A 71749-nucleotide genomic window follows, 5' to 3' on the forward strand; every position below is an offset into this window, starting at 1 on the left:
ACCACGCGAAACGCTGTTTCGCGAGTGTTTCGTCAGAATCACAGATCACGCGGATTACCGTTGACCATCGGAAATTTGCATTGCTAAAACGAGATAGGAAGAAAGCGGCAGATAGGGAGGAGGCCGTAGCATAGGAGATTCCTGGCAGTCCTTCCGCCGTTTTTCGAGGTATATACTATCTGTTACACCCGGGGCACGAATACGAATTAGGACCAAGTCGCAACAGGATCGAGCCCAGCCGATTTCGAGCATGCTGCCGCCTTGGGCAACGATAAGTTGCTGTAGCGGGTCTAGCCACTGCTCTGCCCTCTGTAATTATACCGTATACAACCGAGCGCTGCCTTGCTCTTTCTTTCTGCGTTACTTTCTCCTTCGTTTACCACCGTTCTCTCTTCTTCAACGATGCTCCTTATTGTTCAACGTGCGTTTCGCCGACCGCGGTCCCGCCGGGGGCGAAGGTTGCACTCGGACAGCCGTCTTCGAGGCTCCCTCTTCATCCTCCTCGTCTCTTCGGTTTGCTTTGTTCGACTTGCCGTGTTCTCCTTTCGTTGGTTAATAATCCTTGCTTGGTTCACAATTTCAAGAATATGCGACGTAAAGGAAGAATCTCTTACACTTTTCAAGCTTGCAGTGGCTAGTGAAAGTATTCGGACGCTTATTATTGGAAATGGGGTTGTAATTAAATAGTAAAGTAGTAATTTTATTAAACAAAAGTTTTTATTTTATTTCTAGAAAGTCACGAATGAGCTGAGATCTTTTTTCTACGAGAAGCTGGTCAAAACTAACAGCCAAACGTTATGGGTAAAATGTAGAAAGAATTTCTGCCACATCTGTTTAAGCTCTAGGAAACTGTAGGAAAGGTCCTCAATGGCACTTGAGAGGACCTCTCTAGAAACCTATTTATGAACCAGTATTGCTACCAACAGTTCGAGATTCAACGAAATTTAACAATAAAATAAACAAAGACTGTCGCTTGTAAGTCGCATCTCGAGTGTAGAGAGTTAAATCTTGGCGCCCAAGGCAAAACGCTTTTCTGTCTGACAGCGAATGGGTCAATCCACTAATGTGCACAGCATTTGCACGATATTTATTAAAATGACGCATTAAGTTAGTATGCAATATGTGGTCGTTTATTTTGAAAGTGGCATACGTATCTTTTTCTAATAAAATCGAGACAATGGTAACATTAATTACAGTACAATGATAACGATTTAACCCTTGACATCACCACATTTATTGTGTTGAACGCTTGTCACGTCAGACGTGGTATAGTAAGTTTTCAGTAACAGTTAAGAAAGAAATAAACAATAAATACACCTCTATTTAAAATTTTATAATCTATATACTGCATCTCCCGATGGCCAAGAGCGCAGAACGCATCGTTGTGGATATTTCAAAGACGATAATTGGTTCAGGAGCGGCGTCCCGTTCGCGCAATCACTTCGAAGCATATCTCGATACACATCTCGAACACTGTTCCACGATGCAACCGTAATTTCATATTGTCATTTAATATTCGCAATAAAAAAAGAAGCGAGCTGTGAATAGTCGATTGCCGACGGACAATCCGCCGCGACACGTCCTCCTTTAACCCTTTACTTGCGATGTACGGGGACTCAAGAAATAGATGAAATGATTGCACGACGAACTTTGACAACAAGAAATAACAAGCGTTGACCATTCGTTAACAAAATTTTGTAAGAAATTGTTGAATAAATTAGTTGTTGCCTTCTTTTTGAACAATTGTGAGTTTAATATGACAACCGTCCTAATAATATAGTCAATTTCATCAGTGACTGTCATTATCCTTGCAAGTAACTCTTTTTTTATTATAATATTACTCCTAAAAATCTTGTTTACCTATCAATAGTGTAAAAAATCGCAAACACTTCCAGAAAGAAGACAGAATCCTAACGAAGTTATCCCAAGTTTCGCCAAATAAAGTTGTCTTTGATCGCAGGGCCTCGTAATGGTCCCGTACCTACTGCAGCCTTGATAAATTGTAGTAATCGCGGTTAAACGTCATGACTCATACGACGGAACATCATCGACGAACATTACGTCCGTACGCGAGACGTGGACGTACACCAAGTTGCGTTACGTACGATGTTTGCGTACATACGCGATACAGAAATGTATTTGTACGAATACACAATCGTAAACATACTCGCGTTCGCACGCGCACAGAGGCACAACCAATCGCAGACGGCTCGTGTAAGAACCGCGATTTTCCAGCTATGTACGCTCGCTGACTGCGAGATTTATGATTTGTTACGTAACGACGTCTCTGGTAAATTTAGTTTCGTACACACGCCGCGTATGTACGATCATTTCACAGACTAGTGAACGCGCATTATTCCAGGACATCCGATAGTAGATAATGCACGCCGTGTACAGAGGAGAGTGATGTACTGCTTGTTAACACGAAGGGTGCATTAAATAATTAAAGAAGTCGAAACATACGCGGTCTCTCTCAAAAGTTTTCGAACTTTCTTCGTTCTGGTTAGTTAATGCGTTTATTGGCCGACAAATGAAATGTGTACAGCCTTGTTTCGTTATTGCTCGTCTTACTTATCGTATATAGTGACTATAACTATAATTTACTTGTACAGTTACGAAGTTTCCTTATTTTAGATTTGACTCTTAAATCGGAAAATCGGGGTTTTACTGTATTTCTTCAGAATAAATGTACCTCGAATAATACAAATTTACATTTACAATTATCATCATATTAGAGTGAGTTGCAATAAAAGTTCAGAAGCTTTTATGATAAACCACGTATTAGTTTCGCGAATTCGAGATCCGTACGCAGCACGTTTCACGAGCAAAATGGATCCTTGTTATCCCCTGCATGAAATATTTCCATAAAACTCGTATCTAGTTTTAAGTAACGATTACACGCGAGTTGCGCATCATGATCGTTACGTAACGACGTGTTATATTACCGTGCAGTTACGTATTTAGATATTCCGTGTACGACGTTCGCCTGATTCGCCAAACAAACCGCGAGCAGATTGCATCGCTTGGTTCTGGAGAAATCGCGTCGTGGCTCGTACAATTCGAACCCTCGAAGTAGTAGCGGTGGCAAGCAAAGAGCAAGGGGTCCCTTTCACGCGAGAAAAGGAAGAGTTGTGACCACCGACTTCATATAATATGCAAACAGTACGTCCATCACGAGGAACAACGCACAAGAAGGTTTCGATCGCCAAAGGCTCGCGTGCCAGATACCTCGGCGATCAGACCAAGAGTGTTAGGAGCAGGCGTGATACCACTTTTTGCGGGTTAACCGACGACGATACCACGGCATGCTAACGGTCATGCGATACAATAGGTCACGCATGCGAAAAGAAAAACAATGTGCACAGTGGTGGCCAAAATAATAGATGTGACAACGATGTTACTGAATTCACTTCAAATATTAGCCGTGGAAATTAGTTCTCGGTCTTTGCCTTTGTAACTATAGTTTAAGGAAAAATATTTATTCCATGTTTTGTTAGGTTCAATTACCAATCTTCTGAGGTCTAAATCTGATTTCCATTATAATTAATCTATGTACATTCAGTCACATACGATCGTTTGTGACTACAGTTTAAGTAAGAATATTGATTTGACATTTTGTCAGGTTAAATTATGAATATTCTGAGATCTCAACCTGATGTCCACTATAATAAATTTGTATATGTATATGTATTCTGAGATTTCAACCTGGTGTCCATCATAATTAATCTATATACATATCTATACACATATTTTTATACACATTAATCTCTATACATTTAGAGTGGTTCTTATTTCAATAATTTTTGAAACCAAATGCTTGGGCCATATTAAACAGGAAGTTAGGAAGTACCACGAGTCAAACTCGTGCTTATTGTTTATGGGCCAAATTCCTTGCCACGAATCTCGCTCGTCGTTGTAGGCCAGAAGGGTTAACTGACGTTAGATTACTTACAGTAACTTATATGTATTATTTTAGCCACCATTGTATGTTGGCTACCGTACATGGAATATTTTCGCAGCCATACGCGTTAATAAGGAGCAAAACCACCAAAGTTCCAAAATATACCTCGCTATTTCGGTACCTCGAGTGTTGGCCCTATCTAAAGCAACTTTCAACGAAAACAAACGCGATTCCGTATAAACTTCTTTTTGATTGCGGTGAACCGTCGAGGTAGAGGGGTGCGAAGGTAATCCACTTTGGCCGTCACACCTCGTCCGCCATGCCAGGCATTGATTTTGCATTATCATTACCAGCAAACCGAACCGATTGGCTGTCCTTCTCGCTGTGTCCACGCGAGACGCTTTTCCGTAGATGTGCGCATGTGTTTCCCCAAGAGCTGCGTGTTGGTGTATGGGTTCGTACGAAGGGAGCCAAGGTATAATAGGGTTAGAGTGTAGCACGCAAAGTCGAGGGCGGCGGCAACCGCAATATTAGATTAATGGCGGATGTACTTCACTTTCGGGTGCCATACCATTTCTAGCCATGGATCTCGTCGGAAATTAAACTTCTCGAATGGGGTCGACTACGGACTTGGCCATGCCAACATCGCTCTAATCACTGGAAGGTTCGTATCGTAATCATTCGAACTCGTGTTACGCTGTGGATCGGGAGAGAAGGTCCTCGAATCAATTTTCCTCTGGATGAGGGTACAAACAGTTTATTTGGGAGTTCTAGGTGTGATTGTGAGGAATTTTTTCAATCTGTCTTTGAAGCTGTAATACAATGCAGCTTGAAAATTGATAGTTTCTTTATATAATTACGCTCTTATGTGGACCTAAATTTGTAGTAATATCGTTACTTAAAGTACTTTTTTATTGCAAAAATAGTTATGGAAAAATACGACAAAAATGATACTTTTTTGGATGATTGGAAATGGTGCATTGAATTCTTGCGCCTATTTATTTTGTTGAAGTAAACACGATAATAATTGTATCCATTTTCATATTCTCAATGCAAACCTGAATGCTCCAATTTTGATAGTTAAACAATTGTAGGATGCGAATAGTGTGTGTATATGTTTGTATGAGGGTGAGAGAGAGAGAATAAGTTGTACGATGTACCTGAACTCATCATCATTGACGTCATCTTCATATTTTCAACACGTGAATGCCTTCAGTTAAATTCATAAAACCTTTTCACTCATCATTTCGTCCAATTTTGATAATTTACAACTGTAAGATGCGAATTGTAAGGCGCATCTGAACTCGTCCGTAAAAAATACACCGACGTACGATATGCAAAAGCACAATGATCGTGCACCAATTAGCGAAAATCTATTGGGGGGTATAAAATTTCTTGTATCATAATTTATGGAAAAATTCAATTCAGGGAGGACGAAATTTCGAGGCCGCTCTCTTTTATCTCGGATCTGAGATCCGACAGATAGGCGATGCAGATGCTTGGCGAAATTTCAAGAGATCCCAGTGTACCACACGGCGACGTATCGTCGCTAAGCATAAAGAAGCATAAATCAGCGTGCAAAAAGTAGAAAGTTATAGCCACCGAGACGTCGAGGCAACGTCTTTGCTTGAACAAGCGGCAGCTCCGGGATGGCCCCGAGGGCTGAACGAGGTAGAGGAGCAGAATGGGAGATCCCGAGCCTTGATCGTGATAAGATGCAGCGGCGTCATCGGTTGACAAAGGGTCGCAGGAACGCCCCCTCAGATCCGACGTGCAACCGCTTGCGGGGGCGTACATATTAAAATTGGACCCCCACCTCTGACCCTCTGCCAACCATTCGCCGATCTTGTTTATTACCGCCACGTACAATCACGTTCCCAGAAAATACGATCCCTTTTACCCGAGACATTCCTCTGTTTACATTCCTGGCTTGTAGTTTCTTCTAACGACCCACCTCTTCACACTTCGCACGAGTATATTCGTGTTTTTATGGCCTGATGGTGTTCATTGATCGCGAGTTAACTCGTATTTCCACTTTCATTAGTTTATGCGCAGCTATCTTTTTTTGTGAAAGTCTGAATCTTCAATGTCGTTTTGCTATTCGATTCTTTGCTCTATCATAACAATAGTAATTTATGTTTTTAACACTTTATCGACGGGTAGCCTATTAACAGGCTTTTTTGCTAGTACTTTACATTTCTGTTTTGTGTGCTGCGCATACTTATGAAGAATTGTGTTTAAAGCACGACAAAAGCAATGCAGTTTATTTGAAAATAAAAACAAAATCAAATATATATTCTACTTTAAGAAAAATAATTATATAAAAATTGTTCTATTTAGAAAAATTATTGATAAGTAACTTTATTTAAATTATATGTATGCTATATTATAAATAACCGTACTTGATTGAAATTTGAAAGGGACTAAAAAAGTTCAAATAGGATTAGTAATCTTAAATATGTATCTCTTTTTAAAGTGACTCTTAACTACTACAACCTGTCTATATTATCTTAAATTTTGAATCTCATACAGTTAGTGCCAACATGCTTATCATGTACGGTTGTACATTAAAATATGTTACAAAATCGAGATTTCTACAAAACTGTATATTAATTCGTACCTAAATTGCCTTGAAAACAAGCAGACTAATAAATAAATAAAAATAAAATAAAGAAATAAAGAAATAAACACTTCTACTTGCTGCAGGAACAAAACTTTTCCTGCAACCCAACTGTTAACCCTTTCATTCTGCAGATCGCTACTATATCGACTTGAAATCTTAGTCGACTGAACCTAATGCTGCCCTCTACACCTTTCCAGCTCAAACTTGATATTTGTATACCGTCATGAATGAGCATCACCTGTTTTTACCGCATTGACTTGCGGTACGTTGTTTACGAATGTGATTGTGTTACGGATTTTTTAAACCACCGGTCAAGAAACGGAACGACGATGTTCCCGCAAAGTTCGCAGAAAAAATATTGGATATTTAGCGACGAGAATGATTTAACAGTGCTGCGAGAGAAAACAAATGCAGAGTTCATCGAGAGGCATGGAGCAAATATGACAGTAAGTCGTTTTATTTTAGATGTTAACTCGTTATTTTTGTTAATTGTATTAATTTTCGAACGAATCTCTCATTATGTATCGTGTAATTTAAGATAGAATTCGAATTTTCGATGAAACATGTTCGTAATCTTATTGCAGGTTATGTATGTTTTTACCTCCATCGATAAATTGAAATGTTTTTGATCGAACTTGTTGATACATGCGCATGCTGTTTTGTATTGTTATTTTTCTATGTCATTTTTCATTTTGTTTACTTTCATGTCTTTATTTTAATATAAACGTGCTCAATTTCACCAGCCTAATATTTACAATTTTGTATCGCTATATCATATAAATCTATCTGTAAATATAAACATTTTTTTCTCAAAAACCACCTTTACAAAATGTTGCTTGCTTACATGCTACAGAAACTTAATCCTACTGTTTAATCAACACTGATTGACTATTAACAAATTAGTTGTATTACTCTATGCAAAATATTCATTTTAAATATACTTTGCAAAGCCAGAAGAAAGGGAGGAGTATTTTCTATCTCACACAGAGGAACGTACGTTACTTCGATTTTATGAATCGCAATTGAGAGATTTCTGTCGTCGCTTCAGTCCTCCAATGCCCCGAGCTACTATAGCAACAGCATTACATTACTTTAAAAGGTTCTACCTCAGGAACAGTGTTATGGACTATCATCCAAAAGAGATTTTAGTCACGTGTGTTTACTTGGCCTGTAAAGTAATTATCCTTTTACTTTATAACTTGTTTGCAAATTTATTTCATAACAAGGTTTAATATTTTAGGTAGAGGAATTCAATGTATCTATATATCAGTTTGTTGCCAACATTAAAGGTGATAGAGAAAAGGCATCTGACATTATACTTAATAATGAATTACTTCTTATGCAACAGTTGAACTATAATTTAACAGTACATAATCCATTTAGACCCGTAGAGGGATTAATGATAGATATCAAGGTATATCGTCAAAGCCATTATACAAGAATGAATGTTATGCCTTGACAGATGTAGCTTGTATACTTTCAGACAAGGTATTCTTCTTTGGAAAATCCAGAAAGGTTGAGGCCATACATAGACGAATTTCTAGAAAGAGTCTTCTTGACGGACAGCGTTTTACTTTATGCTCCAAGTCAAGTTGCATTAGCTGCAACACTGCATGCTGCATCTAGAGCATCTGCTAATCTAGATAATTATGTGACCGATATATTGTTTTCAAAAGAACACTTAGGGTGTATAATTGAAGCAGTAAGAAGTAAATATATTGTTCTTTGAACTTATAGTACTTACAAATACTTTTACAATACAGCATAACTGTGATATTACATGAATATTACAGAGATAAGGTCTATGGCTAAATGTGTAGAATCTCCTTCGAGGGATGTGGTAAGAGTTTTAGAAAAGAAATTAGAAAAATGTAGAAATCAAGAAAATAATCCCGACAGTGAAATGTAAATATAACAATTTAAGATAACCTGTTAATTAATATCTCATCTTTATACGAATAAGATATTTTCCAATTTGACTAGATTTTAAACAGTACATAATTACAGATATAAACAAAGGATGCAGGAAATGCTGGATGAAGAAGATTTGCAAGACAATGAGAAATATGCCAAAATTATGCAGGACCAAGCAGCAAGCGATGATAAGATTCTAGGAGTCAGTAAAACCTTGTCTCCTTCTGCCCTTTAATAAATAAAACTATAAGAACTCTCGTTATCATTTTTATACCTCAATTTATTGTATAGGTATAATAAATAATTTATTACTTTACTTTTTATAATAGTATACATCAGAAAAATTACAATATTATTTATTAATACTATTTGTATATTACTTGGAAATAAAAATGTATTTCTTCACTTTGTCCATTCGAAACAGGAATATATACTGTCTCCTTATAATAAATGCAAATAGCGAAATTCATACGATTTTTACATCTTTCCTAAGTCCTTATTATTACTTAATCACAAATACTCGATTCCTCAGAGTTTGACCTACTAAACACATGTTCCCATGGTTTCAGTTCCATTATCCGCTCATGCGGTACAGACTTTGGTAATTAACTTCAATTTTTAATGCTTGAAAAGACTTAAATTTACAGTGCAAAACGCTAAAGCTAAAGTTTTTAAAGTTACTCATTGTGTGCATTCATCAGAGACAATTGTTGAGTGATTTTCTGCTTTGATTCGTCTAGTCACTTCGAATGGACGAATCAAAGCAAAGAATCTAAGAGTATTGCTCAACAGTTGCGCAACTGTTGTCTCTGATAAATGCACTGCAATAATGTGTATCATTTATGTATTCACGAGTCTTGATGCCTGAAGTCCAACCTTTGACTCAAATGATACGTCGGATTGTTGGTGGGTATATTTTGAAAAATCGACTGTTGTCCCATCGACAGGTTGCTTGGCAATGGTTGCACGATAGGCAAGGCAGGTGGTAGAGGGACTGTTGTTAAATGCTGAGGAAAAATCGGTGTCGTTGGTTGTGGTTGTCCTGGGTAGTTAAAGAACCTGTACAGTATTTTCGCAGTTTAAAATAAATGAAATATTCATAAATATAAAAAGAGAAAAGTATAATCACCATAAACGATCCCCGACAAAAATTGGTCGCGGTGTGGGAATCCCCAAACTCGAATAGTACTGTTGCGCCAGTAACTCCACATCATTTGTATACTTTCTTTTCCACTTGGTGCGCCTGTTTTGAAACCAAATTTTAATCTGTGGACAAAAAATACAGGAGATTCCTGAAAGGTGAATTCGATGATAGCGAGTAGTATTATACATATACTTCTTGCATTATGTACATAACTAGAAAACCTTAACTCTTTAGGTGTTAGGTAAGTTAAAAACTCTTTCGTCGTTTACTTAGCTTTTATGCATGGTAAAATATTTTTAAACCACCTCAAAAAGATGAAATTACTCATAGTCCGACAGTTTAATATTTTATTTAGTTTTTCATTAAGTTTTCCATTCAGTTGGCAATTGTTCCGAATGCAATTTAAGGATTTCGCGCTATACCCTTACTTGTTAAAAGATGCAAGACCTTAGACGTAAAACGTTACAGTGGTTATGGAAGATGTACTTAAATAAAAAGAAAATTTTACAAATAATCGTAAAGTGAGATAAAGTATGAGTTAGATATTTCTTTGTATTTCGGAATATCGAAACAAAAAAATTGCCCCGGGTGAGGATCGAACTCACGACCTTAAGATTATGAGACTTACGCGCTGCCTACTGCGCTACCGAGGCGGTTGTACAAAGCTATTCCTAGTATAATTAAATAGTTAACTTTGCAAATCAATACTTCTAAGGGTCGTATAAGCAACATTAAATTATTTTTAAAATTCTAACGACATATAATGCATAAAAAATGTTTGAAACACTTCGTGAACACAAGATTTCTCAAAAATCAAGAAATGGTTATTCACATCTTAAGAGGGCATTTTTCGAGAATTTTTTTCGAACAAACGATGCAAGTAAATCAATGTAATGCTTAATAGTAATAACAATCTGAAACTTCGAGATGCAATTAAAATGAATATCCTTGAATTGGTTAAGCCTTTATAATGTAAACAGTAAAATATACTATTCCCTCAAATATTAATAAGAATCACGATTTAAAATAAGTATTCATTGAAAACATGCATCGTGAGGAATTTTTTATATTTATATATCTATTGATTAAATAATTAAAAATTAATTTCCGACAGTAGCTAAATCCATTATTAACAATTGTTGATTGTTGATGCAATTGTGTGGAATTTTGCTGTAATATTAATGTTTCGCGAATAATTTTTTCAATGGATTCAAGTGCCCTCAAATCGACCATCACGCGGTTATCGTTCACCCTTCGCCCTTCTCTTTTTCGTGAGGCACAAACGAAGCGCGCGAGTCGTGGACCACGACCCTCGCATGTAAGGCTTAAAAATAAAGTTAAAAAACTTCAGTGAGTTAAATATCATCGGAATTAGTCAATAGAAGATTGGAAAAGGATATTGTGGACCGATTAGTCGAAGTTCAAAGTGTTTGATTGTAGGTGGTGAATGTTCGTAAGTGTCCAATGAGCGGAGATGTATGATATGACTACTCGAGTGTCAACTGTTCTAAGAAAGCCATACCCCAAGAAAAATTGACCCTACCATGCGATCAATTTTGTAAATAAAGAAACACGAGATCAAACTACAGTCAGGTTCAGGTAAATTAGTTCAATAAGAGATCTCGGGTGAATTTGATGTGCTCTCGACGCCACCTTGACTAATGTTGCTCGAGGAATCATTCAGCACAGTTTTCGCTGCGTATGGAAGTGGATCGAGCCCAACTGCCTGGTGAAAAGCGAAAACGAACGGACACGTGAGGCGACCACGAGGAAAAAATGATCTCGGAATTTTCTGAGAGCAAGCCGGATTCGGAGCATTCGAGCGGTAATATATCCTAATTAAAAAATCGACGCCTCTTCGGGCCGTCGCCTCGGAGCATCCGTCGTCCGGGACGTTTGGTTCTTGTGGCATGCTGGATCGGAGAAACACCAAGAGAAGAAGGGGACTCCCGGGAGCTGGCTCGTTAACTACGAGAAATATTGTGACAGTTATGTCTGCGGCACGACACGTCTCCTTCTTCCCTCTGATCCGTCGTCTGATCGTCCTCCCTTTTGCCATGATCGCGAAAGATAATTATCTGTCTCGTTCGCGGTGCCCATCGCGATATTTCCACCGTTCTGGCAATTACTACCGTTGGCTACGTTGCTTATCCCGTCGCTCGCGACCGAACGGACCAGAGAAATATCTGGGGCGTTATAATAAATTAATTAATTTAAAGCGCGGCCAACAGAACAGCCGCGACACTTGCTACAAAGTAAACGGTCGACTTATGCAACTGCTTTAATCTATTTTACAACTTTGTGCAGTTATCGCGGAGATTACTTAAATCTTTCCCGAAATTACGAGTACCGAGTGCCAGGGTAATATTAGAACCGCGACGAAATCGTTCGAATACATGAAAACATCAGTTAGACCGTGGCTAGAACTTATTGTTAGTGGCAGCTACTGACATTCTTGTTGGGAGCTTTGTGGCTTCGAGCATGGGTAGTATTTCGTGGTTCGCTCGGAAAGAGCTTGTTGGAAGGGAGGAAACAAGTCTGCTGCTGATTTTGACGAAATTCGGCACAAATATTTATTCATGTTTTATGTCTCAGTTCTATTATTTCTAAATACTTGTAAATTAGTAGGAAAGCAAATTTTACATGGCAAAGTTTTCTCTCCTGTTGTAACATTAACCCTTTAACGTCGAGCTCCTTTTTGTCAGGTAGAAACAAGAATTTTCTTCACAAAATTATTATAACATTTTTGACAAATGACACAGATAATTAATTTTGCCCATCTCCGAGCCGAGAGTTAATTAAAGATTTCTGTGAAAGAAAGAAGAAATCGTTTTGTTCTGTTATTCTTTCTCTGGCAGCGAGAAGAAAGGGCGTACAAGTGCTAATTGGTCCTAAAGGGCGACCTTCGCCTCATGGCGCCACGATGTGGCGCCTAGACATATGGTGGCCCCCAGAAATCATAATTCAGAAGGCAGTTGATTTTGAGGAACTCGGGGTACATGGAACTTAAACTATTTCAGGTGGCGAAGCCTGCGGAAGTCGCAGCGAACGTTATCAAAATTTATTGTGTCGAGTGCACCTTGGTCGAGACGACTTCCGCAGAATGTGTTTCCCTTCAATTTTCAACTTCCCCATCCTGAACATCTTTAACCATCTTTAACCATCGTATCACAGTGTCAGAGTATCACTTTCGCGTCGAGGATGAATAACGATGAGTACATAACATAATGTATACCTGAGTTTCAGTAAGTTTCAAATTCTTGCTGAGCTGCAACCTTTTCGCTACGCTCAGGTATTTGTTCCTCTCGAATTCCGCTTCCAACGACTTAATTTGTGCGGCGGTGAACGCCGTGCGGGGTCTCTTCTTCCTTTCGTCATCGCTAATCGCGCCGACGGTTTTTTCTTGAACGTCTCTGTCCGCACCTGTCATGGAGTTGGCACCGCTACTGCTGGTGCATGCTTCTGCAACATCGTTTGGAAAAGTGGTAACTAGAGTTTCGACGTAATACATTTATAATATACTAGCTGCACCACGCGGTTTCACCCGTGTGAAATACTATTTTGTAAGAGACACGTTGTAAGAGTTACGTATTTTGTAAGCTTTTAAAAATTAAAAGTGGCGAATTGAGTAACGGATTTTACAGTGTGGGCTTTTAGACGAAAAAGGTTGAGAAACATTGCTATTAATAAGGGGTCTCCAATCTACGAGCATATCAATTTAGCCCACTATAGTGTATTTTAATTAAAATTTGTAACATTTACAATGTAAAGTATATTATCTATCTATTTATTGATAATTATATATCTATATATAGATAATGTTGGATCAATATTCATGTTTTCTTTACATGTTCGTGTACACCATAAATGTATAAAATCCACAGTCTAGAGATAACTCTTGTTACGCGTCCACTGGGGACTGATGATTAAAAAACGTTTTCTTATCATGTAATTATCAAATAATTGCGGTCATGTTACTTTTCCGCGATTAAATGTAATGAAACCGCGTTGTAATTAAATGAGCAGTAATAACACGTGTGTCACAAGAGATTAACGTAATCGAGCCTTAAAATCTTTGTAAAACTGTTTTTATACAATTTTACTTTGTCCCAATAGTTTTAAATTGTAAATTCGTTAACAAATTTTGTTTTGGACTTATCAACTTAGCATAGAAAAAAAATTCTTCTAACCGTTTAAATCGAGGGATATCTAAAGGAAGGGGCAGTCATTAATCGCGAGCGTGTTTCGTACGTCCGTAGCGCGACTGTTTTTTTTTCGTTTTTAATTGCTTTTAAACGAGATCGATCCGAACAACGACTCGTTCAGACCCGACGAGGCCCAATTACCCCCGTGAAATTTTCCTCCTCATCAATCTCGGAACCTTTTTGCCCCGTCGAAGTTGTTTATATTTATATTTATCCCGAGTGTACAAGCGGAGCGTACAAGACATCGCGCCTCGCTGGTGAGGAATGTCTTCGGGGTCTCTTTTAGTCGACTGGTAACAGAACCGCGCTCTAAGCTCCGGGGATCATCTTCTAATTATCTGCCCATTACTCATCCGACGAAAAACCGTGGCACCGCGACGCCTCGACTACTGGATATATGTCTGCCACTTCGGGGAGAAAAAAAAAAGGACACAGCGAAGCTATATTATACCTTTCACGAAATCCGAATAGCCGTATGGTTGTATCACCTTCGTGAGAACAATTTCAATTGAAAACACTTCACCGACTGACAGCCTATTAATAGGCATTTTGCTAAGACAACTAATGCTTTGTTATCTGTTATTAAGATAATGTTTAATACTCTCATCATTATATGAGTACCATTCAGTGTTCGATTAAACATTAATAACAATCACGGTTCAGAATAAGTATCCATTCGAGACATTAATCGTGAGAAATTTGTCAATATTCTAATATCTATCGATTGCACCAACTAAATATTAATTTCTGTCAATAGTTACATTAATTGCTAACAATACTTATTATTTAAACAATGATGGGGAATACGATTTTGCTGTGACATAAATGTTTCACGAATTATTGTCTCTATGTTTTCAACGAGCCTTAGTTTGGTTTGGTTAGTTTTAAGACATGTTTCTAAGTTAGTTTTAAGGCATGCGTGTACGAGTCTCTGTCCTCTATCAAATAATTATTAATCATTTGTTCCATTCTTTTGTTTATTCGTAGGTCGTATAATTAACTCTTAATTAGTTAAGCATTCATAAATACAACCTATTCTTCTTTAGAAGGCGTAAGCTGGACACATTAATTTTGATTATTTTTACTTGCAAAAAAACTGTGCATGCTCTTAAAAACTAAATAAATCTGCGTACAAAAGACTTTATAAAACTTTCTTATAGATTAAGAAAAAATCCTCAAAAAGAACTCAAAATTGACGCCTATACTAAAATACTTTTGCATAGCACTGTACATATCTAAATAAAATAAAAAATGTTGAGTTTCGTCCCCAACTGTAGAACTATCCGTCAAACCTGAAGAAAGCATCGCTGATTTTAGCACCAATAAATCGATGGTTGAAGCTTCCTTGTTCAGAAGGAGAATAGATCGAATCGAGCGAACCTCGGGTTTGAGGGGGCAATAAATATCTCTAAAAAAGTATTTGCGTCGCGGTTACGGGGACCGCGTAGTGTCATTTACCGGCTACTAATTGTCAGATGGCGACGTAATTGTCGCGTTTCTCGCGCGTTTTTCTCTTCAGTCTTCTCTTCAGCCCGTACTACCGACGTCGTCGGCTAAAACCGTACCGCCTCTATTTCACTCGACGTGGGCACCACGTTGCGCGACGCGCACGTTTCTGCACGTGTAAATTCAGGAAAGATTCCAACTCCGACGCCTGAATATCAGTGTGCACGGATAATAATATCAAATTGTTCTACGTGTTGCACATGTTTACGTTTCATTGCGTAAACAGTAGTGTGGAACAATGGTGGCTGAACCTTATCGTCAGTGAGGGGTGAAAATTTATTTGGAAAAATGAAGAATATGTGTCATATGAACATTTATATGACCATTAAATTTATATGGAATAACATTGAATTTGCAAGTACGTAAATTACACTATTATTGTACAGAGTTATTTGAGCCGTTTATTTCACAAATCGATGAACTCCATAAAACAAAAAGTTGAGAAATGCGATGTGATAATGTTTGTCGTTTAATGGTGTTAATCTATAGTGTTCATGAAAGTTATTACAAATATAAAAAGTTATGACTACATCAAGTGCTCTGACACTATAATTTAAGATTTTTCAAAAAGTTTGTTGACAAAGTGAAATGATATTTATTGATTTACTTTTAGTATGAAACAAATAAGTTAGTGTTCATCAAGTCAGAACTCATGAATCATTTGGAATTCGCTAGGTTCCAAACGGTTCAGCTACGCTGATCGTCGTTCTGAACTCGTTCACGTTGATGAACTGGGAACTATCATCATATATCTCACATATTATACAAAGTGGCTCCATAAGGGTGACGGCTAAACAGTTAATGGATTTTGCAATTTTAAGACCATGCTATATTTCATTGCAGAAAATTGTCTACCGGACAGACAATTTTGCAATATTAATCATTTTCTATAAAATACAATTGATAACGTTGAATTATCTAATTGAATTGGATAATTCAAACTTTTTAATTACTTCAATTGCTGATTACTGTTATCATGAACGTAATTAGATTCATGATAACAGTAACTAGCGAATGAATTATTTGAAAAGTTTGAGTTATTTAATTGAATTAATACATAATTGAAGTACGATTGGGTAACCGAATTGGGTAGACAATTAAATTACAGTATAATTCGATAAGTACAACTGTGATTATCGAAAAATGTTGGATACCATTCTATAAGAGACAATTTCGAATCAATTCTCAAACACTCAATGATAGCACACTCGTGCTGTCTGTTTATCCAGAGGTGTGCATTTTCACCGCTTTAAATTGTGAATTCTTATCCAGTATTTTTTCCCAAGACAAAAGAAAGAAAATAAGTCCGAGTTCCTCGGGGCATCGACGTTAAATTCTTTGCCGGAAGCGTCCGAACGAACGGAAGAGGAAAATATTTTCGGAGGGTGCCGCCACCCCCCCCCCCTCCCGTTCCCTCGCACGGCTCATTTGTCGTCGACTTTCTGACTCGGTTGCATTGACGGACGAGCTCCGCGAAGAAAGAAGAAGAAAGGGTTAGACCGTGGAAGAAGAGGACGCGGACGGGACAAAAAGGACGCCGAGACGTCCGTGAAGCACGCCCGTCGCTGAAGGAGCGCCGCGAAGCGTCGCCGAAATAGAACACCACGCCCTCTAGTTTACCTAATTGCCGCGAGCCGCGGTGAACTTGTCTCCTAATTATTCGGTGATGAATGGCGGGAGCACGAGTAGAAATGCGCGATAAACCGTGGCTAATTTTCATTCGTTCGGCGTTGCACGATTTCACGCGCGCGGGCCAACACCGTCGGGACAATTAATTCGCGCGCGAGCCGTGCCGATTGGTCAACCCGTGCCACGGAGACAGACAGATGGCCAGGCCCTTTGTTATGATCTAGAATTAGCTGTGCAGTAGCACCGACGCGGTTAAGAAGAGACTTGAACGGAACGGTGTCGATATTTCAACATCCGCAACTGATTGTAAAAAGAAGAAGCTGGACTGCTTCGCATCGCGGAACACGATGTTGCAAGATTCCTGTCATCGAGGAGGTCGATGTTGCGCGCAAAATCGAACGCTATGGAATTGGTTACAGTTGAGTTTAGATGACTACTGGTATGATTTATTAGTACAATGAGAATGCAGGCTGTTTATCGTAACCAATGATGGCCATTCCAATGCACTCATACGAACAAATTTTGCATATTGTTATCCTTCTATAATTACTGCAATTATAATAATAAGCAACAATTAATGGCTATCTGTTAGGAAATGAGGTCCGATAAATAATCCTTAGGTTGCAATTTACTTTTAAGTACTTTTATTGTGTTGGAATTGGCATTCCTTCCTCAAGCTCTTTCTGAAGGGAACTGAACCACTAAACGAAAACGTACAGAGTGACTAAATTCGCATGTGTGCGTGGCCCTGTCGTCTTTTACATAAACAGGGTGACCCATTCGAAGTACACACTGGAAGAAACAGTATCTCCTTTCTCACGAGATTAATTTCTCTAATAGATTTCAATGAAAAATCTAACATTATCAATCTTCATGTATACAGAATGTCTCAGAATTAATGTAAGAACCGGAAATAAAGGGTAGCTGAAACGATTCTGAACCACAATTTCCTTTGGAGAAATATCAGATGGTGATTCGTTTTTGAATTATTAACGAAAATCATTGACCAATCACAGCGCCCGAGTTGCGCGCGTTCAGCTGGCTACGCCGCTACTTAGCATAAGCTCTCGCGGCTAAGCGCGCGCTAATCGGGGTCTGTGTTTGATCGATGATTTTCGTTAATAATTCAAAAACGAAGCCTTCACCGACTTGTTTGCAAAGGATTCCCAGTTCTTAGAGGAGTTCTGGGACACCCTGTAGATTCATTATAACGGAGACCAGGTCGAGAACCTAGAAGGTTGATAATTTAACATATAGTAACAAAATAACGATTAAAGATTTCTACTTAAACTAAAATAATAAATGATTGACTATACAGGCACAGACCTACATATAAACAAAAACATTACGTGAACTGCCATTTTATACTGCACTGCACATAAGCAATTATCATTTTTCCATTGAATTATGTTTACTAAACCATAAGTAACTCAAAGGACATGCAGAATGTGTTTTTCAGAGGAGTTGACGAAGATTAATATGAACAATTGCTGCGTGGAAGAGAACGTTCAACGCGCGTCAAGATATTATTTTCATTCACTCAGCGTGCGCGAAGGTGCGCGAATTTATGGTCCGCGCGCGATAAACAGAATCATGCAGAAAACAAACAGCTCATTAGAAGTCGGAAAGCTGAATTCGTTTAAAAGGACAGCATCTTTTGGAGGGGTTTACTCGCTCGCGACGTTGCTTCTCTCAAAGATTTACGAGTCGCGTTGACGGCTTTGTAGTTGGACGGGACGTCCCACATATCTCAAGTCCGAGCGCACGGCGCAAACGAGAATTGTCCTTTCCTTAGATCTCGAATTTATCGCGGCGACCATTATGCCGTGTAAATCACGCGAGCCAGGGATCCTTGGTGGAAATTAGTCGTCGAGGAACTCGGCTATCCCAGCGGAATGAAATTAAGTTGCGCGGAGTCGTCGATCAGCAAACGACTATCGAGCTGTTCGTAAATCGCAAACTGTCAGCGTGTTATAACGTTCATCTTGCAACGTGCTAATTTCATCAACTTTCGATTTTGTTTTCCTCTCTTGCTGTAATTGTAGCCGATTCGATGGTTTTTTTTAGATTCTAGAGCATTCGTGGATTAGCTCGCGAAATTGTTTCGATATTGTGATAACGCGCCTCCCCATACCCAAGAATAAAGAGTCAAACATGAACACGAATCGTAAAGGTGCTGGATTAGTCGTGTAGGAAAAGCTGTCGACTATGGATCCGAATATCGTGGGTTCGAATTTCCCTGCCTTGGCTTATTTTCGTAGAGATTTCTACAAAAAAATGGGGGCTCGTCCGAGATGAGGGGGTTACGGTTTACAATCGGAAGTTGTACAGTAGCAGTCAGCATTGTTGTCACAATCATTTCTCGATTATTGCGAATGTATGTGTAGATAAACGTATTGATTTATTATAGACACGTGTAAGAGAGCATTAAGACTGTACTTTTCGAAACAACTACGTTAACCCCCTATGGGCTCGTGTAACTTTCATGTCAAAAACAATATTCCAATCACGAAAAGTACTCTATTACAGACAAAATGAATAAAGTCATTTACAATTAAATGACTTTACCTAATTCTAATATCCTACGGTCGTGAATGAAAAGTCTAGTGGCATCCTTGTCAAAAAAGATTTCAGTTTACTAATCGCGGTCGGCGATAAAATAGCCAAGCAACGCTTTTCTTCCGACTTGATTTACAAATTTTCAGATTTCAAATTGAAAACGTAGTTTTATCAAAATGAAACATAGCCTATGTTACTCAGGGATAGTGTAGCTTTCTATTACTGAAAACTTTGTTAAAAACGGGTCGATAGTTCCGGGAACTACCCATAACATACAAACAAACAAACTTTACCTCTTTGTAATATTAGTACAGATTGCTCCAACATATCAGAAGAAATTGGCTCGGAAAATATTTGTTCCGTTAATAAAAAGAACCCAGTTCGCTAGTCGGACTTTCTTTGACCCTCCCTCTGTGCGAATGCTCGTAAAGCTACTAAAATTCTCGTGCCGCGAAGAGTTAACGATCCTCCGTTGCGTTCAAAGAAGCGAAATCAAATGTACCAACGCGCAAGATGTCGCAGAATGGTTCGCGGTCCTTGGTGTCTTTTTTCATTCTGTGGCTAGGTACCGCGCGAACGCACATTTTGCTGCATTTCCATGGCAGAATTAGCAGGAGACAGATAAATAGTGGACGAGAAGCAGGAACATTGAGTGGGCGTGGACCCTACAGGAAGTAATGGATCAAACTCACGGGGCCAACGGTCCTCCGCGCGAACTTACCAATTCGTTGCCACGCGAGGCAATCGGCCTCGACTCTGTAACAATTACTCCCGTTCACGTCCGCGTTGGTAACAATATGCGAATTAAGTGGAGACGATTACTCTTTATTACGCACTATGTAACAAACGCTTTCATCGAAAAGCTCAAAGTGTTCTTCAGTTTTCCGCGTTTAAATGAAAATATTGGGTTGTCTAGGAAACTCGTGGCGATTTTTAGGAAGAATTCAAAGGCAGTTGAATTTTTATATACAGGGTGACACATCTAACACAGGCTACCTGAATATTTCTTTTAGTTATATGCTGCAACAATCATTCTTTTCCAACTTCTATTTTCATTTGGGGGATTTCATGGTCATCGATTTTTTTTCACTGAAAAATATATATATATCTTTTCCTATTGTATTATATAGCTAGCATTAAAACACGTTCAAATGTGTGTAATTAATAATATGATCTTGAAATGATATTTTACTGGAAACATTGAACGGAATGACGTGCGAGAATCTATAAATGTAAACAAACATTTTTTTTTGGGGACATTTAAACGAGTTGTTTATAACAAATAAGTAACAACACGAGAGGACAAGAAGAACAGAATAGTTAGTACTTCAGACAATGTACCGCTGAGCAAAGCCACCATTTCGAGCATCTACTGTAACATGTATTACAAAGATAATTTAGTGGAAAGTGAGTGATTGAACATGATAACGCATCTAATCTCTTAAGAGTCATTCGTGAAGCGATAATAATCATATTTGTTTACATTTACAGGGTCCCGATCGTCGTGACGTTGTAGAAGTTTACGATTTTTAATAAACATCCATCTTAAGTTTCAGTTCAATTTTCTGAGTAAAATATCGTTGGACTGATACTTTTTTGCTTTTCATTTCAATTCATTTCGTTTCATTTTATATTGAAATAAATTAATTTAATTACATAACTGCCTAAATTATTTCGTTCTATTTCTTCTTTTTTTGTTTTTTACTCCGTTTTTCATACAAAGAGCCTTGATTCGATTTATACGCTATTCTGAGGAATCAGTATTCGGTTCATGCGAGTCAAGTGATTCGTTTCTGAGAGACAAAATGGCGCGTTTAGCAATAGACGACGCTCTTTGCAGATCGAAGTCTGTAATAGTGCCCTTCTGAATATTATTGGTGAATTATTATTTCCGTTAAAAAACAATTCATAATACCATCGATCGTGAATAAATTGAAATCACGCTCGATTTAAATATGTATTTGCACATATGTCAACAGAACAATTTTTGCAAAAAAGTGTCCCTACAGTCATTAATCAAATGGTTTAACGAAACATAAAGATATTGCAGAGAATGTTCAATAAATAATAAATAATTTTATTATTTGTCGTTGAGGAATTCAAACAAATTCCAAGCTTCTGTCTTTGTCTGTTCACCTGATGTACCATAATTAACTAAGTAACTTGAAAAGACAAACACAAGTGCGAGACACTTGTATAATGTCAAAGTTCTGCAGTCTGGCGTTGCAAAACAATGTCTGTCGGTAAATTTAGTAACATAATAAATGTTATTTCGTTTTATTTGTTACAACGTTCTGACATTTTCTCCAAACAAAAGAAATACTTTGCGAACTTCCTTCTCGTACGTATTTTGCGAACGTTAATCTGTTATTTTTGTCATTGCTCTATTATTCAGAGTAAATAGTATTAAGAAATGCAATTAAACTCACCATAACACATCTCTGGTTCAGGAGTGGTGGAACAAACGATATCAGAATCGTCGAATTCGGCTTCCTCTGCCATGGACATGGAGGAATCTGGCGCTACCAGCTTCCATCCCTCAGAGTCGTTCGCTGTTAAAATAATTAACGTCGTAAGAAAAACTTAAAATAAAAAATTTACATTACGAAGCAAACAATAAATTGAAATGGAAGAATTAGATACCATCTTGATGATATTAAAATTCTTGAAACATAAGGACAATTTCTAAAAGAACAGTCTTTACTCGGGAAACATTACCGGAATTCAAATTCTAATTTAAATAGAAGCAAACAAGGAAATTAAAATGAAAGCATTCGACACCATTTAGATCATATTATAATAAAATTGTTGAAACGTAAAGACAGAATTTCTATGAGGGCAATTTAAAAAAAATATAATTAAACAGAAATTTAAGTTTACTGTAGAATCAGTGCTACGACTCCAATTGAAATATTCGTTAAACGAATGATGAGAGAATAATTCATCTTTTATTCGTTGTTCGTACTGGTTATTTACACAACATATCATCTTTGATACATTGTGTCTAACGCGGGTACTCACATTCGTGTCCGTGTAAATAAATTTCAGTCCGAGCGGGCGAACGGGCCTCGTTATCCGCGCTTTTCTTGCTCGGCGCTAAAAGGCTCTCGATACTGAACGAGCATAGTTTCGTGCCCTCGGCCAACTCGCGCGATTCTTTGGTCAGATCATACGTTTTTGCGCGTTCCTCTGACATCCTAAATTCCCCAACGGTGTTTCACTGTCGTCTAGATCTTATCACCATTCGGTAGTCCGATCGATGCGGCGATCGAACGATTAGATATCTCCAACGCGATGTATCTCTTCACATTCAACAAGCTCAATTAGTGAAATGAGTTTATCAACTTGTCTACGATAGCAGTGCCTCGAGTATCTACGATTCACTTCACATTCCGTGATTATCACTGTCGTGTCACAAAACACTGATGTCCTGGGTCAAAGTGCTGATCATCCATCGAAAGGATAGAGGATTCGAAGATCGATGATTAAAGATCGATTCAGGGGATCGATATACGCGTACTCAGCGATCCGTTCGCGGGAATAGAGTCGAAACCAGCGACTGTTTGTCAGAGTTGCCCGCGATGTCCAACAATATTCTTTTTTGGCAGCCAAGTGAAATTCTTCGGTTCCCGAGGCGGTATCGAAAAGCCACGTGCTCACGACGTCATCCCTTGGATGGCCAATGACGCGAGAGTTTGGGCGGTCCTTGGCAAGCACGTGCGTTTCTCGAAGGAGCCCCTAATGATCTCGTACAGCGCGACGGTAGCAGTCACTAAACGGTGGTAATGAGGTATCCATAAATTTCTGTCACCGCCATGAAACGCTATTTAATAATTGCCTCGACAGCAACCAGCCCGAGATTTCAAATCAACTTTCCAGCTGTTGCGCGCCGAAACGAATCGAATTTATGCCGACTACCTGATCTTTCCACGCTCGATTCCAACTTGACGAGGACGATCAATTTTTCTCGTTTAGTTAACCTCTTGAGGTACGAATTTTAAGTGAATTTTTATTTTGAAGTTATGAGAAGACATGGTAACGTCTCCGACCAAGATCGAACGCTACCAAGTCTCTTAATCCTCGAATCCAAATGGCCGATTTCAGAAGTGCGTAGGTACCAAAAGAAATGATTTTTTGTTACATTCTTTATTTCTTCCTTTCTGGCTTCGTTCGTGTCTCCGCGATAAATTTCAGCAAAAATACTTCTTTTGGCGCGACGAGAGTGAAATTTCAGTATTGCGCACGCACAGGATGACGGAAATACACCAGATGAACGTTAAAGAAAATTAAATGTACTTATTTTCCTTTTTAATTGGATTATTTAAGTTTAAGCGATGTTTACTTTTTTCCAATGGCCACGGTTAGCCCATGTATTTCTTACTACCATGAATTCACGAATCATCGCTGGTCAAGTATTGCAACGATGCGAATAAATTAGAAATAAATCAATACAAATAAAATAATCTCTTACTATTTTCAGTATCCTCCAAAAAAAAAAAAAAAAAAAAAAAAAAAATACTATTTCAAAAACACATTGCACAGAATAAAATACGCTGTCTTCGTAGCTACAAAATAGACTTTTTGGACGCTTGCTATTTCCAATAATATTTTAGCCAGCTTTGCATCGGTATATTATTAGAGCTCATTTGACTGTCAGCATCGCTCGAATTCCTATGGATTCATATAAAATCGTACGACGCGCGAAATTTGTCGGTTCCATTACGCCATTACGGTCGGCGGGCGCACAATCGATCATAAGTTTAATGAGATTATTAGACGCATAATCGCGTGTATTAACGCGACGTTGATAGGGACGACAGAGTGATACAAGAACTGTTGACAGATGTGGAACTTGGCTGGGATTATGCGAACCAGCAAAATACACTGCAGAAATTTGTTTCCAAAGCCACTGGTAGCCAAGTCGCGATTCTTCCGTATAAATCAGATCTGGGAACGTCGGTGGTAACAATCCCTCGACGGACAAGTTCCAATTAAAATTTATTTATGCACGTCGCGGTTGATTTACGATATGGCTCTCTATTTTCTTCATAATCGAGATATAGCAAGAAGAAATCTGAACTAATCGCGTACTTTAGTCTGAAAAACTGATTTTATTATTTATCAACTCCTATATGTTGACACGTACAGGGTGGAGCAATAACTTTATCGGAGATTTGGAGATGTGGAGACCCTAACTGGGACGCTCTGTATAATAAAAAAAACTTTTCAAATTGTCAACTTTTCAAAGTGATTAGTTTCGCTCCTAACTGTACATTCATCGAATAATAAATACAGTCAAAGGGTAAAATGAAACGACGAATTGCATGGATTTGAGAGCAAGGACAGCGATAGTCCTGAACAAGGTATGTAGATAGGCTGTTGAAAGGACCAAATAGGGTGTGTCTATGAGATCACGTTACTCGGACACTCCTCTCGCAGGTTCTGCAATATGTTACATTGCCAGAAAACCGAAACCTTCGAAGGAATGAGTCGGCCAAAATGTTTGTCAATTTTACGCTTAATTGGTGCCGCGATCGACAGTTCTTAAGGTGGGAGGGGTGTAAATTATCGGTTCCTGTGGACGTGTCAACCGCAAAACACGACGACCGAAACAGTTACCTCGCCTTGAACATATTTTCGGAGTCGTGTTTCGTCAGACGAAAAATCACGGCGTCGCGTCGCGACACGTCGTGTTCACACCGTTGTAATAAACCATCTCGCATCGACTTGCTTAGTGGCTGCCATTGATTAATAGGGAATTCTCACTAGGAACTTAGAATACAGTATTTAACTAATCGCTATTTTAGTGGGAATTCCCTCTTACTCCAATCCTTCTAGGGAAGGATGAAACAAAAGAATCAAAATTTGTGCAATTTTTTTTCATATATTTATTCATATATTAACAGAATAAAGGCCCTCTGTTCGGTGCATTTCGCCTTTTATTATAAAATAAAACATAATATATTTGCTATGCTCATTACAATCCTTGTTACCATTCATGGTCATATACAGTTATTACTTTGTATAGAATATTATAGTAAAATAATTTTTAAGGGAATCTAAACATAAATTAATTGAAAGTCTTCAATAAATCTGACACTCATCTAGAGATATTAGGATATATAATATATTCGAAACATCGAAACACTTTACGATGCAACTTTATATGTCACAACGCAGCTAGAGGACTGCGTTTGGTCCGTATATCACTTGTAACTTGTTAAAAGAAAAGTTATCAGATTGAGAGGGTGATATAGAACTGCATAATATTACTAATTTCTTTACTGTATATTCAACGCGAATAAACAGTTCCTCGTACATAAAATATTTTGTTCATTGATTAAATGTAACATGTACTAAAACCGATGAAACTATCGTTGATCGCATCATAATACGCAACGCTTGATTTCGCTACAATGAAACAGAATTATGTAAAAGCTTAATAAAATATATTATTAATTAAAGGTAGTATAACCGTTGCGCTTTAAATATTTTCGTTTGTGAAACAACTGAACTTATCGGAACTCGAACGCCTTGGTAATCTACATTTGTTGCGTTGAATTACCATTCCACGTGTTATTTTCATCATTATCATCCCCACCTGAATGAAGTTTATGTATATTCCCCTCCGTTTTGATGGTTGTCCCCCCTTGATTACCCAAATATCTTCTGACCAAACTAAATACCACAAATAACATTATAATAAACCCTATATTTGTATTTCATTGATGTGAAACATCTAAGACCTACCCTGATGAGTTAGCAACATTTTGAACGTTTGGTATGAGTGCTCCATCCGAACTATTTGCAGTGTCTCTGCTTTCAGCAGAGCTGCTCTGTTGTCTCTGGGCGTTTCTCTGTGTACCACCTGAGAAGTAACCTAATAGATAATTGTAAACACCCTTGATAGGTGCAAAAAAGGACCATATCAATCGTGACAAAAAACCAACATCTTGAGTTGTGGTTACGGCTGCAGTAGCATTAGACTGAAATCAAAGATTAGGATAATGAAAAATTAATATGCGATTAAAATAAAGACATATCTTTAGAGTGTGAATTTCAATTACATTTTTCTTAGGCAGAATTAAAATCACAGCGGTAGGAACTAGTTCCAATTCTAAAAGAGTTTTATCATCTTCTTCCTGCGTTAAATCTCTTCTAGGGAATGATATAGACATTGCGAACTGGCGGAACGGTAAATCAATGTTCTGGACGACGTACGCACGCAAATCACGTAAAGTACTCGTTGGTTCAAACTGTCCCATATGAGGACTGCCAGATGGCAATCTAAATTGAATTCGAGTTATAGTTGCATCGTTCACCATAGGAATATATGGTTTAGGCAGTTCCTGACTCTGATTTTTTTGCATTTGTTGCTGCAATCAATAAAAACAAAATTTGTTGGTACATGAAATTACATAACTCTAGCAATTGCGTTTATTAGAAAGAGACTATACAAACCTGCAGAACCATTTCTTTTTGCTTCCGTTCTAGTTTATCCTGAGCAATTTGTTGTCTAACTTTTTCTCTAGCTGCTGCATCGGCAGCTTTCTCTCTCATTTTCTCCTCGTGAGCTTGTTTCATCTCTAAATCATATTGCTTTTGTCTCATTTTTTGCACATCGCGACCAGTTTTGCGACGCTCTATTTCTCTTTGTCTCTCCTTCTGTTCCTCTTCTTCGATACGTTGCTTTCGTTGCAACTCAATTAACTGTTTAGCTCTTTCCACTTTTTCCTAAAAGTACACAATAGTTTCATATTTTTTTCGATAACATGAACCCTAGAATAAAGAAGTAAGAAACCTCTGTTGTAAACATACTTCTGGTGTCAATTCTTTGGTGTCCTCAACCTTTGTCTCGGTGCTTATTTTTGCTGTATCCATGGGTTTCAAACTAGCAGAAGCTTCTACCTTTGTACTGCTTGTAGCAACATTATTGCTCGCATTTTCTGATGTCTGTGCCACCAATGTTTCTCCACTTGATTTAGCTATGTTATCGCTTTCATGGCGTATGTTTGCATTTGTATTTATATTTGAGTTATTAGAAGCACTACTGTCGACAGCAGCTTTCTTCTCTGCATCTATTAAACTGTTAGAAGAGTTTTTATCCTTTCCTGCTTTTGTTAAAACTAAATCAATTTTAGTTAACAAATCAGCTACTACTGCTGTGCCAGCAATAATTTCCAATGGTGTACCATTTTCACCAATAAAGAATAGAGATGGAACAGGTACCAATTGATCTTATCATACCATTCAGGAAAGTATAAAATTCAAATGAAATTTAAGAGATGCTTTTTTTTAATAAACCATCTATGATAGAACATTAATTATTTGTTATACAGGTTTTATAGTTTAAATAATGTTAGCGCTAGACTAATTATTCCTAGATTAATTACTGAAATAGCTTTGTTTTTCTATTAGTTCTACTATGTAGGCTTAAGTAACTACCAGCATGTTACAAAAAAGGATACAAATTTGGGCAAAGAACCTATAGGTCTCGGATCCACTTTCCAATCGAATTGCTACAAAGTTTTCATGTTCCAAACGATAAGAAACTTCTGTATTATTAATTGCTTGGGCAAACTCTGCTGATGTGTCATCTTTTCCTGTGAATAAGTTGCGATACAGTTCGACTTATGTTTATTATGTACATAAAATACAAATGTCACAATTCAATATATAAGTAACTATAAAGATATAAATGCAATTTCAAATGGAGATACAAGTTGGTGTCCTTAGAAACTAAGTAAGAACAAAATGAACAATAGCTTAACCTAACATTATAAATACGTACCTTCAATAAAAACGACGAAAATTGCTTTCTTAGATCTTGACGTTGCAACTGCTTCATTGATACTACCTTCGAACCACTTCATCTTTTTGGGAAATCAAAAATATTTACGTTCTAATGTGCTATCAATCAGTAATGACGTAATGAAAAAAGTAGTTTAATCACTAGAAATTTTCTGTGTAACTTGACGTTTCAAAACTGGGTAAGATTTGGTTAGGTAACTTTGGACAGTATCTATGAATTTATCGTAGCCAGCGATCGCAGTGTGCACTTGTATATTGTTGAATAAATTATTACCGATCCGATTACTTTCACTTTAAGTTATTTAAATGCACAGTGAAAATAATACAATAATCATCATCTGTAGGATCTTATCTAAATTGATATCACTAATTGATGCGCAATTCTACTCAGTATCATATAGTACACCAAATTTGTTACTGACCAATTGAAGACGTGGTTCATTGTTAAATCGATGAAGATTTATCTCATTGGAAATTGGCCTTTAAATTCCAAGGTTAAACAAGAACCAGTGGATGTGAACCATTTCAGTGCGATCACGGTGTAAATAAGGATGTTCAGTGAGAAGTTGAAGAAGACGTGAAACTTATACGTGAACTAATTATTGCCCTCTTTTCGAGAATAATACAGCTGAACAATGGCGCAACTTGTAAAGAGAGGTAAGCGTTCCTCGTATAAATTTTCATTTAGTATAGTCGAACTGCATTTCTTTGGGTGTCTAAAGACGAGAGCGGTAGATTGGGTTATTTTGTTGGTCGCACTGTTTGCATCGCCATGTTTCTCGCTTTCCGTTGAATTGTCACAAGGAATAGTGGAATAAAGTGTGGCAATGGCGAGTGCGTCTGTTCCGCACATTTGATGTTGTGATAAAGTTGGGGCGTACGCGTCCGCCTTATCAATTGTGACAAAGTCTTTTGTATCGAGTATGTTCGCTCGGTTTTCGTATACACACTTTGTTTTTAAACAAGGCTAACCGACGATAGCGAGATCAAAGTGTCTAGTGTGCAATGTCGGTGATTCATTATAGGAATATGGGAGTATACGACAGATAATAGAAAATAATCGTATTATACAAGAAAAAGTTACGATTTCGTGTATCTTTGTCACGCGTCCGTTCACACTATTTCAGAAGTTTCGCTGGTATAGCTGAAACAATTCTAAGCGTACTGAAACGTTACGAATAATCGATACGTGCTCGTAAACGTATAACGCGATAATATGAAATCGGAGCGAGCATGAAGGTAACTGTGTGTTTCGACAACGTTCGAGTGGTGGTTCCTTGCGGGGATGGAACCCTACTGGTCAAGGACTTGATGCACGAGGCTATTCTCAGGTATAAAAAAGCAACTGGAAAGAACGATAATGTACTGTCTATAAACAGCTTGTCATCCTTAACCGGAGGTGGTTTGCTGGATCCAGATGATAGGTTATGTGATGTAGCTGATGACAGAGAGCAGATTGTTGCTCATTTTGTAAGTACGGATACTACGCATGCTGGTGGTGATGGAGCAAGTTCGGTCGGAACAAATAGTCCAGACTTTTTTCAATCGGATGGCAAAGAATTATCTTATGGTATTGATACACATTCTTCCATATGTACCAGTAGTATTAAAAGGGAAAGTACTAAAAGATTGTCGATGCACGCATTATCGACCAGAGAACCTTGTTTAACCACGTATTCTGCTCAATCCCTTCCGAGAGAATCTCGACGTAGGGAACCATTAGGACAAGATGCCAAAGCATCGTTTGAATATGCAAATGCCAATATCGAACTTGGAGATCAAGGAGAAATTCGAGAAATTGTGATAAAAAACGAAGCAGGACCACTAGGACTTCACGTGGTGCCGTGTTACGACTTACTGGGTAACGATCAGGGACTCAGAGTCGAAGGCATTGAGCCCAATGGTCGAATTGCTAGAGACGGGCAGATCGATTTACACGACAAAATCATAAAAATAAATGGTCACAATCTGTTGCATATACCATTCTCCAAAGTACAAGAAATCTTTCGAACTTGTATGACCGATCCGTGTTTGCAAATTTCTGTTGTAAAACATAAAAGACCACGCAAGAAATCGTTGCATAAAAATCAGGGAAACGTCAGCGGAGGATCGGAGAAAACAGAAACAGACGATAATGTCAAAAGACTTCAATGCAGCAACTACAATTTGTTACAAACTGCTAACACTCGTAAAATTGGACGCATGATAGAGATAGAATTAACAAAAGGAAGCAATGGCCTTGGATTTAGCGTCACTACACGTGACAATCCTGCAGGAGGACACTGTCCCATATATATCAAAAATATCTTACCAAAAGGTGCTGCAGTCGAGGATGGTAGATTAAGGTCTGGTGACAGGCTGTTGGAAGTAAATAATAAAGAAATGACAGGTAAAAGTCAAGCTGAGGTTGTCTCACTTCTCAGAAGTATTCCACCTGGTGGAAAGGTAAAAATAGTGGTATCACGCCAAGAAGAAGTTTCCTCCAATGTTCCAGAGACTCATTCTCACGTTACCGTTAACAGCCAAGCCACAGAAGTTACAGATAATTCAAAGTATTGGAACGCATTGAGTACGTCACCAGTAAAGAAGAATTCTGAAGTGCAGGATAAAATTAATACCCGTAGTTACGATAAATGTACATTCAAGTCGGTAAAAACTACGGAGGACATTGTTTTGTCCCCACGGAAAAATCGCATGATATTAACTTTGGACATACCAGTGCATGATTCAGAAAAAGCAGGATTAGGTGTTAGCGTAAAGGGAAAGACTACCAATACAGATGAAAATACTAATATGGATTTGGGTATTTTTATAAAAAGTGTCCTTCACGGAGGTGCAGCTTCTAGAGATGGACGGTTAAGGACGAATGATCAGTTGCTCAATGTTAACGGCGTATCTTTATTGGGACTATCCAATTCCGATGCGATGGAAACGCTTAGAAGAGCGATGCTCAATACAAATAGCTCTGTAACAGGTGTAATCACTCTGACGATAGCTAGGAGGATATCTTCCTACGACGGAAACGAAAAGAATCTTCCAGATAATTTGACACCACACTGTAAATTGGAGTCTGCCAACAGTATATACATATCTGATTCCATGAAAGCCAACGAGGGCAGGGTGAAGGAAAAGAACAACTTAAATTCTCAATCAGACATCTTAGACAATGGTTTATTATCCTGTGTGACAGCGTCTCCTTGGAACCCAGTCATCGACAGATTAACAGAACAGTATAATAAAAACAGTTTAAGAAACGAAAGTTACTGCATCGCTACCAATAAAACTTGGATAGAACCCGTTGGTAACGCAAAGAAGATCACAGTAGGACAGCACGACGACCGTATGGACCAAGTATTACTGGAAGACTCTAACGAATCACAATGCAACGATGCTAAGAAAAACTCAGACGACAAAGACAGTCAATACTCTGGCGATCCAACTTATGACAGTCAGTTATCTCTCGAAGAATTCAACTCTTCGTGCAATAAGTTCTCCCGTGACGCTCTAGGTAGGCAGAGTATGTCTGAGAAACGACACGCTGCCCTCGACGCGAAGAACACGGACACTTACAAAAGGAATAAGAAACTGCGGGAGGGACGCGAGAACAAAAATCAGGAGCAGGTCAATCAAAAGTCCGCGAACCAGTCGACGGAGTCGGAGGATCAGACCAAACGAGGAGGGAAATTGGAGAGCTTCGAAAAGAGCAAAAGCAAAAGTAGCAGCGAGAGTGGAACGACAAGCGACAATAATGTAAAGCGATATGAGAAGTCCGTGGACCCTACTCAGTCGGAATACGTGTACACTATACCTGGATGTAATAATAAGTTCACTTCACCGAGGAAACATTGGCTCGTGGACGACGTACACGGCGAGATAACGAGTAGCAATAATTTTAAGGACGATCGCGAGGGTTTCCCAAACAGTCGGGGGGACGTGAAACAGGCTTCCCTTAATTCAGCTTTAGATGATCGATACAAACGTTCGCGAAAGAAAGGCGGCATACGATCTATGCTTCGACTAGGGAAGAATAGGAAATCGCTCAATTTCGGTGACAGTATAGAAGCCCGACACGAATCCAGTAACTATTGCAGCGGAACGATCAATTATATCGCATAATATTAGATGGGTATTTATAACTTAGATACGGAATTCACGATATACATAAACGTACTTGTACATCTAGAAACGCATGTTATACACGGATACACATTTTAAACGCCTATTGCACGCGTACACGTATACGCGTTCATACAGTATATACTTATATGTATGATTTGTTCCAAAGTGCCTTATATCATTGCAAAAAAGTAATTAATTCTGTATATATAATTTTTGTACTCGTCTTCAATTCGTACCGATCATGTATCTATTTTTAAAATAAAAAAAAAAAAAAAAGAAGAAACGTGCACGTAAATCCAATGTGTAAATTGAATAACCAATAGTTCCGAATTAGGAACTATTCCGTTGTTACCAGTATATATTTAGATTCCCAAAAGGTTTTTCTATATCTTTATATTTGTGTACGAAAAAACCTTTCATTGATGCGAATAGCGTTACGGATCTCGAAAACATTACGGTAGGTATTTTGATTAGCTTAGGATAATTAGAATGAATTTACTCCGGAAGTAGAACGTGTTCCTTCTGTTTCAGCATTTCAGTTAACACCGAATCAGTTGTTGTACCAGCAGAAGCGTTATAGAGGCAAAATAAATCTTAAAAAGCCGAAAGTGAATTTTGTGAAAAAGATAGTGAACGAACTCTTAACGCCATACTTCATCAATCCTGATAAGGATAAGCCTCTGTATGAATTATGCAAAAACGTGAAATTGTTGAGGAAGGAGGAACTTGGACCCTATGAAAAAATTTTAACGAGGGATGTCCGTAATTGGTTCGACAATTCGAAAATGATTGCGTGTTTACATGTAAATAGCATAAAGGAAGACAAAGTATTCGATTTTAAGGTTGATTTGAAAATGGTAAACATGTACTATAAGCGGTATGGAAAATCCGTTGTGTTTGCAGCAATAGAGGATTCACCATACGAAGCTATTACTCCGTTATTAAAGGGTGGATGGACTGCATTTGTGTTCAGTCCTGACATAAATGCGACGGCCTTAAAGAACATTGTGAAAAAGTATCAACAATTATGCATAATGGGTAAGTAATAAAAATAATTTACAACAAACGTATGAACCTTTTGAATTATAGTGGCAGATGTTTTACGGAGTCTATCCATTAAGTTTTACTTTCTATGCATGTATGTATACGTACGCCGTTCTTATATCATTTAACTAAAGTTCATATGCTTTGCTTTTTATACTCATGAATATGAATAATTTACACAACGAAGAAGACAAATTATCCATTTCCTATGCAATTTACAATTATTTGTTTAGTTACTACTCATATTAACTACAAAGATATCAAAGAAACTGTCAACTTTAGAGTAATACAAGACACCATATGTCGCAGTGTATATGAAAAGGTTCTAGAGGTCACAGAATAACATTCTAATGTTATGTTTGGTATTTCACGGTTGACAGTTATCAAAACTATAGTTTCAGTGCTTGGTTGTCAACTCTTTCTCTTTCCCCCTCTCTCAGTTCTACTAATGACAAGATCTATTCCTATCCTTCTTCAGAATATTGTTGCACGAAGTAAACAAAACTAGATTGTTTTATTCATATTTTTGTTGAAATTTTCGAAATCTGGCTTCCCATTCGTAATCCTCCCAATCGATAGAAAACTTTGTGGCTCAAAGTGTTGATTAATTGACTTTCGTCAGGAGGAGTATTGGAAAGACAGGTGTTCAAGTGTGATGATTTCCTGAAATATGGGTCCCTGGACATGACTACGACACAGTTGGGTCTGGTTCAAACTCTGCAAAACGCGGGTGGTGTTAATCTAAGTCGACAGCTGACACATCATCAGACAACACTGGTGGCACGACTGAAACAGATCGGTACAAATGAGACAACCTCTAATGACGATGAAAAGCAATCGGTGCCTGTATAATTCCAAAACTTTCTGTATCGATAATTTATTATACGTTTATGATTCACACGAAGCTTTAAGTAATGTACAATTCTTTCCCTAGTCCTTTTGTTCGGTTAGAAAATAAGAATAACCATTAGAAACCGAGAAACGCGGCTCTTTTATTATCTCATTATTTTCAATTCCACGAAGGACGGTTCTGCGATAAGGATAATCGTTGAATAAGCAGCGTGTAACCAATACGAGTTATCAGTATCGCTTTATCAGTTATCAAACTCGTTGTTAAATACGTATGAAAGGTTTCGGACGTTTAGAGTACTGGTCGAACTCAAAACATTAGTACTTTGTTAATGTCATACAAAAATTCGCCCGGTACATTTTCTTTTTTTTTTGTTTTTTTTTTTTTTGTTTTTTTACTTATACATTGTTGCGATAAGTGTATCTTTTCATAGTTCTCAGTGACAGTAATTGCAGCGAGGATGACACTTCACTCCATTTTCTCTGCATCTACAGCCACCGGACGTGTCTCCTTTTCCCTGTGAAAACGAGAAAAGACGAATTAATAAATATGTAAAGCAATCAAATAATTACCACGTATACAGTAAGGAGCCAAACTAAAAATCACACGAATGTTCTGAAAAGTATTTGTTATTGTATATTGTGCTCTTTAATGCATTGTTGTTTAAATAATACGAATATTTACTCACTCCTGGACCCCAACGTGGACCTCTCGTTACCCAGCATATTTCGGTCTTGCACATTGAACAACGTAACCAATCGCAACCCCATTTCTTCATCAACACAACCGCACACGTCGGGCAAGAGAGCGCTTCGCCTCTGTCCACCATTTCTTCGAGCATGGCGGCTGTTCTTCTCGACTCCTGGTCCGTTTCCTTTGATAGCCTTAGTTCTTGTTGGTACTGTTTACAATTCTTTCCAGCGTGTATGACCTGCGATGTGAAATCAGTTGATAATCTATATCTATATTAAATCTGGAATCTTGTATACTTTATTCAGAATAAAAGAAGTCTAACTTAAGTAGGATTGAATTATGAAGTCAACTGAATCGTGATACGAATTATAATTTTTTTGGTTTGCTTACTGACCTGACAAGTGAGACAATTATTTGCGCCACACACGGGACAAAGGAAATTATTCACATCGTCATCATAAATGCACCATCCGGGACAATCTGGAGTTTTACAGTGAAACGCGTTGTTCCCAGCATTGTTTTCCGCTTGCGCGATCGACTTTGCAAGATGTTGTTGGTACACTTCTGGCTCCACAAGCTAAACAGACATAGTGAACTCGTTTAGGACTAGAGAGTGAAAGTTCTATGACTTCGATTATGACTCTTGTTCTAAATAAAGATGAAGTATGAAGCAATGAGTAAAGAGTAGAGAGGGAGTAGGGAACATTGTGATTAGGTTCTCATGAACTTTATTTCCGTAGAACTTCAAATTTTTGGACGTGTATCAATTAGTGAAGTTTCCTTGTCATTAAAAAATTTGAACTATAAACTTACCGCCTTGATTTCACGTTCTTGAAGAGTGGATTCGCAAGTATATTCCGAATCCCTGTAAGGACATTTTACCTCGGCATCTTCGCAGTATCTAATCGTATTAGCAATACATGACCTAAACAAAAACTAGTTGAGTAGAATTCTTTGCCATGGAAGAATCATAATTTTATAATAGTATTTCATACCTGCAAAACATATGTAGGCAATCTCTTAATATTACGCCCTCGCGCGGACCGTATGTAACGAAACATACGGGACACTCGATTGGCTCAGAGTTTGGTATAACGTCGCAGTTTTCTAAGGATATCAGTTCCTCGTATCGTTCCATCCTGACGTCCTCTGGTATATCCTTGTCCTCTGTCTCCTGTTCGTTGTTGTTTTATAAATATTAAAATACATGTTATAAGGTAGGTAGGTATTTAATTATTTTATTGCGAGGTAATTAACATTAGCAGTTTCGATCGATTTTCTTTTAGATTTTTTTAGACAATTAGTAAACGGATACATTAGAATTTAAAATGGAATTAATCAAATTAAAGAAACGTGGTTGAAGTTATAATTATGAATATTAATACTACTATTACATATAAGATTCCTGTTTATTGTTCGTTGAATATAAATTAATTTAACGCTCTAGTTAATAAATTTATTACGTTAATAGCATTAAAGGTCATGGTTTTAATCTTACTAAATGTAATAGGTGATTTGATTGGTGTTGTCATCTTAATTAGATTCGTTAAAATGTAATTTCAAGATGAAAGATGCATGTGATCGAATTATAAGGACTGAGATTTCTAAAATAATTCTTATTAGTTCGATTTTATTTCTGAGTCTATTTTAAATCTCAAGTAGCTTTCAATTTAAAGGTTTTTAAATTAGACAGATTCTTTAGCAATATTGGTACCTGAAGTTCTTCGACCACTTCTTGATCTTCTTCCACAGCCTGCAGTCCTACCGTAGACGCAATTGCTTCATCGTTTATCACATTTGGCAGTTTCTCTACATTAAGGTTGTCTACTTGTATCACATTTTCAGGTTTCAAATCTGCAAGTCAATAAAGAATATTTAAATACAAGAGATAATACTTGCAAAAGTTTTTGGCGGAGAAGGAAAATTACATCAGTTTTTAAATGTCAACTTTGCGTGTCGCAAAGTGTTATTTAGTTACGTACTTTTTAATTGCAAATGAATAATTATCGGGTAATGCTTTCCATTTTCACCGTTGTAAATGTAATTGAATTTTACAAAAAAAGGAAAACAAAACTAGGAATCGTAGGGTGCGAGATTGGTCGTGTAGGAAAAGCGGTGTGGATCCGAAGATCGTGGCTTCAAATCTCCGGGCCTTATTTTTCGTACAGACTCCTACAATAGGCTACTTGCCGATAAAGTGGTAATATAAAAAAGTGGTTGTTTTATTATCCAAAAACTCCACTATTTGTCGACATTTCAATTAGTGAGTTATACGAAAGGCTACTGTAAATTGCTTTATTACCTGGGGCCACGAGGTACAAAAATATCGGTGACCCATCCACCGCTTGTAACTCTTTCAGCGTCGATCCATCGCGGTCAGCCAGGTTCTTCCCGATGATCCATCGTTGCACGTTCGTCGGTATCTCGAATTCCGTGTGTACCTTCGTTTTCAACTCGGCCACCGTCATTCTGCTCGGCAGCTGTTATCATATCTCGACTCGGTAAAGCAGCTAATATAATCTTACGGCTAGCAAACGGTGTACCTTGAATCGAGCAGGTACCGCTATTTACCTGGAGTGGTATCGGGCCTTGATGAGCGAGCTTGTCCTCAATGTACATATTGACTTTAATCAACTGATCTTTGAGACGAGTCGATCGCTGTCGAATTACGGAGCAGTGAATTTTGAGCCGCGCCAGTTCCTTGGCCAGTCCAGCCGCTTGTTGATGATGACCAGATGCAATCGCAGCTTCCAACTTTCGGAGTAATCGGTTTATGGCGAGCGTATTCATGTTTTTCTCCGTTGAATTGTTCTCTGCAATAAACGGAGGGGAAAAAAAGAAAGAAACGGAGAGTGAACGTTAAAACAGTAATAGGGAAAAACGAATGACATCGATGTAATAAATTTAGGTGCGTGATTCACAAGGGGAGGACAATGTTAACTGCCAGGGCTGCGTCATGATTTCGTGGGAACGTAAGCTACAGGTACTGCGAGGTCTCAGCAATATATCCTTTTGTATCATTTAATATATTAGGTGTAGGAATTAATTCTCTATTTTTCTAAAAGTAAATTTATTGTTTATATATAAAGGAAAACTCTACGTTCCAAAAGAGCAGGTATAGTTGTGAAAGCAAAATGTCGAAACTCGTGTATTTCATTACTACGAAGATTGGTAGGTAAGTACATTAAAATGACAAAATGGCCAGTAAATATTTGTAATAAATGTAAAGAGCATTAATTTCTACATGTAGTAATTGTCTAGTTCACTTGTAATTTGTTGAAAGAAAAACAATAAGCATAATGTGTGGGCTCCTAAACTTCGTACATATATGTAGACGCATTCTAATGTCCATCAGGTTGAGACTCGATTTATGTATCTAGATTCATTGTAATAAACAGTACTCTAACGTAACAGAATGATGAATAATTATTTTTACTTGAACTAGAATTATAAATGTGTGAATGTAAAGGCACAGAATTAATTTCTAGACCTAATATTTATAGTCGCATCTACCACTGTATAAGGCAATTAGCTTATTTTTTCAAAGATTAGGTTGCGATGAAAGGAATGAATAAGGATTGACGAAGTCAACTGCAAGCAACATTTATTTAATTTCTACTTGCCCCAATCTTATTTTTTTAGTTTTAGTTTTGTCAAAATCAGTGAAAATTGTTGGTATTGTCCAACAACTCGAGTTACCTTCTTCGGCACCCCGCGAGGCGCCATCCTTGCGCTGTGTTGTTTGTTCAGCCGGCAGAGACGAATTCGTCGGTGCATCGTCGTTATTAGTCTTCTTCGACTCTTCAATTGTAACAGGACTGCTGCGTTGTTTAGGCGAAGGTGGTACGTGAGCGTTCGCGTAAAGCGACTGTTCGATCACATTCGCATACGTGTTCTCGCTGTAACCAGTCCTCGTCGTCTTGGTGGCTTCGATCTCGGCAAAATCCCGCGGTCTTATCAGCTGAAAGGTGTTCTTCACCAGGCCCGAGCCACCCAGACTTCTCCCGGACGTTTTGTAAACGACGTTCTCCTGTTTCCAGCCCGACGTCGACGGCTGCTCCGTCGTCGGTTGATTCAATCTTCTCACGTTTCCACTGGTTTGCACCGAGCACGACACCTTCTGCTTGTCCGTATCGTAGTCGTTTCGCAGCGCGATGTTCTCGACTTTCGTCACCGCGGACACGAAATAGGTAGTCTTCTCTTGGCCAGCGGACGTTTCGTTCTCCTTTATCACCCCCTGGTCGTCTGCGCGCGTCAACAATTTCCCTGGCTTCGAGCGTTTCGGTAACGAGTGTTTCATTTCCTTTAGCATCTCCTTCAGGTCCGTGGTAACTGGATCCTCGACGGTGTTCAGCGTCGGGGACCTGGTCTTGGCTGGTTTCGCTTTCGAGTTCGAAGGAGAGGCAACCTCGACTATCGATTTTTCCTGCACGCTCGTCTTTGTCTTAGCGTCCTTCTCCGCCTCCACGAGAATGTCGAGCACTTTGCTTACCTTACTTGATATTCCAGCTTCCTCTTGGCGAACTTCGCCCCTCTGATTAGCGGCTGAGCGACGATCGATGAATTTCAACTCCTTCATGCGCAGCTGTTTGTCGATCTCGTCGAAGATGTCCGAGAATTCCTTCTGCACGCCCTCCATGTGATGCTTGTCCATTTTTTTTGGCTCCTCCAGGACGATCTCGGCGGAGGCACGACCGCGAGGGAACAAGCTCTCCCTGGCGTTCTCGTTGCTCGATTTTCTTTCCTTCCTTTCGACGACTTCCTGTCTTGATTTCATTTTCTCCACCATCGCAGTCGCCGCGTCCTCCTTTCGTGGGCTCGAAGGATCGTTCATTCGATTTGCAGCGAGTTGACTCTGCAGGAACGATATCCTCCCAGAAGTCTCGCTCGCGAGTCGATCCGTCTGTTCTTTACCGATTCTGGATCCAGGCAACTTAAACTCTGCACTCTCCTGCCTGGCACTCGGGGTCTTTTGTTGCGGGAGAAAATACCTGGAGATGTCTTTCTCGATGTGGTTGCTCTGACTCGCCAGAGATGGACTCGAAAACCGCGTATGTTCCTTCCAATTGGTCTGCTCGAACGAATTGGCTCTAGCGTTCCTCACGACGTCACGTTCGAACTTGGTCGCCTGTTGATGCTCCCGACCCCCCTTTGCGAAGAAGTTCGCGTTGACCGTGACCTTGGTGATGTTGCTGATGGCGTTGAACTTGGAAATGAGTGCCCGCGTTCCTCGTCTCGGCGACGAGTTCTCCATGGCGGAGGCTACCATGTCCTGGACGATCTCCTCGTTCACCTCGTTTCTCTTCTCGAACGAGTCGACGAACCTCGAGGACTTGAGCAGCATGGAGGCCCTGGCGCGAGCCTGTTCCTCTTGAACGATAGCAGCCGCCTCTTTGTCCAGCTCGCTGATGTTGGTCAGGATCGATAGACCAGACTTTCGTTTCGTATCCCTCTTCCTCTCCTCCGACTGTCCGCCGCGATGGAAAAAGCTCAGTCTGGACAAAGAAGCGTCCATCGAGTATCCCGCGGAAGAAACTACACTCGAGGCTGCGCACTCCTCCTTCGCCTCGACCGTCGACGAACCTCGAAGAACATCGCCCCGTTTGGACGATCCGGACTCTCGAGAATGCTCGAAGACGCTGCGTTTGTACCAAGGTCGCGGCATGGCTGCGCTCAGAGTTCCAACGATCGGAGGTGGACTCTCCCGAGGAACCGCGTCCTCTTGCTTTGGCTCCTTCCTCGACAGCAAAACTCCTCTCTGAAGCACCAAGGTGTCGTTGCTAATCGTCTGCCCGTCGTCCAGGCGCGCCTCTACATCCATTTCGCCATCGGTGACCGGTGTCTTCGGCTTCTCTGGCGGTTTAGGCGCGCGACGCTTTCGCCTGTTGCTGTGTCGTGGCGTTTCATGAGCATTCGTCGCGTTCACGGGTGGATTAGGCGCGCGTCGTTTGCCCTTCACGTGGACCCTCCTGCTCTTTCCGCCCGCGCCGTCGAGCCTCCTGACGGAGCTCAGTCGTCTCTCTGGGAAGGGTAGGTTCCCGCAGGAGGCGAACGTCGCCGACGGTTGCAGAGAGTACCTTGCGGTTATGTCCCTTCTGCGAGAGTGAGCATTCGCGGGTAGAGTACAGGTAGCGTCTAGGTTCTCTTTGTTGCCCACGGCGATCTTGGAAGCTCCAGCCGCGAAAGGGCCCACCTCGGCTGCCTGCTTGAGGATGTCCAAGGATAGTCCGTTGCATCTGCCCACGGTACCCGTGTGAAAAGCGAAGCTGCGCACGGTGGTGGTGCTGTAGAAGGTGTCCACGCTCTCCGTGCTCGAGCAGACGCTTCGTTCGAGGGGAGGCACGTCGGGGTCGTTTTCTCTACACTTGTCGAGGGTTTTTCGTCGCTTCTCGAGGCTCGACTCGCGATTCCCGGACCGTTTGAACCACTTGAACAAAGAGAACCTCGCGTTTCCGCGTACTTCCTCGGCGTCGCGCGATACGCGGTCTAACGTCGCGTCCGTCGCGGCGACGTTCGACCCTGTTGCTTCCCGGTCGCTGATCCGTACGCCATTGGGGAATGTGTTCGCCTCAACGCTGCATGCGGCTCGTTGTACCATTCTTACTCACCGCATATCCCTCTTCGCCAGAGCTCCCAGCCTCCGCCCCGTTCCTCAGGCTCATCCGCTGCCGTAGTTCTTTATTTAGATTCACTCGAATGCGGTTTTCAACTTCCTTCCAGTTCGTCTGTAGGTGAACCCGAACTCGTGGAACCTTCGAGGAATCTTGCGGTGTACGCGCGCCGAGGCATTCGGTACCTTACTCTGGTTTCGCCACGTTTCGTCGTTCCTCCGTTTCCCAGTGCGTTCCTCGTCGTTCCCTCTCATCCATCTGTCCGACACTCCGCAGCCACGGTTCTCGTTTTCGCGACGTTCGGAGCCTCGCGAGGGAAACTCGCGCCACGGACGCGAACTTCCACCCCGGAGTGGTCGTTGGTCGTGTTCCGATCGAGTTTCGCGTGCCCCGTGCGTGTACGCGCGAGGAATGTATCGCGGAACGGCGTAAATCGACCGACGAAATTTTACTCCGAAACCGACGGCGACGCTGCCGAACGCACGACAAAGATACTCTCCGGTTCTCTATTAATAGACGGGCCTTCTCCTGCCTTCGGTTATTTTCAAGTCCACTCTCTTGCTGTCTGCGCGCCGCTGTCCGAAATCAAAACAGAGAAATACGGGTTCGAGCGCGCGTCTTTCGAGCTATGCGATACCGTGTTTCATTGTCGAGTTCTTTTTACTTTCTATTTTTATTAATATGAGTTTAATGTCGCATCGAATACGTGGCTAGACGAATGCTGTAAGTGATCACGTTGAAATATTTGTGAATATTGCATTAACATACTGGCTCCAGGTGATGCGTAATGCGCGCCGTTGAAATTTTCATATTCTTATCGTATAACTTTCAAAATCTCAAGCTTTCACCCCTCTAAATTGTTCCTGGGTACAACAAATATTTATATTATAATATTTTTTTTTTGTGAAAAATTTATGAAATATTGTTCAAATGTTACTTTTTCGAACAACACAAGTTAAAATAATGTAATTCGTTTAGTTTGTTCGACAAAATTGATAGAAAAGTGATATTCGGTAATAGATTCGTAACTTTTTTTAGATATACATATATATTTCAATTGAGACAGTGTCATATCGACTCTACAATTCAAAACATCGAGAATTTTCAATCGATAATTAAAGGTACAATAAAAATCTTTCGTCTACATTTCTCCATCATAGCAGTTTTCTTTTTCATTCAGAGTAACGCGCGCCAAAATACTTGAAAACTGTAATAAATAACCATGAAAATGTGTCGGATAAGAGTCCGTCGCTAATAAATAAACAGTAATATAAATTTTAACCGAGGGAAATATTTAATCGACTGCGCGCTGGATTTACGTCCAAATAGCTTAAAGCGTCCGATTTACATCGATGTGGAGATTTGTACCGCAGTATGCGCAAACACCGCTCGCCCACGGTATTATTTTGGGCTTTGACTAATCCCCTGTGAGGGCATGGACCAGCGAAGTAATGACCAGCATCTCGTTACGGTTCAGGTCATACCGTTGCGGACACTTATTCACGGCCGAATCAATGTCGTTTTGAAAACTGTCCAAATACGTTGTTCGATATTCGATACCCATTCCGGAATACCATGATTGGTACGTTTGAGGTTTCAAACGTGGAACTACGGCAGACTTGCCGAATTTGTGGCTCTTTGAAGTGTTCGCTGCGGTCTATTCGCAAAATTTATCAATTTTATGTTAGATGTATTCAAATCTGCTGTAGATTTTGATCTGAATAAATGTACGATTAGTTTTTGCAACGAAATTATTTTTGTAAAATATGAAATCTTATACAGCCACAGCTGGTTTTCGTTCAAGTGTTTTTCGTGCAATATAATGGGATCATTGGACAAGCGTTGTGGTTAAAAATATTGTTTATTAATTTGCGAACACAGACACCATTTATTGGTTTTACAATACAATAATTGTTTTTTTAAATCTCATATACCCAGAATTGGTCTCTAAGTGTTTCTCGTGCAAACTATTGACGTCTGTTACAAAATATTACAAGTAGTTTCACTCTAATCCAACATAGTGGTCCATAGAAGAACGCTGTACCTAAGTTCCTTTGCGAACAAAGGCGTCATCTATTGGTTGACCACCATACTTTATGGATCGACAGTGTAAGTGCAATCTAACGCATCATGCATCAAGTGTTAGTTTTCTACTGTGTTAGGCAATATTAAGCTGCAAAAAGATCTTCTAATTGTAAAAGGTTATCAACCCCTGATCGATAAAGCTCGTTACGAATTCGTCGGAAATATCTACTTTGCAACGATATTCTCTATCGTGCCCTCTAAAAATAAGCGAAACGTCAGAGTCGATTCTTGCACTCCAAACGACACCATCGTATCGTTTTAAATAAACCTTCGGTTCGTCGACGTTTTCGTTTCCTCGACATCTGCACTTTTAAGCTTTGTTCCTACTAACGCTCTTGTAGATACGACTGTACCGATCACGTTATACAGGGTGGCACAAAAAAAATGTTACCACACTTTATTCGAAATGTAATTTCGAAAAAACGCGATATTCTGTGTGAAACGAATTGAACAAATTGTGAAATGATTTCTAACTATAATGATTTCTAACATGCTATAGCGGCAGCATGTACTCGATCATTTTCAAGTATTCCAGTGCGAGAAGGTATCCAGTGAAATACAATGTAACAAGTGTTACCTCTGTCCTATAAGAAATTGAAATATTTCTTCTCAATTTCGAAGCTATAGGGATATTGATTTTGACCTCTGCTGAGGATGTAGCAAGATTTTGAATAACACTGACAATGCGCTAATCGAGTTAGGGCAATTACGACCAAAGGATTAAGCCATTTTCTGGGTTCGGACTTTCGAATAGACTCGAATGTTCAGTTTTGGGACGCAACATCAGACGTGAGGCGGTCACGGCTGTTTGGGAATTAACCATGCGAGTATTTTTAATTACATCTACCCTGGGCAGAAAGGCTCTGTCGAGAGCGAGTCAACCACCAGACCCGAAAGGCAAAGCCAGTTTCCATAAATGCAACACGAAGACGCAGTCGCGCGGCCCTCGCGTTTGGTGACACACGAATCTCAGCGATGCACAATGTCGTCTAAATTGTTGTTAAAGAGACTCGCAAAATGTATGACGTTTCAAAAAAACGACAAAGATTTATTATTGTGTTCCATTTAATGATACCATGCTCCGTTAAGGTAGTTGTCCTCCGTGGATTTATTTAACCCTTTGCACTCGAGAGGTGACTCTTAGTCACCATTAGGTTTCACGCAGCAAATCTAAAACACCTAATGTTTCTTTAGGTTTAATTTCGTTGGAGCTCGAAGTGTCAATAAAATGATTGTCAGCGATTTAAAGGTGACCTTATTCTCAAATCTAGATATTTTAGAATTCATGGCAATAGAATGCTAAGAAATATCTCGAGTTGCTGGTAGATACCAGAAGAAAAGGCCTCGAGTGCAAAGGGTTAATAAAAGATTTTAACAGAACATCACTTGATTGTTCTTTGATTGAATAGGAATCATATGAGCCTATTTCGATTTAAATTGACCACGTCAATCTTATGAAATACAACTTTCGAAATTGTGAAAGTTCTCGACTAGAATATCCGTTTAAGCAATGTCGAGGAGAAGGGGATTCAAGAAGCGACGACCCAACGTTGAGTTCTTCATTAATGGTAATGATCGTGTTCTAAAAGTCTTCGGAAACTCGCGAAAGGAAACATGGCGATTTGTATTCAGAACGCGATATGACGCTAGTAGGTAGCATGGAGCAGGCCTCGAGCCAAGCCGAGGCGGTGGGTGGATTCGCGAAATAAACTCCCGAACGGGGAAGGGGATGAAGAGCGACAACAGGGTGCATGGTAGACTCTTGCGCTCCAGTTCGGTTTCCGACGATAAAAGTGAGCTAAGACCACCCACACGCGGCCGTCGTGGCGTCGTTTGAATGTGAACGTGCACTAGTTGTCTGTCTCATCTCTCTGTCTGCACGTAGAGCACTCGAGGACACTCTCTGGAGATTTTATTTGGCGACATTGTTCGGTGCTCGCCGTCTCATTGTACGCTATAATCGAACGAAATCGAGAACGGATGATAATTTTTACGGGGTCGTCGTAGAGGGGAGGGGTTGTTCGCGAAGGCAATTCGTATCAGACACGCGTACAACGAGTAACTTTAACGCGTTGCGCTCGAAGTCATCACGATGCAAAATGTGCAGACAGGAATCACTTCATACGAGATGTGTAAATTAACCCTTGGATTATCAAGGGTTGAGGAGGGGGTTCGTCGAAGTCACAACTCGGTATATGTACAATTAACACGTTGACCGCAATGTCATCCACGTATAGGTGACAAGGGTTTGACTGAAAAACTAAATAAATTAATTCTGAAGCTGAAATGTTCAAGAAAATAAATCTGGATCAGATTGGTAAATTCTAAAGAGGTTGCAAAAATAAGTACTACCACAAATGTTGGATTACATGAATTCTAATTGTATAGAAATAAAATTTGAGCCTCATAGGAATGTTCACTTTATTCGAGACTATATACAAGGATTAATGTCTTCCTAATAACGAGTGCTCAACAAACAGATATATGTTCCAGTTGAGACAATATCCATATTATATTTGTAAGCTGGGGTGTACAACACTCGGGCAGCCATCAACGTCCAGAGCTACCGACATGTGACTCAAGTGAAGTCTATTTTGGATTCCGACTGTCGGTCGAGTGTGAGATTAATCGCACATAACGTAAGAAACCGAAAGGCCGTTAGAAGCGGATTCTTTAATCAAATGAGGATTACCGCAAAGGATACCAGCAGCCCGATGACGCAGAATAACACCAGCGTGGAAATATGAAGGAAGGTCGGGACAGACCTCGTGTAATACTTACAATTAGCCGAAAACAAATACACTATGTACATGAAAAATTATTTCGTCTTAATCTTCGAGCTACGCCTAAAGGCAGAGTCTAAACGACACGCGTTCATTTCGTTGGAACCGATTGGCAATGAAGCGATTTATTTTCGAGCAATTCGACTGTCTAGTCCCTTTAAGACTGCTCGAAACCCATCATTGCCTCCGTCTACACGCTGGGAATTCCTCCTTGCCGCGTAATTCACGGGCCGCGTATCCGAGCGAAGTTTCGTGGCCGATCGTAACGCACGATTATTCCCTCCGGTATCGAGCCACCGGCGCTGGTATATCCGCGATTTACAATTTTTATGCCAGATTCTCCAGCGGAGCGCTACAAGTCGCGCACGCCTGGCCAAGTGTCGTTGAACTTTCGAAAGGTCGTGGCTGCGGTGCCGTGCTATTGCTTGAAATTTAGTTACTCCTGTTGGAATCAGCCGATGTTTTATTCAGCTACGCGCAGGCTCGCCTCCGCCCGCACTTCCAGGGACAGGGATATAAATTAATCGGGATCCGGGACAATTTTTGCTTCCCCTATCCCCGCCCCCTCCCCGCGACCCGTCGTGCAACGATAAAAAGTTTTCCGGTATGTAAAACGGGATGTCGATCGCGGAACGACGCGGATTAACTTAGATGAGCTCCTTCCCTTGCACCTTAAATTAAAATTAAAGGAGGATCTGCTCGACCGATCGCGATGTTTCGCCGTCGCCGCGGGACGTGCCGATCGGTATGGCACTGCTCGCCGCAAGTCAAATAAAGTATTTCGGGGCAAATAACAGATAATATTTTATTCGTTATTTGTGATTCGTCGTTCGTCATTCGAGGAGACGATTCCTATTCCTATTATGTATTATTAGAAAATAATGAATAACTTGAAGAATATATTATAAGATATCGAGTAACTTGTTTATCACTCAAGAATAACGAATAGATTAAATTTATTCGTTACCTTTTTCTTTGCTACTAAAAACTATAAAACTATAAACTTCGTATATATAGATACATTCTAATGACCATCAGGTTGAGATTTAGATTCTGTATTCAGAACCATTTTATGGAGATTAATGTGAGAAATTAAAAGATTTGGTACTCTTAACGTACCAGAATGACAAGCAAATATTTTTACTTAATGGAATGAAAAATTTCTTTGACGTGAAAAGATTTTAATCTCTAATGACAGAATCATTTTCAACAATGTCTAAACGACAAAATACACGCGACTTTCCAGAAATCGGTAGAGTTGAAGCAACAACTTTTCGGTAGCGAGCGGCAGCGGGAATTAAGTTCCTCGAGCATGCAGTTCGAGGACCGTGAAAAGGGAATCCACGTGACCTGCACGATCTGTTCATCTCAGCTTCGGAACAGAAGGACTTGCGATACGCGAGGGAAAGTACTCCTTAGACGGACTTCGACTTGGCACCGGGGCCTCGAACCCTTTGACTATCTCCTTAGTTACATCGTTGTTCCGTACGTGAACAAGATAGTTAGATTGTCTTCTCGAAGTTACCCACCGCACGCGAGATTAGATCCCAGCTTCTCTCCGTGTCCATACGTACCGCAAGCTGCGACCAACCCGCTCCTGCAATATCCGCAGCCGCTCGCTGATGAATACACGCTCGCGCGTCAGGCGCGCCGAATACGGTTCGCGTAGCCGGATTTGCGAAACGATCGCTGATAACTAGACGAAGAATGTTCCTGCATTTAAAGTATGTCGAAATGTATAAATATGTAACATATGTGATATATGAATGCACGTTATGCAAATATATGCTGAAACGTAACGATAGCTTCATCACTAATCATCAATATCTTCATCACTAAATTAAAACTTTTACATTTCCACCATTAAAGAAAGAGTACAAATTTTAATTTAGTTTATATATATTTATTTTATAGTGTACTCTTCGAAATTACATAAAACTAAATAGTATAAATCGATAGGAAAATTTAATATTTTACTTTTATCTTCGTGACAGCGTCGACTTTTCGTGAACAACTTTTACATGATCTTTCAATTATTTCAGTAAAAATGTTTTGTTATTCGGTTCGTAAGAACGTAAAACGGTTAAATTATAGTCGTGCAGTTAGTGTTTGCTTTTTAATTCTTCCTCTTTTGCTAGTAATTTTCATTTTTAGATTAACTAGATTCTAATTAAAGAAATGAAACTGTTTATTATTCACCTAACTAGAGTCCAACTATACAAACTTAATTTGTTAACAGCATTCAACTGGATATATGACAGTTTCGGAACTTAATACTATTATCGTGAATTGTTCCACGCACCTGTTCACTCATAAGCGTAATCACATCGATTACTCTGTAAAAATTACACTGTACATACGCCCACCGCACCATTAATAATTCACAAAGGTATATTATTCATTACAAGGAACATTCATCGGCGTTATTGCCACATCGTGGCCGTTTCCGGTGTGTGCTTCACAGCGATGCAGCTGCGTGTGCAGAGCGCCAATAATTCAGTTAAATTTACATACAGCGCCTTTATCGATGGCCGTGTAATTACACTAATAACCGATCTGGACTAAATTAATATTACGCGTATCAGATTTACAAAGCGATATCCACGCAGACCCGATTCGCCATTGCGGATTTTAACACTACAAGTTTGTGTCGCGGGGATCCCTCACATTTAGTGAGTGGCTTTAGAATTTTCGCGATTTTGTAAAAACTCTATTTTCATTTCTCGAGAAAAACTCCTTTCGATTTCCATTTCTCTCTTCCATTGAAATATTTCTCCATTTTTCTTTTCCTTTAAATAAATATTTCGGTATTCCCGATTTCCAATAAGAATTTTTCACAATCTTGAAAATTTTAGAAAATATCGTATACGAGGAAGCTTTACTATCAATCGCTCGAGAGTTAATTATATCAATGAACGTAATATTTCGGTATTCCCAATATCCCAATGAGAGTTTTTCGCAATTTTAAAAATTTTAGAAAAATTGTAGAAAAATTTAGAAAACATATATATTAAGTATCAAGAAAATAATAGTATTTTTGCTTTCGAATTATAAATGCATCGATTGATGTGCGCAATTTAATAGCAAATGCAAGCTCTTAGGAAATGTCAGAAATTTCTGAAACACAGAAATTTCTGAATCTCGAAAACCTCGAAATGACTACGGAAAACAATATCGCAATACACGATATGCTCCGACGCTTCCAGTTATCAGAATCTTCACTCACGGTTGGAGATCGAAGGCTGTCGATTCCGCTTCTCGATATAATTCTTACGAGTATCGGGGGTTGGAGACCCAAGGGATAAGACCCGTGTTGCCGTTAAAATATCCAGCGCGCATACAACGTTAACGCGGAGACATCGGCAACCGCTGAATAATTTGTCACGGCGCAGTCATTCTAAAGTACCTCCCGCTTCCTGGCGGGATCGATCGATCGTTCCGGAAAGAGGAACAAGAATCGGCCCGTAGGAAGCACGCGGCAGGACTGAGCAGACGTGTGTGTACTGTATACATATACGTGTTACAGCGGAATAAAGGGGTATGCTTCGAGTCAAGTGACCACGTCTGGAATTCACTCCAGGCCACACGGGACCACGTTTGTCGGTATTGTTTCTTTGCGCCGGCCTCTTAACGTATTTATTACTTGTCTGACAAGCAGGCGAACATATAGTGCGGAAAAAAATGATTGGTCATCCAATGTTTTACGCGATACAGGATGAGGCATTCAACACGTTGGTTGCCACGTCATTGAGAAATGGGCGACAGGACTTTGATTATGAAACTAAAAAAATTAATTTCGAAGGAGAGCCGGCAGTGACAATAAATCTGGATAGAATTCGTGAATGTAAAAGCACATCATTCGTTTCTACGGTTAAGCATTTTCAAGTTCACGTACAAGATTGTTAGATATAATCTGTTGGAAAAATGGTAAAATGCGAAATTCGATAATTGCTACACTTTGCATATGTATAGATGTACATTTTCGAATATTGTCGTACGTTGTAATGGCCATCAGGTTGAGACTTGTATAAGTTATGAATTTAAATGAATTTCATCGTAATGGAGATTATGTTGAGGATTTATAATGTTGGTAAATATTTCTGCTTGAACTAGAGTTATGAATATGCATGAATGTAAAGGCACAGAATTAATTTCTGCACCTGATACAGTGTTACTAAATTTACTGCATCTGTAAATTTCGTCAGGTTCCATAAGAGTGAATGTTTTAGCAAAAACGCAATGTATGTGTAAAAACTATTAGATATGAAAATAAGTAACCTCTAAGATTTTCTATACAATTAACATTAATTTAGTAAATTTACAACGCTTTAAAACCCTGCATATACTTCTTCTTCCATTCCTTAAAAAATACCAGGAACGTCAACGAAAAAGTAGAATAAAAAAATACTTTCGTTAAGTGTTAAAGCAGAGATGAAAGAAACTTGATTGCGGATTCTCGTATCGATAGTATTTCCTCAATTTGTTAACGATTTCTGTGCCGTTGCTCGGTTTCTTTTTGTTGCGCAAAGCCCTCGAGGGTGCTGGAAATCACCAGATATTATTTGCGCGTAAATACTGCTCCTGAATCTGAGGTATGCTTTTCAGCGTGGCCCTTTAGCGATTTACGGAAGCTTTGGTATTTTCTATACAAGGATCCAGGACCTTTGTACGGCGGGAAGATGTGCGAAGGAATGCGGGGTGGTAGGAGAGAAACGGGGAGTAGCAATTGAAAAGGGCTGGACTCCAGAGGGAATGAAGTAACGGACGAAAAAGAAGAAAGGAGGATCAAGGATTACGTAGCCGGCACAAAGAGCATCACGGCTAGCAGTTTTCTCGTGCGCTTTTGGCTAAGTTGTCCGAAAATTTGCGATAACACCAAAGATTTCGTGAGCTGTAAAAACACGTCGACTATTTCAGCGAGAACAAAAAATGTAAAAACGCGCCTCGAACGGAATCTGGTCGAATGCACCAACGCGCAGTCTCTCCATAAAACTAACCACCGACGTCTGACCAAGAAACGCTTTTACTACTGCAGCTGTTTCTCAGAGTGAAAAATAACGGCGGCGGCGGCGGTCGTTTCGCCGCCGCGCGTTGGAGGTGATGAAAAAAAGAATCGATTCTTATCGCGTATTTTCACGTGCATTCATCCGTACGCGCACGGAACAGCTTTACGGTGCTTATTTTGCGAATACAAGAGAGAATCGTGATTCTCCGTGCTTAAGGGGGCAGTCGCTTTTTCTTGGCTACTTATTTAATTAAATATGCAACTTACACTACGTATTTGATTAAACATTCTATATATAAGCATGAATTTTACAGTGTATGATTCGAGGTGTTTTCGACGAGGAACAAGTTGGTATTAATGAATTTTCGCAAGACGTTATGTGAAGCTTGTAAATGACCAAAACTTTTTGCGGTCTTATACTTTTGCTCGCCAGTGTATTTTATTCGATCGCCGTGGTTGGATGATAAATATCCGGCAGCCCGAGATGTATCTCATCTTGAGATGTTCACGTTCGACTGAGCAGAATTGATCTCTGTCCACGTGTGTCTAGAAACGTGTAGAAAATTTTGGACGCGGTATCGGGTGTATCTCGGTCACCTATAAATCGGCTGATTTCTTCTGGGTGAATGTACCTGTAACACGGGCTGCGAGTGGTTGATTCAATGCCCGGAGATCGTCGAAGGTGTCACGTAGACCAGATGCTGGCGTCGTAAAGGCGGTACCATAAACTGTAACGCGGTGGATGAATGAACGCCCAAGACGACAACCGGATGAACCTAGGAGTGCCGTAAAATCCACCTAACCTTTCGGCCACGATTTAAATTAGATCCGTCTACGTGCTTTCGGGTACCACGCTATGTCTCCGGGACCATAGCAACATTTTCGACGGTCGTCAATTTATTTTACCACCTGCCGCGAATGAAAGCACAGTTTTCTTACATTGAGATGTTTGTTTTGTACAGGAGTGATAGAAATTGATTTCTTCTTTAAGCATTTTTTTAACGACTGAAGACTTTGCTTCAATACACACTGTGATACTTCAGTTATACCTAATATTCTTGGTTAAGGTGGATCATAATTGTCAATGCGTTATATTTATTAAATGGTTGCATATCAATTGATATATTCATACAAACGAAGAATGTATAAAGTCAATTTTTATAAATTAGGGAACATTTTGTCTCGTGAGGAGCCATGCCCTAATATGTTTAGGCTAGAGATAAGAGGCGAAGACGGTTGGGCGAATGACAAACGAGAATCAAAACTTTCTTTTTAATTTTATTCCAATAAAATACTTTTGTTTTATTTAATTATATCTTTATTTACATCCCCACGGCCTTGTTAAAGAAAAGAATTGTACAAATATACATCCGTGTCTCGTGTTCGATCGCTTCAAATTAATTCAAATCCAGTAAAAAGTAACAAGGAAACAAAAAAGAAACAAGCTAGACCCGGTTCCAGTAAATTTGAAATCAATCCTAGAGCCGTGTTTGCAGCCGTTCTCGGTTACACGACCAAATACCACGGGCCATTGAGTTTTCCATACGATCCCTCTGCAGGGGCTGCTACCCCTCGCGAAATCCTTTCGAAATCGTGCGGTAAGTGATCCCCTGATCCACCCGTCGCGTACCAGACCTATAACTCTACCAGCACGACTTGGCCGGTTTCCATTCGCGGAAACACCCCTGCTGCCACCATAGAACACCCATGCATCGGGGTGGACACCACCAACTTCACGGTTAGCGTTGTGTTTTGACCAAACACTTGGTTTATGATCACGCGCTCGCCTCTGTCGGGTCACATTTTACATTTCGTTATGGATAATCTATACGAATCCACCATATTCCTCCGTTAAACACGAGGGGTTTACCTACACGCACGAAAAATGGGCAATTTTTGGAAATTGTTTCTGAAGGAGTTGTATGGTCTTCTATTAACAGGGTATTTTACATAGTCTAGAACTTTCAAAATATCGATTTATTGTTGCATTTTCTCGAAGTGTAGATCTTTAAAAGTATATCTGCAAAAGGATTTTGTTGAATTCGGAATTAAAACAACGTATAAAACTCGTAATACGAGTAACTTTATACATACCTTACTATGCCAAGCATGATCCGAAATTACATGGTATGGCAATGGATTAATTTAGACTAAAAAGTGTATATCTAAATTATTAAAATCTAAATTATTTTAGACTAAAAAATGTTTACCTCGATGACAGATGGAAGTAGAGTTATAGCGTGCGCATTCCTCTCGACTCAGAGAAACCTATTAAAAAAGAAATCTTTCAAACGTGTAGGGACACAGTTTAATGCTCCTCGCACTCGTTTAAAACGTATAAACGGAGGAAACGGACAACTAAAACTTTAGCGAAAAATACGTTCCTTCGCGAAAACGAGGTTCCGGTGTTGTTAAACTTATCATAAATCCTGAAATGTGAAAATTTATGGAACGACGAGTCAGTAGAAGGATATAGTGGACTTAATTTATTCCGCGCCCAAGTGACTCGAAGTGAAACGAGCCTTCGGCGAATCGATTAAAAAATCGTAATGCAGATGCGGTACGACCGAGTTTAATGGCGTACGAGGCACAGAACATACCTATCGTCACGGAAAACGCGGCTGTCTGGATTCATAAGCCAAACGTCTAGTCAAGACGTAATATCGCGTCGCGTCGCCGTCACTACATTATAGCGTCGGTATAAACTTCACGAGTCTCTGTATTCAGATAATTAAGAAGCATGATAAAGTTACTGTATTATATAAATATAAAGCTTTTGATACTTTTAGAATGTTCTAATTAGAAAGGTGGAAGGCAAGAATTTGCGCCGGAGCTCGGGAATTGAAGGATGAGACTCAGGTAAAACGCTGAAAATGACGTTTTATTCGCGAATTTATTATGAACAAACGGGTCAATGAAATTATTTGAAATTTTGTACACGTTTGTGGACGTAATTGAAGTAACAGAGGGCGCTCTACTTGGCATAAAGACAGCAATAAATTATGTCATGTACTTTGGCTGCAAAGAAAACCTCGAATCTATTAAGAAAAATATGTACTCCTTTAAACGTTTGCTTTTACACACTTTTTCGATCCCGTGGTCGCACATCTAGAATTTCACCACCTACTATGGAAAAGACTGCAGTACATTAACGGAATATTCATTCGTTTGTGAAATAAGCAAACGTAGGCGTGCAAAGAACGAATCGCGGGTCGAAGATTCCGAATATTAATAAATTGTACTTGGTTATAAATTATCAGGCACACTGGCCACACCGATGTTCACGCATTCACAGAAACACGACTGGCTTCGTTGCGGAATTGTTCATAATATACGTTGCATCAAGTTCGGACAAATTAACTCTGCGCACGCTATGAAATTAGCGATTTCAACATTAACCGTATGACGCTCTAATCTATCTAGTTGCGTACAATTAGTACCCAATTACCGAAGGGGGATTTAATTAATTCGTTTGGTCTTTGTTTCAAGCAACAACACTCGCGAAACTATTTCCATGATATTTCGAACGTTGCCTTATTTCACATTATGTTACACTCGAAGAAATCAGATTGAACAGATAACACAAGTAAAGTTTCTAGCGATAAAATAATATAGATCGAATAACTTTCTATATTTCATTGAAAATTTTGGTAGGTAATACTAGAGGTGAAATAAATGAAAAACGATGATTTTAATGGAAGTACATGGTTTATTTCCAACTTTTTATTTTCGACATTACGTATACATTACGTTTGATAGAGTAATCGATTTGTTTTTATACGTGTAAGTGAACTATCTTTAAACATTTACTACACACTATTAGCTGTATAGATATTCAATTGGAATGCAAAAACATAACTGCGATTTTGACGAATATAGACATGTAGCTACAGAAAATAATATTAAATAATTAAAATATTAAATTAAATTCATGGTGTTCAAAATAATTTTGAACAACCCAGACATATTGTAATAAGTGATAAGGGTTAGTAACAAGAGTTAATGTATTTCAATGGAAATAAAATCTTGATATCGCTTCAATAAAAATTCTTGAAAAAGCCTGAAAATTCGGGTGGGAAAACGCCTTAAACCTAACAAATGGTACCTTATCATTTAGGTGTCGAAACTACCTCCAAATCGACCATTTTTAAACATCCTCGTTTGCCGCTAATATCAATTTCAATGATACGAATTTACAGTCGATAGGGGCGTGCAGATCTTTGTGAAACAAATAGGATTTATTCCATTGTTGCTGTTGGTGGATTCGTGCATCATCTATTATATGGAGTGGGCATTTATCGTGGCACGTCCAGTGTCCTCTCGCCAAGATAAAACTCGCGAACCAGGTATGAGTTGGACGGACGCAGATATCAAACGTAACTTCCGTTTCCGTATCGGCCGTCAACCCCTTCTACCGTTTCCCCTTGAAATTCCGCGATAAGATTTGCATTTTGATCGCATACCACGAGAAGATTGGGCAACGCCTGTCAACAACGCGTGCATCTATTGAAAGAACGCGCCGATCGAAAACCAATGTCAGAGAAAATCACGTTCACAATATAATCGCTAGACTGCGGATCTTTATGCAAAATAAAATCTGTGCAAACGTATCTACAAAAATTGAAACTAAATAGGAATTTATTATACTCTGAAAATATTATATTATTATGGTTATTCTCACGAAATTTGGATATGTAGTCTTTAACGATATTCGAACGTATCTCGAAGGATCTTGAAAAATGTTGAAAATTGTCGATTTTATAGCTGTTCAAAATTTTGTGCTACCTTTAAAAAAAAAAGAAAAAAAAAGTAGTTATTGAACTGGGCAACGGATGAAAGTTTCGGAACAAAAAGAAGTTTAGTACTATAAAATTACACGTTGTGAAAAATTGTGAAAAAGTGTTCTTGAATTTTGCCTATAATAACTGGATGCACCTCTTAACCTATTCACTGCCAGACAAATTTAAAGCGTTTCGCGTTGGACGCCAAGATTTAATACAGATGTGTAATCCAGGTTATTACTTTGATATTAAAAAGTGGTATTGAATTTGTTGTTTTAATAAGAAAATTTACGATCCTCTTTTGCAATAATTCGTGACTGAAAAAGGCTATAAATTTATCTCTTTGAGTACTCGTGGGATGATCTGAAATTCGTAACTCCATCTTGAAACTTTAGGAAGGAGACAACGATTTTTCAATACGTGCCCTTTGCAATTACAACGTTATTGCTTTCGTGGCAACATTTTCTCCGAGCTATTGCTGCGATTTTCAGGCGTGTCCGAGGGGAAACTCCTCGATATGTTTTTTGATGGGAGCCAGCGTTATTTACCGAAGTCTCGCCAGCAGGAAATAAGTAAGTTTCGAGCGTTGTTACTTCGATCGTCCTCGGATCGGGGAATTCGGCCAGGGCGGGGGAGGGGGACTTTCTATGACTTCGTGCGAGTATCAGACATCGATGGGGCAGGTAGAGGCGACCTCAGAGAAGTATTGTCGTTCGCCACTTCTACACTCTATCCACGTCTTCCGGTTCCTTTTTATTGCCGGCACACGGACGTACGATGCCGCTGCAAAAAGCTGCACGACCACAGCCGCATACTCAATAACGTTACACCCGGTACACATGGTCCGGATGACTTTTGTGCTAAGAAATCGAATACCTCCGTCGCTCGATCACAAAGAGTAATCGAGGTGGGAGTGATACAGAAATACCAATTCATTGATACTTTTTCCTCTACTCTGTTTCATCTCGCGTGGGGTATACCACCGCAGTCTCTTGACTTTGGAATCACGAGGACGTACACAGTAATTAAGTTCGGAGAAGTATCAGTGACGATTTTACTTACGTCATTGTCGAATGAAAATAACCTTCTTTTTATGAAAGTACATTATTTGTTATTTGTACACTCGAATGCTTCAGTAATTACTGCCTTTTTTTAAACTTTTGTCAATATTATGCCAGCATGTGTGCTCATCGATTCAATATCATTGCACCAGCCTACGTATGTATAATCCAGTCCAATACTCAATGTATTAAATCAATAATATACAATGTTTGCATTAAATGTGGAAACACTAGTCTCGAATAATCAACACGCACGTGTATGGGTTTCTATATTAGTCAATCCAGAGTAAAATAAGAATGTCCAAAATCACTTTGGTATGGCGATATTACGATGTGGAAATCTTGTTTATGCGCTTTCACGATACTGTACACTTTGATTCGTCTTTATAAAACTAATGGTACATACATCGATACGCTATTTTGCGACAAGGTACAAGATATAACAAATCCGATACACAAATGTAACTGTACTTGACTTTATCCTGTTATCTTGATTTAACTCTCTGCTATTAGGTCGTTCGGAAAGTTTGTTTTAAATCTTTTAAATAAATTAAGATCCCAACATTGTTCACTAAATACGCATTATTTCGTTCCCCGTCTTTATTTAGCCCATTTTTCAAAAAGTTGTTTAATACTTTTACTCCAAAATGAAGGTTTCTTATTGAGGATTGAATATCAACAATAAAATACGCGTTTCACTGTCTAAAAGTTAGAACATATTTTCATTGGAATCTCAATAATTTACCTGAATTTGTAAAAATATGAATTTGCATAAACATCCACAGTCTACTGATTAAACAGAATGGCGTAGCGCTAATCAACGAATACATTCACGCTTTTTATAGAATAAAAACGAAAGGTCAAAATTGAAAATTTGGTATAGTTAAAGGCATTCGTGATGCCATTCAAATAAATCCACGGAACAACTACCTTAAATCGTGCGATCTAACAAGCGCCTATGCGTGCAAACATGTATGGTACGGACGTCATACTCGATTGCACGACGTCGCCTTATGGGTTCCCATATTCAGCACGCGTGTCGCCCGACATCGTCTAGGAGCAGTACGTGTGCGCGAAACGTGGGTGATTTCTATTCATCGATCCGCGTTAGGAGCCGGTCGTGCTCAGCTTATATGGAAGTAACGGCGGTTTTATGGCGCGGCTCGATTCCACGTTGGCTCCTATAATATTCTCTTTTTTATTTCGTCCCCTATCGTCCCCCTTTTACGCGACTTTCCACAAGCAGAGCGTTGAACAGGGCTCGCAGGTAAGCCGAGACGAAGCACTGTGTCCGAAAGTGGTGCAACTCGATTACTAAAGGGGTATTCTAGTGTGAACCTTTGGAAGAAATCGATTCTTGTTGTGTGTATATTCTTAAAGGACACAGTTTCAAAAATATATATGCAGAATCTATTGGTATAGATTTCATTAACACATTCACGCTGGCACTGCTATTTTTGTTTTTCGCCATGGTGCGAGACACGGTGGTAGATGCCATCTGATAGACACGCGAGCGTGAGGCACCAGTGGTGCACGGCACCGTGGTAAAGAACAAAGAATATTTAATAATGGAGGAAGAACGTTCGCAGGAAAAGTTAAAACCTATATCTCGATTTTTGTCATGCTACGTACTGCATCTGGCCCTAATGTGGCAAAATGAACAGGCCCGAATGTAGCCACGAGAATCTAGGATCCTCGAAGCTCCTTTGATACACTACTACGTGAATTATGAGCGGCACACGGCGCGCCAACTTTATCGGTTATTTAACGTTCCGTCGGCGATTTTTCGCCGTCTAGATCGGCGCTAGTGGGTGCTTCAACGTTCCGGTGCATCAAGATTATGGAGAACTTGGCGGAATTCAGGATTAAGCTGTGCAAACTTGCGCCGCCATCTTTCACCCATTTCTTCGGTAACAGTGGTTCGAAAAAGTCGCGTACCGTTATCGAGGTTGTTACATGGTTACGAGCAGAATTTAACACGTTTCAAGGTTTCTAGATGGCGACCTCCCACATACGATTCTATCGTCCTTTTCTGGAAAGATAGAGTGCATGTACCTGTTGGTGTGCGTAGAATATTTGATGTATGGCCTGTTGTAAAGAAGAGAGAATGTGAGTTTCGTTGGTACCGTTGTGGTATGTGTGTGAGCAAAGGCTATGTCTGAGAGCGACTAAGAGGGTAGTAAGGAGGTTTCTGCTCTGTTAGGTCAGAAAATAAGTAAAAAGATAAAATCTAATAAAAAATGATTTTTTTTGCGTAATTACACTCCTTTGAAATCGGCCATTTAGACCCGAATAATAAGATATTCGATAGCGTTTGAACTTGAATCCTCTGACTAGCAATTTTTTTTTCCTAAAGTATTGGACACAAAGAGTTCTAATTTATTATATTTTTTCGTTTGTTATCATATAAGTGAAAAATTAAGTACTACAAAGCATCAAAGAAGTAGGATACTAAAATATGAAATTCCATAAGTGCTGTAGTTGGAAGGATCTTGTATGGAAAGCGCTTGATTAGATCTTCTACGATTTCAATCTCCTTTTGCAGGGTAATAGATTGCATATTCTTCTTGGTAGGTGTAAAATGTTAGGTGTAATAATTCGACAATTTTTGAGACGTAAGCAATTGAAGTTACCGACTTTGCAACATGTACTGCGGACATCAATCATTGTCAACGAAGTGAGCGTGGCGCAGATGGTGTAAACCAGGCCCGTTCATAACATCGAAGTCGCGTTTCGAATCTCCTTCACTGAATATTTTTGTTCAAATTACTAGTAGTTGTTTACATTTTCAATAAACGTTAAAATGGTCTTCCAAGTAGTGCATGATACTTTTAATGATCGATTAACGTATTTAATCTCCCGAGGAATATTGAGATGCGTGTGTCCGTTAACTTGTATCACTACATTGGTTCTTTTTTTTTTTGGTTGCAATAAGAGAATCAACAATTATATCATAAATTCATGTTTTTCAAGTTATTGCACCTTTTAATAATCATTAATGCGTAGTTTTGTGTATACTATACATGATATAAAACTTGTTACATCTCGAAATACAGACAGTTAAACTTTCAACGCTTTCATAACGAACCGCTCGATAAATATCGCACTTCAAATACATATTTCTGCAATTATTTAACGGGAATAATTAATTGTAGAGCTTAATCCAGTTCCTCCAGAAGAAAGTTGCAACAGATACTTCGTTAAAGAATTATCGGTTTAACAAATGAGAACAAAATAGTGTTCCAGTGAGCAAACATCGTTTGGACGTCGACCAAAATTATTGATGCTGCATGGGTGAAGGTTGTTAAGTCGGTTCGTTCAGTCTGGAGAAGCTTCCAATGCGTTTGCAGCCGCAAATATATTAAACTATGCGACAGGGAAATCGATAAGTAAATGGACAGCAATGAGGAAATTAGGAAACCAAAACTATATACAAGTGAAAATAGGAAAACGAAATGGTCTGAAGAAAGGCCGTGATAGAGCAGTTACTTACTTATTGTTAATCAATTTGAAGGTGTAATATAGCCATATGAAGCAGAAATAAATTGAATATCAGGTGATAAAGCTCGGTACTGAAAAAATGAGAGAAAAAAATATGGTGGAGGGCTCATTGCGATATGGGAGTGTAAAAAATCTCATAAAGTAGAAGAGTAATGAAATGTAAACAATGTCGTATAAGGACGATGAATTTAACCATTTTAACGTATTCTTATATGTACTTTCGAAAAGGAGAACCGGAAGTTTAACTTGCAAATATTCATTTCTACTGGAGGAGATATACTTAAGAGATATAAAATATCATTTTCTTTCGCGTTTAATATTCAAAATTTGTTACAATGTTTTTCATTCAAAGTTAAATTTTCCCAAAGACGTTTCTGGAAAATTCTACAAATCCGAGTTTGATTCGATACAATCTTTATCAAGCCTTTTTCACGAATCCGGTTATTCGTCAAGATCTTAGAGTGGATGAAGACAAATGTCGAAGATTAAGAAGAACGAAGTTTCATTCTCACTAGCCCCATGCAGAATTTAGCTCTGGCTCCGAGTATTACGCTCGGCACTGGTGAGCTGAAAAAAAAAGAAATTGTAACGGGATCCTTTATGTCGCTGTAATAAGATTACAGGGGTCGCTTTTAAGCAGTGATATACTCGTGTATCCGAACGAAACCGCGTAATTTTTGAAAAAGGTATGCGGGATGTAAATCCGGTAATAAAAGAATAGTAATAAAGATTTAGAACAAATCCAGTGCTCGCAGGGGAAAAAGTCAGAAAATAAATAAAAAAAAAAATAAAATCTAGTGAAAAATGACTTTATTTTGGTAGCTACACTCCTCTGAAATCCGTCATTTGGATCTTTTGATTAGCGACTTTCAAAGCCTCGTTTGAACAATTCTTTATATAACTTTTCTCATTCCCTGTTTGATTCAAACCTATGAAAAGAAAAACTTCCAGGAAATACACCAAGAGAATTTCTGCGTAACTGAAACTACCTCCCATAACTCTACAGATATTGATTTTAGTAAGAATTGGCTCAAGCATGTGATATAAGGCAGTACAGAAGTCCTGGTACGATACTACTTCAGTTTTTTCGAGTGGAACATGGAAGGATTGGATATTCTTTTCTTCTTTAATCATGGAAAGACTAAGAACGGTTATTACGAGGAAAAACACAAAAATGGACGAAAAGGGTGGTGTAAACTATAAAAAGTAATATCCAGGTGTTCGCATAGCCTGTAATAAATTTTTCAACGAAGTTATGAAACATTGTTTAAATGTTACTTTTTCGAACAACACAGGTTAGAATAATATAATTCGTTTAGTTTGTTCGAAAAAATTTAGAGAAAATGTGCTTTCTTTATGGCCCTCAAAGCCTATGTAACCCCTTAATCTATCGGAGTACCTATTCTTCTTATAGTTGCGCTCCAGACTACAAGGTGCTCCATTTTTATACAAAATTCGCACCTCGTCGCTTAGGCAGCATCGACCGAAAGCCTGGCGATTACACGGGCATCAAACAAAGTAGCGGCGTCGTGATGTCCCCTATCGAAACAGGGGAAACTCTGTCGGGAACGTTATGAAGCGTTCTGCGATAGAGTTTGACAGCTTGGGAATTGGCGTGGGTGTGGGAGCGGGGGCGACAGAGGCGCGCATCGTTGAATACCCGAACACAAAGAGTAGGTGGTTTTGGGGGCGGCTAGTATTGGTCGAAAGGGTTCTGTGGGTCGGGAGATGGGAGGGGATTGTGGAACGATGGGCTGGTTTGGACCTCGTCCCTCGACTCGGTCTCTGTTACATCGCGTTACAAAGAGCGCAACTCACCGGCAGAATCCTGTCAGCGGTAACGAGGGTTTCGTATTGCATTAAAATTCTGCGGCGAGAAACAATATTGACCGACTTGTTTTTTCGTATTTCGCGTCATCGTGTCGCCGTGTGTCTCTCATCTCTCTTGCGCTCTCGATCATCGTGCCTACCCAATCTGGCATCGACAGCAGTGACCTAAGATTTAGGATACCACCCTTCACGAGAGGATTCACTCTATTAATTACTTAAAACAATTAGGCATTCTTTGCACGACAATGTGGTTAAAAACTTGATTTATGGTTGTAAAGTACGTTAAATTGACTATCGTGGAATTTTTTTTTATTATAAAATTCCTTGCGCTCTTTTGTACGACGTCTCTGACTCGTGTCAAGAAAATTTACGATCTTTTTTTGCAATAATTCGTGACTCAAAAGGCTACAAGCTTATCCCTCGAGTAATTGTAATCAATTTGAACTACGAGACATCTCATAGTTGGCAGCGAATGATGGAGTTACTATTATTATTGATCTGAATAGGCAAAAGGACAATTTGCGGTTCATGATATAGTATTTTAGTTGGAGAAGTGAAATCGTGCATGTAGTTCCAATTCGACGGTCAGAGGCTGTATATTCTGTACAATTTTAACATTTCAGGCTACAATTCCTAAAGTCCATGCCACAAGCCGTCCCTGAACGTCCACCGCACCGCTACTCTCCCATTCCAATGGCGATTCGTTTTGTTTATTTTCATTATATTTTATTTACACTCGTTCGCGCCTGCACCGCTGAAAAATGCCCTCGCCGCCAAAATTCCTGTCCGCGGTCGTCCGTATCCGCCAGTTCCCTCCGAAACGGCGGGAAGGGCGGGCGAAGGGTGGTGGGTGGCTTAATTGTGAGATTAAACTGCCGTCGCTACGACTGCGGCTCGCTGTCGTCGCGCAATTTGTTGGCACCGCTCGCGTTTAACGACTTTTGAAACGTTTAATGTCGAACCTAAGGATCGAACCGTGCTCTGGTCTCGTCGCTCTCTTCCCATAAATTCGCGACGCGACGCTTCGGGGCGTTCGTGCGAACAATCATCGCGCGTCCCGTTGCAATTTCTGTCGCGTAATTCGCATTTACCGCGGCGTTAACTTAGACCTCGACTAAATTGACTCAGTTTCTGGCTCGTACGCGACGCTTGACCCTTGGACGACGAATGCTGACTCTGTCCTCATCTGTTGTTATCAGATAACGGTAATACAGGATCACGAGCAACGGAACATTATTCATTATTCATTAGGTTTGCAAATACAATATTCATGGGGTGAATATAGTTGTGTTGAAGTTTCTACGAAAATGATCAAATTTTTAAGCAAATTTACAAATGATTTCGATGGAGTGAAAATTCGAATATAAAAATTCTTCGAGTGTGTAGTATTTAGTTGAACTATTAGCTCTCCACCCCTTCTCTCGTGCGTATAAGCCAATTGTAGTTCACGATCGAGCGAGCTCGAGCAATGGCTCCGCGTCCCTAATCACATTTCGATCCGCGTATCATCCGCAGTCATGATGTGCTCGCGACTGGGACTGATCGAGACAACCGTTCCCCCTTAATTCGAGGGACATGTTTGGAAAATGAAAAATAATCCACGTAGTTCGATTGTTCACGATCGAAATATTTCGACGATTCGGTGGAATACCGCGTCAGTCGGCCATGAGACGGGAACCGACAGCCTGATCAAATTGAAATGCGATTACAGTTCATTAGCCGAAATGTTCGGTCCAACGAGAGATCCAATTACCAGGCGACGGGCATCGAGTAGGAGAACGAAAGCTATAGAGGAAATCCGTGTTCCACGGGCGAACGAGAAGAAACAGAGAAAAAAATGGGACGACGCGACGCGACGCCGACGCTTGGTAATTGGCTTGGCAGAAGAAGGGAACCTCGTATGTCGCCTCACGAGCAGTCGATTATCGCCTAATTGTTGATCGCTGTTAGTATAAGAAGTCCTGCTTCCCAATTGCAATATCCCTAGACACTTTCGTCTCAGACGCTTTTTAACTATTTTTTTAAATATTCTTCTTTTTCAGACCCTGGACGAAACGCTCGCTCCCTTTCTTTTCTCCTCTCTCACGCTCTGCCTTTCACAGAACTGCCACCACAAGTTCATTATAATTAGACGATCAATTACAATTTATCAAACACGTGCGACACATGACATGTTCCAAGCATTTATTTTAGCCTTTAAAAGCGACGTAGAGTAAGAATAATATTCCACACGGGTAGGGCGCAGACAGTAATAATACAAGTAACAGTGTTATGTTTTCCAATTGTATTTTCGCGATTTGGAATTGCCGTGCGCCGCAACAAAATTAATGACGCAGAAAGTTGATTTTATGCGTACGTTTTCCAGCAACCCTTCCCCATGAATATCTCTGCCGTTGACGATATCAATTTCCCGGTACGATTGATACGATACGTTCGTAAATATGCTGTAATTTCGTTTGAACTATCTACGCTTAAATAATGTATCGATATCACAAACTGAGAGAAGTTACATAGGAACGGTTGGTCGTTTGACCATAATTTCAAAATCAAATACACGTGTAATGCCTCGAATCGGGTGTTTTCTGAGCGCTCGATGTTTTGCGCGTACAACGGACGTTGGCTGATCGACGCAGTTGGAATATCGCTATTTTCGAAAAGCAGCAAACGGGGAGAATTTATGGACCGTGCGATATTAAAATAAATTTCGCTTTGCAGTTAAACGAAAGAGTCGAGGATGTAAAAGGTGATTTGTTGGCCACTGAGCACCACGTTTATGTCCGCGATGTACAAGGATACGGAAAAATTTGGTTTATTCATTTTTTAACTCGATTTTCATAGAGTAGTCTTTCTAACATATCAAACGATATTTTTCAACATTTTTTTCATTTTTAAAAAACTACTATAAACAACTATACTTTGTCGTCTTAGAAAAAACAAAATAAGTACAATCGACGAATCGCCGATAGATCATTATAATTTAAAAATTTCCTCGACTCCTTTTTCATTTGCTCACGTTTCGAATTAAACGAACCGCGTATGCAAGAGATTGGGACGCGTTGAACGCAAAGTGTAAGACGAGAACAGAAACAAGGACCATGCATATTCTACATCGCAATAATCGATTAGGGAAATCACGAGGTATTTGGGGAGGAGTTGTTTACGCTTAGAGGAGGTGAGGTGACGTATATGTATAATATATAGAATACGTAGACAAGCATAAGCAACACGATATATGCACATAAGTTAGCGACGTGGTGTTTCAAATTGCAAGCTAAGCCAAGTCGGAGGCGACGATTTTAGTGCAGTCCATTGAACAATGTCATATTATCAGCAAAAATCGTTGTACAAATAAAACCCCTGTATACCTAGTTTCATCCAAATCGAATAAAATTTTCCTATTTTAGTCCGTCATATTGAATCCGCCCGTGAGCACCAACTTTCCAAGTTCCCGATTTGTATAGCAAAACGTAAATGCATTTTCTATTAATTTTGAAGTTAAATAAGTAATGGGATTGCATTCTATCCTCGAATGTTACCTTTCTCTTACATCGCGCACCTCAAAGAGTTAAGTGGCCGACAATGAGAATAAAATTGAAATAATTGTTAAACAACGCGCAGGGGAAACACACCTGCGAAACGTAGCCGTTGTTTTCCTTTCGTTCGTTTCGAATTTATCGGTCGACGGTGATAACTCGCGGAAACAGAGGCAACGAGGGTGGCGAACAGGGAGGATGGATGGAGTCGAAGTTGAAACAGAAATAGAAGAAAGGTGTTTCTTGGAGAAACGAACTCCTTCGGTCCTCGAGGTGAGTGAGTTCGCGAGGAGAGGAAGAAACGAACGGTCTGAAGAAAAAAAAAAAAACGAAGGAAAGAAGCGAGACGATTCGAGTTTCCAGATCCGTGCCCTAGCACCCAGTTGCCCTCCTCCCCACCTCTTCTCCCACATCTTTCGTTCTTTCGTTCATTTGTTTTTTGCGTCTAGCACTCGCGACGTTCCTGGTAAACCGCAAATCCTCAATTCTCGCAGGGTGAACCGACAGAAATGAACAGAAACAGATAGGGAGGTTAAAAAGTAGGCTTGATAGACAGCCAAGGGTGGATGCCGAGGTGGATGAGGGAAATCCCAAGATCTCTTCGAGTCCTTACTCTTTCGAAAACGCTCGATAAAGAACCCTACCACTCGCCGCGGAGGACACTCTGGCTGAGTACCCATCGATCTGACTTACATTGGACGTGGTGGTCGCCTCAAGGTCGGGGCGAAGGACAAACCATTTGGAACAGCTGCGGTTTAGACCAAGGTCCAGCGATCGAAGCGTGTACGACGAGGTTAAGAGATGGTACTCGCGAATTCTGGGGTTATGCCACTTTGGTGCACAGTGGAGCGACTGTATGGAGCGCTTAGATATTCGGAAGCAAGCACTAAAGCATTTCTGAAGTTAAGAAATAGAGAAAATCATGAGATAAGGAAATAGATGAATTGTGATATAAAAAAGAGTGGTATTTAAGCGATGTTAAAAGTTGAAATGTGATATATTGATTAAAGAGTGTCATTTTAGAGCAATATTTTTTTTGTTAAGTGCTGACTGAAAAACTGATAGCAGATGGTTAAAAAAAAATTTTCGAGCAAGGAATAAAATGTTTATCTCGAAATAATTCGAGAAGTATTGGATATACAAACTTGGCACTCAATTGCTGTTGCATCCCTCGTGTACAAATTTCGAGCTGTACTAGTAACGCATCATCCTTCAGCTAATTCCAGGACTGTTCAAATCCCTTCTCCATTGAATCAAATGCTCCGATCAGGTATGAAATTGATTTCTAGTAAATCTTCCTCTTCAATTTCACAACACGCTTTAATGCGCTTTGCGTTCCGCGTCGCGGATTGATCGTAGACGTCCAAATGCATTAACTGGAACGCGAGCGATCAACAGAAGGATGGATAGCCATTTATCAGAAACAGTAGTAAATGGTTGCTGATAATCGTCGAGGAGCCCGCGTGAAGAGGGTGAAGGGTTAACCAGTACGGGAGGGCGAGGTACTGAATGTAATCGTGCTTATCGTTGTTTGTTCTATTCGTGTCAATATAAACAGGTCGATTGCCTATTATTCCGCCGTTTATTATCGGACGATGATACTCGCCACGTTACGGATAATAATCGGGTCAAAAGGCATGTTGCAAACCGTTTGGGTATCTACGTAGAGTCAATATTGTTACGACACAATTATTACTATTGTAATTGCATTACGTAGAAAAATACTGTAATTGCAATTACTGATTACATTTTGTAATTGTCTATCGCAAAATTACATCTACGATTACAATTACAGCTGTAATCAAGATTGCATTACATAACCAAAAATTGTAACTGCAATTATAGATTACATTTTGTCATTATGTATTGCAAAATTGGAAGTGCAATTATAATTCTAATCACCATTTCAATCATTGCATTTACACTTACATTTTCATTTACATTACATAATCAAATACTGTAATCGCAGATACAGATTACATTTTGCTATCGTTAATTACGCAAGTCCTTCTACAATTACAATTGCAATCACATTTGCATTACATAATCAAATTTTTATTGATTACGTTGTCAAAGACATTTCAAATATTAACATGCATAACTCACATACTTATGTGTTATTACAAAAATAACATAGTTTTGGAATTCGTAAAATAATTTACATTTCTCAAGTGTCGTACGTTTCGATCGAGAGAGTTCGAATATTTTCATGGTTTACTGTACGTTCATTTCACGACATAGGGTAATGGAACACAAACTAAATACAGAATCGTAAATGATATTCATTAATGGAGTAGTAACTGGTTTTTTTATTCGTAACTGAAAATATTCATAAATAGATTCGTAAATTATTCGAATGAAAAAAGTGTCCATACACTTTGGGCGAGAGTTTATGTACAACGTTATTAGATTTCGCGAGCAGAGCAGGAGTAAAATCCACGTGTATCCACTCGTGTCCTGTGCGCGAAACCGATCATTTTGCATATGAAATGGCAACCTCGTTCGCAAATGATTATTAGAAACGGGACAGGGTCAGCTCGTATGTGGTGTGTTCCTTCCATCACTTCGGGCATGAAATAATTGTATCCCATTGCGGTGATCGAACTGAATTAATCAACCGAATGAACGTGTTGGATTCAATTAAGCTCCTCCGTTCCTCCTTCCCCCGAGAATCGACTCGGTCTATTTGGGCCGTCATCTACAATCTTTCACTTTCCAGTGTGTATAGGTGTCGTCTAGATGTCCTCGTTTGGCACAGGCTGCTTATTATTTGCTTGTGTCTATGTACCATCACTAGAGTCCGGATGCTTATGCAAATGTATATTTTCATAGAAAACGGATAGACAAGTGGGATCTAGATAGAAATATACTTTTCATTTTGCATATTATGCATAACATGTATGTTTCTATTTTTATAGACAATATGTTACTACATGTGTCCCTCCTTACTAAGCGTGTGTAAATAAATGAGAGGAAAGATGAAAACTTTTTTTGTTTCTTTTTCACGATTTTCTCTAAAACGGAGCAAAAACGAGCAAATCTCTAAAGGACTGTTTTTCTTAGTTTATCGGTACTTACATTAGGGACACCCTTTATATACTGTAATGAATATAAAATCTGATTGAGAACATGGAACACTGATAATTAGACGCAACAAAATGATGAGACTTTTACTCAAACTGCAGTTACGAACGATTGAATGTAAGAGCACATTAATTTCTACACCTAATAAATATTAAAGTTACTCACTGTAATCTAAGAAATGCTTTGTATATCGAATGATCTACTCGCGCGAAACGTTTCCAAATGTACCAAAATTTTCGTGTCCGCGAACTTTGTTCGTAAGTCGCGGCTGGTTTGCATATTTCATTGTCCGAACGAGACAGCCTGTCGATATTTTGACAACATTTAAACAATTACCGCGCAGTCGAGCCGGCCACGAAACACGTGTAGCTTACCAGCTCTCCATAGGCAAGCCTCGATAACATTAAGCTTTCCGGTCGAGTGGAACAGGCTGAATCGGTGAATCGCCAGCAATTTCGACGCTCGCGAAATAACCTATCGCGGTAATGATATGGATAGGATCTATCATTATATTCTGTTACAGACAGCGAGCACCGCGCTCTCCATCGATCGTAAATTGTGCCACGGTTGGTAATCGAATGAACTTTTAAAACGATTAGCCGCGCGTCACTGGTCCACGTCCGAAAGAATAATGCATTCCCCTGGTACAATAATTTATCATAACTCGGTTATCAGATTTTTCCCTTTGCTCGTATTAATATCGAACGTCACGTCGCGATTACTTCTCTGCAATTTATTTCCGCCGTTATATCGAGTCTCCGTGTCATTTGCAATAAGGGAGACGGGAATGTCGCCGTTCGTATTTCATCCGGGATACTTTAATGCCAACCGAGATATCCGTCAGGCTGTGCCGCGTCGTTCCAACCACCTCGAGGCGTCGTGACGCGTAACAACTCGAATTTTTCTCGAGACCATTCCACTACGACCGATACACCACCAGCATGAGCTTTCGCGATAACTTACTGTCTGCGTTAAAGACAACGATGTTACACTACCGATCTAACGGGAACTATGCTTGCTTGCTTGATTTTTTAAATGCGTCAATTCAGTTATTGCACTTAATCCATGCAATTATTTCTATTCTTCTTGACATTACTTTGCATTCCATTACTCCTTAATTTGGGTTAGTTCGCGTTATCGTAACTCTGTACATTACATTTGCGTTAGTCTCGTCTTTGGCACACGTCTATTGGGGCCAACTGGCCCCCATCTAGCGAGCTAGGATACACTCGGGTTGCTAAGCTCATACTCTAGCTGGATATTAGCACGCTACAACCCCTGAGGACGAGAAGTATGACGTCTCGACTTGAAGATTTCTGTTTATGGTTTCAGTCTCAAGTCGTCCAAATTCGCAGAGACTGATTTAGACGAAGATCGTGATGTTCAACAATATGCCAAGACAGATAATAACTGAAAGAAACAACTTATGATGAAAGTAGAAAAATCCACCTTCACTAAGAATAGTAACAGAGCCAAATGCTCTGGCTAAAGGATCTATAGATTTACGGCAGAAATCTCAAATATCACATATATTTAAGCATTCAAAGGATAAAACGAAGTATATTATAGTTGGTTAAATAATAAAATTGTAAATACAAAATAAAAATGTACATAATGCAATCGAAAAATGCAAGGAGATTCAACGCAGTTATAAGCGGAAGGTCGATACTTCATTACGAACGAGACTATATTTATATGTATATGTATATGTATAATATTAAAATATATTTTCGTAGCTACCGTCTGTACTAAAACCAAACATCTCTGACAAGATGGCGAATGATTGAATTTTTTCAACAGTTTCTCCAAAGTCTGGTTATTAAAACCGTTAAAATATAGTTAAATATCAATTAGTAGTTATAATTCTAGTACGGGCAATAGCTATAACAATAAAACTACACCTCATCCTCGGATAAGTAGAAATCGAGCAGTGAATTGCGATCGAGTATAGACCGAGTTTCGCGTTAAGGATTAAATCCGTTGGTTAGGTTTGTCTGGTTTCGGTAGGATCTTTGTCGTACTTGGGTTAGATATCGGCAGGATCAGCGGTTAAGTCTTAGGTAGCTTTGGGTTAGACGTTGGTTTCGTCCTGGCACCGTAGATAAATGTGGATACATACAGATAGATGTCCCACTTGGAGCTTTGTTATATATCGATAGTTGTCCGGATCTGGTTTAGCTGGAATTAAAAATTCGACGAGATGTGACTCGTTACGTATTCTTGCCAGTGTCGCTTGCAGTTTTCTAGTAGCTAGAGTTAATTATACGTTAATTATGCCTCGGTAACGGCTAACCTAAACCTAACCAACGTTATTTTGAGGGTTGTCATGAAATTTTAAGCGCTTGAAAATCAAAGTGGCTGAATTAAGAAACGAATGTTATAAAATGGACATTTATACCAAAATATTTGAGAATCACTGATCTAATTTGTCACTAATAACCAGTAGTTGATGTTACATTTTAAAAAAAGAAAAAGAA

General features: G+C 39.4%; 6 protein-coding genes and 1 non-coding gene across 7 annotated transcripts; 3 read left to right on the forward strand and 4 right to left on the reverse strand.

Annotated features, from left to right (window-relative positions):
• Positions 1-6342: 6342 nt before the first annotated feature.
• LOC128891649 (cyclin-H) lies at positions 6343-8848 on the forward strand. Its single transcript, XM_054151305.1, has 6 exons — positions 6343-6970; positions 7475-7699; positions 7765-7938; positions 8008-8233; positions 8318-8429; positions 8532-8848. The coding sequence occupies exons 1-6, from the start codon at positions 6752-6754 to the stop codon at positions 8671-8673; spliced, it is 1098 nt and encodes a 365-aa protein (XP_054007280.1). The 5' UTR covers positions 6343-6751; the 3' UTR covers positions 8674-8848.
• Positions 8849-9042: 194 nt separating this feature from the next.
• On the reverse strand, positions 9043-23056 carry LOC128891654 (homeobox protein ceh-19-like). Its single transcript, XM_054151312.1, has 5 exons — positions 22503-23056; positions 21911-22033; positions 12818-13044; positions 9568-9704; positions 9043-9497 (listed from the first exon to the last, which is right to left on the reverse strand). The coding sequence occupies exons 1-5, from the start codon at positions 22675-22677 to the stop codon at positions 9287-9289; spliced, it is 873 nt and encodes a 290-aa protein (XP_054007287.1). The 5' UTR covers positions 22678-23056; the 3' UTR covers positions 9043-9286.
• Positions 10163-10235, reverse strand: Trnam-cau (transfer RNA methionine (anticodon CAU)). Its single transcript has one exon. It is a non-coding gene; the product is annotated as a tRNA-Met (tRNA).
• Positions 23057-25351: 2295 nt separating the features above from the next.
• On the reverse strand, positions 25352-28665 carry LOC128891640 (UBX domain-containing protein 4). The gene is made up of 7 exons (XM_054151287.1): positions 28273-28665; positions 27950-28084; positions 27300-27718; positions 26943-27215; positions 26549-26857; positions 26232-26467; positions 25352-26159 (listed from the first exon to the last, which is right to left on the reverse strand). The coding sequence occupies exons 1-7, from the start codon at positions 28352-28354 to the stop codon at positions 26024-26026; spliced, it is 1590 nt and encodes a 529-aa protein (XP_054007262.1). The 5' UTR covers positions 28355-28665; the 3' UTR covers positions 25352-26023.
• Positions 28666-28788: 123 nt separating this feature from the next.
• On the forward strand, positions 28789-34362 carry LOC128891655 (39S ribosomal protein L10, mitochondrial). The gene is made up of 3 exons (XM_054151313.1): positions 28789-28949; positions 32943-33449; positions 34078-34362. Exons 1-3 carry the CDS (start codon positions 28928-28930, stop codon positions 34305-34307), a joined length of 759 nt encoding a protein of 252 aa, XP_054007288.1. The 5' UTR covers positions 28789-28927; the 3' UTR covers positions 34308-34362.
• On the forward strand, positions 28990-32694 carry LOC128891636 (partitioning defective 3 homolog). The gene has a single exon (XM_054151281.1). It carries the CDS (start codon positions 29526-29528, stop codon positions 32406-32408), a length of 2883 nt encoding a protein of 960 aa, XP_054007256.1. The 5' UTR covers positions 28990-29525; the 3' UTR covers positions 32409-32694.
• On the reverse strand, positions 34317-42117 carry LOC128891635 (uncharacterized). Its single transcript, XM_054151279.1, has 9 exons — positions 38698-42117; positions 37570-37811; positions 37301-37478; positions 36713-36852; positions 35994-36172; positions 35812-35923; positions 35393-35575; positions 34994-35236; positions 34317-34822 (listed from the first exon to the last, which is right to left on the reverse strand). The coding sequence occupies exons 1-9, from the start codon at positions 41594-41596 to the stop codon at positions 34742-34744; spliced, it is 4257 nt and encodes a 1418-aa protein (XP_054007254.1). The 5' UTR covers positions 41597-42117; the 3' UTR covers positions 34317-34741.
• Positions 42118-71749: the final 29632 nt, after the last annotated feature.

The sequence above is a fragment of the Hylaeus anthracinus genome, unplaced genomic scaffold (genome assembly GCF_026225885.1).
Source record: "Hylaeus anthracinus isolate JK02 unplaced genomic scaffold, UHH_iyHylAnth1.0_haploid 12002, whole genome shotgun sequence".
NCBI classification, from domain to species: domain Eukaryota; kingdom Metazoa; phylum Arthropoda; class Insecta; order Hymenoptera; family Colletidae; genus Hylaeus; species Hylaeus anthracinus.

Coding starts and splice junctions, on each gene's coding strand:
- LOC128891649 (XM_054151305.1), top strand. CDS start 6,752: ATGAGCATCACCTGTTTTTACCGCATTGACTTGCGGTACGTTGTTTAC. Junction 7,700..7,764: donor GTGTTTACTTGGCCTGTAAA/GTAATTATCCTT, acceptor TTAATATTTTAG/GTAGAGGAATTCAATGTATC. Junction 8,234..8,317: donor TATAATTGAAGCAGTAAGAA/GTAAATATATTG, acceptor TGAATATTACAG/AGATAAGGTCTATGGCTAAA.
- LOC128891654 (XM_054151312.1), bottom strand. CDS start 22,677: ATGTCAGAGGAACGCGCAAAAACGTATGATCTGACCAAAGAATCGCGC. Junction 13,045..21,910: donor TGAACCAGAGATGTGTTATG/GTGAGTTTAATT, acceptor ACGATGTTGCAG/AAGCATGCACCAGCAGTAGC. Junction 9,705..12,817: donor TGAAACTTACTGAAACTCAG/GTATACATTATG, acceptor TTTTGTCCACAG/ATTAAAATTTGGTTTCAAAA.
- LOC128891640 (XM_054151287.1), bottom strand. CDS start 28,354: ATGAAGTGGTTCGAAGGTAGTATCAATGAAGCAGTTGCAACGTCAAGA. Junction 26,468..26,548: donor TAATTCTGCCTAAGAAAAAT/GTAATTGAAATT, acceptor CTTTGATTTCAG/TCTAATGCTACTGCAGCCGT. Junction 26,160..26,231: donor AATGTTGCTAACTCATCAGG/GTAGGTCTTAGA, acceptor TGTGGTATTTAG/TTTGGTCAGAAGATATTTGG.
- LOC128891655 (XM_054151313.1), top strand. CDS start 28,928: ATGGCGCAACTTGTAAAGAGAG. Junction 28,950..32,942: donor GGCGCAACTTGTAAAGAGAG/GTAAGCGTTCCT, acceptor CTTCTGTTTCAG/CATTTCAGTTAACACCGAAT. Junction 33,450..34,077: donor TCAACAATTATGCATAATGG/GTAAGTAATAAA, acceptor GACTTTCGTCAG/GAGGAGTATTGGAAAGACAG.
- LOC128891636 (XM_054151281.1), top strand. CDS start 29,526: ATGAAGGTAACTGTGTGTTTCGACAACGTTCGAGTGGTGGTTCCTTGC.
- LOC128891635 (XM_054151279.1), bottom strand. CDS start 41,596: ATGGTACAACGAGCCGCATGCAGCGTTGAGGCGAACACATTCCCCAAT. Junction 37,812..38,697: donor CTCGCGGGGTGCCGAAGAAG/GTAACTCGAGTT, acceptor CGTTTATTGCAG/AGAACAATTCAACGGAGAAA. Junction 34,823..34,993: donor GTCCACGTTGGGGTCCAGGA/GTGAGTAAATAT, acceptor TCGTTTTCACAG/GGAAAAGGAGACACGTCCGG.